Source organism: Homarus americanus, unplaced genomic scaffold (assembly GCF_018991925.1).
Source record: "Homarus americanus isolate GMGI-L3 unplaced genomic scaffold, GMGI_Hamer_2.0 scaffold11407, whole genome shotgun sequence".
Taxonomy (NCBI): domain Eukaryota; kingdom Metazoa; phylum Arthropoda; class Malacostraca; order Decapoda; family Nephropidae; genus Homarus; species Homarus americanus.
Window position 1 is genome coordinate 267 of NW_024721983.1, and position 72,089 is coordinate 72,355.

The 72,089-nt window shown below is 39.0% G+C and overlaps 1 protein-coding gene across 50 annotated transcripts; it reads right to left on the reverse strand.

The window, feature by feature from the left end:
* Positions 1–3,085: 3,085 nt before the first annotated feature.
* LOC121861916 (microtubule-associated protein futsch-like) lies at positions 3,086–47,051 on the reverse strand. 50 transcript variants are annotated; one of them, XM_042359821.1, is made up of 9 exons: positions 45,841–45,984; positions 44,654–44,808; positions 20,426–43,085; positions 18,425–20,317; positions 18,161–18,211; positions 17,588–17,956; positions 11,095–17,482; positions 7,734–10,592; positions 3,086–7,135 (listed from the first exon to the last, which is right to left on the reverse strand). In XM_042359821.1, exons 1-9 carry the CDS (start codon positions 45,847–45,849, stop codon positions 6,966–6,968), a joined length of 34,554 nt encoding a protein of 11,517 aa, XP_042215755.1. In that variant the 5' UTR covers positions 45,850–45,984; the 3' UTR covers positions 3,086–6,965. The 50 variants fall into 50 exon arrangements, with proteins under 50 accessions (XP_042215755.1, XP_042215753.1, XP_042215761.1 ...); XM_042359819.1 differs by adding an exon at positions 46,955–47,051 and having other exon boundaries at positions 17,588–20,317; positions 45,841–46,013; XM_042359827.1 differs by having other exon boundaries at positions 17,588–20,317; positions 20,426–31,057; positions 31,766–43,085.
* Between the last annotated feature and the right edge of the window lie 25,038 nt (positions 47,052–72,089).

A 72,089-nucleotide genomic window follows, 5' to 3' on the forward strand; every position in this document is an offset into this window, starting at 1 on the left:
TTTTTTTGACAAATTTCCCGTTTCTATGATAACTACTGCAAAGTTAGTAATATTTCCAAAATTGAAAATCTACTTCCCTCAAAAAAGTCGATAATCTACTTTCCGAGAAGTAGGTTTTGTTCATTTTCAGAAAGTAGATAACCAATTTTCCTTTGAAAAGTAGATATTTCCCATTTTTGTGATACAGTTTTCGTTTTATGATAATCTACTTCAAAGTTATTAATATTTCCAAAATTCGAAAATCTGCTTCGAGTCGATAATCTTTTACCGAAAGTAGAAATCTATTTCTTTTTAGGAAAGTAGATAACCTTTTCGGTAGTTATTTTCCATTTTTTTTTACAGTTTCCTTTTCTTGATAATCTACTTGCTAAATTTAGGTGTTTTCTGCAAGATTCTATCTAAGAAGTCGATAATTACTTTCTAGAAGTAGTTGTTTTTTTGGGAAAGTGGTATCTTTCGGAAGTGGATATTTCGTTTTTGTGATACAAATTTCATGTTTTTATGATAATCTATTGAAAATTAGTTAATATTTCCGAATTTGATCTACTTTGAAAGTCGATAATCTACTTTCTGAGTAGAAAATCTGTCTACTTTTCAGGAAGTAGATAATAACTTTCGAATGTAGATATTTCCTATTTTTAGATACAATTTCTGTTTTCTATGATTATCTACTTCGCAAAATTAGTAATATTTCTGCAAAATTCAATCTACTTCTCTGAAAAAGTCGATAATCTACTTTCCTGAGTGAAAATCTGTCTACTTTCGGAAGTGAATAACAACTTTCCCGGAAAGTAGATATTTCATTTTTATGATACAATTCCGTTTTCTATGATAATCTACTTCGTAAAATTAGGTAATATTTCCAAATTCAAAATCTACTTCGCGAAAAGTCGATAATCTACTTTCCGGATAGATATTTCCCATTTTTATGACACAAATTTCCCTTTTTCTGTGATAATCTCGCAAAAATTAGGTAATATTTCCCCCAAATTCAATCTACTTCCCGAAAAAGTCGATAATCTACTTTCCCGAAAAGTGATTTCTACTTTTCGGAAAGTGATAACAACTTTAGTAGATATTTCCATTTTTATGATACAATTCCCGTTTTTATGATAATCTACTTCACAAAATTAGGTAATATTTCCCCAAAATTCGAAAATCTACTTCCCGAAAGTCGATAATCTGCTTTCTATGATAATCTAATTCAGAAAATTAGGTAATATTTTACGAAAAAGTCGATAATCTACTTCCCCGAAAAGTCGATAATCTACTTTCCCGAAAAGTCGATAATCTACTTTCCCGAAAAGTATATAATCTACTTTCCCGAAAAGTAGATACTTACGATCTTTTGAGAATCCGAATTTACGATCTTTTTAATTGTCGTAATTTCGAACTTAAGAGAAAAAATAACTTAGGATTTTTCTAATTCTCAAAAGATCGTAAGTATCTACTTTTCGGTGACGTAATTTTCTACTTTTCGGGAAAGTATAGAAATTGGCTCTTAAAATTTCTGCCTGTGGAACCCTTTTGTTTTCAACTATTTTGTTAGGATTATTATAAACAAAGAAAAAAGTTTTTCTTTTTATTTATTCAACACATTAAGTTACTATACAAATATTTATTGTAATGATTGACACCAGGTTACTGCTAGGTTTGGTTGCCCTTATGGTACTACAACCTGTGTAATTACTCATTTATTTACATAATAATTTCCGATAAAACGGATTTGATGGTACAATAAAAGCAGGTACTGTAAATATAGTAAGTGTTGCAAGAAATATTAATACTTCGACAATAGATATTTTTTTAGAGATGATTTTTAGGAAAGGAGCGTAGTCTTTGCTCGGATGGGTGGGGGTAAGTTGTTCCACACCTTCACACTGTGATATTTTATGGAGGTCTGGGACTGAGAGGAGAGCATGGGGGCTGGTCTTAGTAGCTCTGGGTGCCTTAAGTTGTATCTCTCATTATTTCGGAACTGGAGGTAATTATTGTCAAGCAAGTGATTGATAGAGTTCTTCCAGGTGCATGTGTACCAGAGGACGTCCGGGTGCATGTGTACCAGAGGACGTCTGGGTGCATGTGTACCAGTGGACGTCTGGGTGCATGTGTACCAGAGGACGTCCGGGTGCATGTGTACCAGAGGACGTCCGGGTGCATGTGTACCAGAGGACGTCTGGGTGCATGTGTACCAGTGGACGTCTGGGTGCATGTGTACCAGAGTTCTTCCAGGTGCATGTGTACCAGAGGACGTCTGGGTGCATGTGTACCAGAGGACGTCCGGGTGCATGTGTACCAGAGGACGTCCTGGGTGTGGATGTACAGAGGACGTCCGGGTGCCAGAGTTCTTCCAGGTGCATGTGCGCAGGAGGTCTGGGTGCATGTGTGCCAGAGGACGTCAGGTGCATGTGTACCAGAGAGGACGTCTGGGTGCATGTGACAGAGTTCTTCCAGGTGCATGTGTACCAGAGGACGTCTGGGTGCATGTGTACCAGAGTTCTTCCAGGTGCATGTGTACCAGAGGACGTCTGGGTGCATGTGTACCAGAGTTCTTCCAGGTGCATGTGTACCAGAGGACGTCCGGGTGCATGTGTACCAGAGGACATCCAGGATTTAAGTGTACCAGAAAATGTCCTGGTGCATGTGTACCAGAGGACGTCAGAGCACACGTGTGCCAGAAGTCGTCTGGGTGCATGTGTACGAGAGTTCTTTTGGGTGCACGTGTCTTATAAGGTGTACTGGGCATGTGTACCAGACTTCTGCTGGGTGTAACCAGCCATGTTGAGTCAGGTCAAAAATATGAGACCCACTAATAATCTATCCTTCTACCTCGAATGCTGTCAAAGCATTTTTAACCTTGAGGCACTGACAAATATATATATATGTATATGTATATGTATATGTATATGTATATGTATATATATATATATATATATATATATATATATATATATATATATATATATATATATATATATATATATATATATATATATATATATATATATATATATGTGTGTGTGTGTGTGTGTGTTTCTTTGTGTTAAATTGGGAACAAAAAAACTGGAAAAGAAAAAACAACTTATGATTTTTATTCTACTTTTTAATGTCACAGGATATCCCATACATATGCGTAATATTAGTGACAAGGCCAGCAATTATGAACCCAAAATAAAGGTTCAATAGGGTTTATTTTCCTATTTATAAAGTAGCGAAAATGAACCATAATGAACTGTATGAGGGCCAAAATAGCCAAACAAGTCACGTTATAGGTGTCAGCAGAGTTCATGATTTTTTTCTAGACTTCTAGTTTCTTTGACTAGAGATAGCGGGACATGGAGCGACAAGCATAAGCGGGAAACTACATATGGGGCCGTACTTCTAAAGTGATTTGCCAGGGCGGGTCAGTGAACCTGTCTGGCCAGCGCAGGACTCTTGGTGATAAACTTTGGTGCTCGTTTCATCAGGTGAATATCCCAAGATACTGAAGGATCAACTGATGCTCTGAGCACTCTCGTTTTACCAGCAAAAGTCCGGTGATTGCTAGGCCGGTGCAGCTGGCCCACTCGGGTAAAAGCTTGTCAAAAATAAGGCCCCAGACGACACCAGCGACAACAACTATTGGCAATCGTTCAATAGGGTTCACTTCCTTTACATTATCATGAGAAAGTCAACACTGAAAAATAATTACCAAAGTTATCGCACATATCGTCATAGATATATATTTATATATACTTTTTTTCTTTAACACACGACAAAGTGCACAGGCTGGATATAATATAATGAAGCCTGGAAATCAGGAATATTAAGAACTTTGCTGAAGACTCTGAAACAATGAATTATTTGAAGAGGCAGTGGCCGTGATACCGAGTGATGCAAAAATCATAGTGCTGATAGCGACAAAAAAGATATGGTCGGAATGCTGACGTTCAAGGGTCTTCAGAAAGCTCTTCACTTCGAGGTTTTAACAGAAAACTGGTACTGGATCAGCGGTGGTTGTGACAGAAATGCCTAAAAGCCACTGTACAAATTTTAGCATTTTTTTTAATGTCCTCTTTCATTAGTTCCGTGCCACCACTTCTTGTAATATAACAGCTTAAATATATATGATTATCATATCACATGTCATTCAACCTTTATAAAGATTAAATTTGAAAAGAGCGACGCAGCGCTCGATAACTTCTAATATAGGATATCAGCCTAGGGCACAATATCATAATTAAATAATGAAAAGTATCCCAGTTATACCAACCTTCTCATTCACAAACAGGCAAGTTCTCAGACGAGTTGTAAGAACACTTACATTGTGTCAAAGGGATCAAGATACAATTATTTATCTAAGCTCTCTTTAACACGGATATAGGGAAAAGGGTAATAATTTTGCCGATGTAATTTATCATACTCAGTGGCAACTCAACCCGGAAATTGACCATTAACGGACAAGAATTCTGCGATAACTCAGCGAAGGATAAAAAGCTTTTTGGTTTACCAATCAATAAGCTTAGGGGCAAGAAGGCGTCTGGTTTGCCAATAAGCACCTAAAGCAGTCACATGAAATATCTGAACCTTGATGAGTGTTGGCATGACCTCATTCCTGCCACCACAGTGTGTGTGTGTCACTGAACGCCCCACCACACAAACTCAACACCTCCATTTTTTTTTTCTCTCTTCGGCGCACGTGAAAATGAGAGGTGATAAGTCTCCATCATGAGGTATGGACAGAGATACCTGACCTTCTTCTGCCGTTCCTCAAAGCAATGAAGGCCACGTAGATTTGTGGTAACCAGGAGAGAAGTTTGCCACCTCAAGTTTTATGTGGGCAGGATGTGACATTGCTGTAACCGCAGTTTTAGAGACACTCCCAGGGAGAATAGAATAATCCATTTAAATCTATTTTAAGTAGTTAATCACTCCTCGCGAATAGGCATTGCTGGCAGTTTGACCGTGACTACTGGGTCGTTACAAGGACTTACTAAAAAGTCGTGTTCAGGCCCTAGTAATGTCTCCTAAACATGGTTCTACATGGCCGAGGTTTATTTTCCTAACGAAGCTAACAGACCTTGAAAGGCGTATCACCATTTTCAAACTCTTGCACAGCCAATGCCATACACGCACTCCTGGGCCACGGTGCCACCCCCGTGGCACCTAGCGCCTCGTAACAGATCGTGTATGGCACTTGTGGCTCGCAAGACCTTCTGTTGTAGCACCATTATAAGAGAGCTTAGCTCGCTCTCTCCGGCGGCCTTCACTTTACACTCCCACTTTTGTTTTGGATTTTCTTTTTATATGGAATGCGCATTAGTTGAAAAGAACGGATGGCGTCAAATTAAACAACAGTCAAAGTAATACTAAAAGCAAGAGACGTATTTAACTTTGACTTATTAAATCACTTAAGACATTCACACCTTTCTTTAACACTTACACTGTATAGCATATACGGAAAAAGCTTGGAGTACACTGTCGGTACAAGAACACTCGCGACCGTCCTAAGTCAAGATTATCACTAATGACTGATGAAGCAGGTCCATGTTATCACGTCAGTCACAACGTGAACCACCTTACAAAAAATTGTGAATCCAAGTGTCAAATTGATCAGTATTGGCTGTGTGGACGTTAGAGACTTGTTCCAGGATATATATTTATACTTGGTTAGCTTCTCATTCACTCCTTTACTCCCAAACACTCATCTCGTGGAAGATAAAGATACTGCTACTTTAACCATTCAGCCTCACCTAAGAAAAATAGGCTCGCTTTCATCACCCGGCTGTTTATAAACTACTAGTATACATATAACAGACATTTTTAACTCTTTTTTTTTAGTATTTGCCTTATATTCTATATAGCTGATCACTGTCAAGGACAGTTTCATAACATTTTATTTTACAAAATGAGCAATCTCCCTCTAGCCATGTGTGCAGCAGCAGCATGGTCTACCTAAGACTGCAGCATTATCACGCTGAATAAGTAGAATAATTCTATGAAGTGAAATATATTAAAATGCATATTGCTTAGCCCTATTCGGTCGCAGGAGTGTTCATCTACAATTTATGTCACAATACAGATGGACTGGCGATGAATATATTCTTAGACATATCCGCACTCTTAGTACTCTCAGTGTTAAGTTTTGTAGAATTCGGGTTTTCAAGAGGTCAGGTCAGAATCGTCAAAATCCGGGAAATTATCTCTCATAGTTCATGGTAATAATTATATAACACAAGGCCATCTAATGTTCAGTAATATTCATTTAACAGAATGTTTGTCTAATTATGCTTCTATTGATATAATCAATATATTACTATTGGCATAATGACAAGACTCCGAGTAATACTTAAAAAAAATCTCGTTTAATTAATACGCGTCTTCATGAATGCAAATGTAGAAAATCCACCATCATGGACCTACATGTTTCAAAAATGTCTACTTGACTGCAGTAGAATCTAAACACAGCAACCCACAGGAAATTGGGATACCAACGAGACAGTCAATGAAAATATTCTGGATGGCTAATTTAGGACTGACTATCAGGGTGGGGGGACTCAGACGGCTTGGTAAGAGCTCTAAGTTCTCATGGAAGGCAGCGGGGAAGTGGTTGCTGAGGGTCAGAACCACAACAACCAGGAGTCACAAGTTGGCGTCGATAATGTGGAGTTAGGTACATGTGGGAGTCGATATCCCAGAAGTTACATATAGGCTTCGATATTCCGGATTTCTTTGTGAGTGTCTTTCTTCCAGAGTTACTTGTCGACGTCGATATTCTGCACTTACTTGTAGACGTCGAACTTCCAGACTTACTTGTGGGCGTCAATATTCTGGAGTTACTTTTAACAACAGATACTCTGGAGCTACACTATGATGTTCCTAAGCTACTTGCGAGCTTAAAAGTTCTGGAATTATTTTACAGGCATCGATGTTGTTCTATGGATTTAGCTGTTAGTGTTAGTTGATGATTGGTAGTGTCGAGGCGCTCAAAATTCGAGACGGTAGGCGTTGCAGCTTGTTTCATGGTCCTGTAGATTGATGGTGCAGCGAGAGGCAGACGGAGCCAAGTCAATCTTGTTGGCGATAAGAGCATCTTCATTGGCAGCCACCCAGTAGCCCAGGGCGTCGGTGTCGTAGGTGGGAATGATCGTTACCTCTGCAATACCGGAAAAGACATTAGTAAGATGAAGGTGCATCATCAGTTATTTGTAATTTTTTTGGTCAAAGATAAAAAAAAAATTGACCATACCTTTTTCTCACATATTATATAAGTTATGCATTTTCAAGTGTTTAATTGCGATTCATTTCTATAAGCTGTGTACTACTGTGAACAAACATAAGATTAAGGTATACTTAGTAGCTCTGAGAGCATTATCAAGGTGATTTTCAAAAATTAGGTATTACACATTGAAATAGGGTTCACAAAGTCAGCATTCAGAATTATCCATTAAATTAAATATTCAACACACTGCTATAGCCTTGTTCCATTGTTATGGTATAATGTGTCTATAGATAGTACTTAAGCAAGTAATGCCTGGATATGTGGTAGAGTTAACCGAGTGGGAGAGTTATTGAGTCAGACTGTTACAAGAGGTAGTTTGGGTAAAGCACAGAGGAAGACGATGTTAATAGTGATGACAAGAGTAATATTATTGTGTTACAAGATACAAGAAGACCACATACTCTCCTGTCCTAAACAATGAAATTAATCTGCAACGTGGAAGAGGATTTACATCATTGAATTCGTTACTCACCCATTTCTTTATCTTCCCATTCCATTTTGGCTTCGAGTAAAGCGTCGAGCACCTCCCTGCCGGGGTCGATGCCAGAGAAGACGTAGTATCGAGCTCTCACTCTCTTGAAGAAGTCTGCATTGGAGTAGTTGGGATTGGCAGCATGAGGCACATATGCCAGGTCTAAGTAGACTGGTGGCACTACCCTCTTGGATCGTCTGCTTGTCCTTCGTTCCTTACGAGGGCTTAACGATTTGGGGCTGTCAGAGGGAGGAAGAGGGGTAGGAAGAGGCACTGGTGAAGGGAGGCCAAGAGGTTTACCCCACTGTTGCAGGGTCTCCTTGGCTTCTTTGGCTGTTGAGGAAGTTGTAGTGGTCACAGTGCTGGATGTTGTAGAAGTCTTCCAAGTCTGATTCCTATTTAGCTTATCTTCAGCCTCAGTTACTGAAGGTTCCCTTGCCCGGGATGGAAGGTTTCCATTATCAAAGTCTCCCCCTTGGTCACCATATATGAACTGCTCGAGTTGTGCTCCTGCAGGTGGGTGATATTCATAAACAGGTTCATCATCATACTCCTCCTGGTATTGTACCCCAGAGGCTTCATACTGAGTGGTTGGAACTTTACTTGCAGCAGTTTCCATTGTTTCAAACTGTGTCTTTTGTGATGGTGGGAAAGGATCCTGACCACTAGTATCGCTACTGGCAGATCGAGGTCTTTCCTCCTTGTCTGAAGCGTCATCACTCATCAGGCGGCGCGTTACTCTGGTGACTGTACTGGTCACTACTCCTTCTGATCCATCAGTATCACTGTCACCTATTGTGGTGCGAGTGGTACGAGTAACAACTGTTGGCTCACCACTGAGGGACTCGTCACTGGTCCAGGGTCCACACAATGAATGTGAGGTAGTGTAGGTCATGGAAGTTCCTGGGATACCATGGCCTGAAACTTTTCTGCCAGCGATCGGAGATTGTGAGGCTGAACCAGATATTTTGCGCAAGATGTCTTCAGAAACCTGTTGATCACCAAGCACTTCAACCACTTCTTCACCTGGCAACTCTTCCATTTCAACTTCTTCACCATCATCGTAGTACTTAGTTATTACTGTCGTGACTTTTCTCACCACAACACGACCCGTCCTGGGACTTCCAGGAGTACCCTCAGTACTACTAGTTGAAGACTTCCTGAAAGCACCCATACGAGGCCCTTCATGAACGGTGGATTCATCAACAGTGGAAACAGATTCCCTTGAGCTTCTGAGATCTTCTTGAATCATCTCTGCTGTAGATTTTGATAAAACAGTTTTCTCTGTCTCTTCTACTTTCCCTGCAGTGGTAAATGACTTGGTTACAGAGGTGGCAGTTTTGAGAGACTCTTCGTCTATTGGTCCCTCTTTTGTCTCAAGTGTTTCAACAGGTTCATCTCCGCTAATTATTCTTCGTTTGACTGTGGTTGTTGTAGTTACTGAATCGCCAGAAGATTCTTCACTTAGTTTTGTTGTCTCCAGTTTGTCACCACTACCAATGATCGTTCGTTTCACTGTTGTGGTAGTTGTGGTCTTCATACTGTCGGAGTCAGCAGGTTCTTCAAAGGTCTCGGTCGTTTCTTTAGGCTCACCATCTACAATGGTTCTCCTAACAGTGGTTCTTGTGACAACAACACCATCTGAGGTTCCTTCAAATGTTTCAACAGACTCCTTTGGTTCACCACCAGTTACTGTGGTTTTTCTTACGACAGTCCTTTGGGTTACAGTTTGTGATTCCGAAGGTTCTTCACTAGTTTCCACAGTTTCTTTTGGTTCACCATCACCAATGGTAGTTCGCCTAATAGTTCGTGTAGTTAAAGTTCGAGATTCAGAAGGTTCTTCAATAGTCTCGACGGTTTCTTTTGGTTCACCGTCAATGATCGTCCTGCGTACAATTGTTCTTGTAACGGTCTCGCCTTCCGTAGGTTCTTCATATGCTTCAACTGGTTCTGTGGGTTCACCATCAGTGACGATAGTTCGCCTAATTGTTCTTGTAGTTAGGGTTTGAGTTTCAGATGGTTCTTCAATCGTCTCAACAGTTTCTTTTGGCTCGCCATCAATGATGGTTCTTCTGACAACTGTTCTCCTTATTACTGATTCACCTGTTGATGGTTCTTCTTGAGTTTCAACCGTTTCCTTTGGTTCATCGTCAACAATAACTCTTCTTATAATAGTTCTTGTGACAGCTTCACCTTCTGGAGGTTCTTCAAGAGTTTCAACTGTCTCTTGAGGTTCTCCATCGACGAAAACTCTTCTCACAATTGTTCTTGTGACAGTTTCACCTTCTGAAGGTTCATGAGTTTCAACTGTCTCTTGACGTTCTCCATCGACGAAAACTCTTCTCACAATTGTTCTTGTGACAGTTTCACCTTCTGAAGGTTCACAGGTTTCAACTGTCTCTTGAGGTTCTCCATCGACGACAACTCTTCTCACAATTGTGCTTGTGACAGTTTCACCTTCTGAAGGTTCATGAGTTTCAACTGTCTCTTGAGGTTCTCCATCGACAATAACTCTTCTCACAATTGTTCTTGTGACAGTTTCACCTTCTGAAGGTTCACGGGTTTCAACTGTCTCTTGAGGTTCTCCATCGACGAAAACTCTTCTCACAATAGTTCTTGTGACAGTTTCACCTTCTGAAGGTTCATGAGTTTCAACTGTCTCTTGAGGTTCTCCATCGACAATAACTCTTCTCACAATTGTTCTTGTGACAGTTTCACCTTCTGAAGGTTCACGGGTTTCAACTGTCTCTTGAGGTTCTCCATCGACAATAACTCTTCTCACAATTGTTCTTGTGACAGTTTCACCTTCTGAAGGTTCACGGGTTTCAACTGTCTCTTGAGGTTCTCCATCGACAATAACTCTTCTCACAATTGTTCTTGTGACAGTCTGAAGGTTCAGTTTCAACTCTTGAGGTTCTCCATCGACGAAAACTCTTCTCACAATAGTTCTTGTGACAGTTTCACCTTCTGAAGGTTCATGGTTTCAACTGTCTCTTGAGGTTCTCCATCGACAAACTCTTCTCACAATTGTTCTTGACAGTTTCACCTTCTGAAGGTTCACGGGTTTCAACTGTCTCTTGAGGTTCTCCATCGACAATAACTCTTCTCACAATTGTTCTTGTGACAGTTTCACCTTCTGAAGGTTCATGAGTTTCAACTGTCTCTTGAGGTTCTCCATCGACAATAACTCTTCTCACAATTGTTCTTGTGACAGTTTCACCTTCTGAAGGTTCACGGGTTTCAACTGTCTCTTGAGGTTCTCCATCGACAATAACTCTTCTCACAATTGTTCTTGTGACAGTTTCACCTTCTGAAGGTTCACGGGTTTCAACTGTCTCTTGAGGTTCTCCATCGACGAAAACTCTTCTCACAATTGTTCTTGTGACAGTTTCACCTTCTGAAGGTTCATGAGTTTCAACTGTCTCTTGAGGTTCTCCATCGCTGAAAACTCTTCTCACAATTGTTCTTGTGACAGTTTCACCTTCTGAAGGTTCACGGGTTTCAACTGTCTCTTGAGGTTCTCCATCGACAATAACTCTTCTCACAATTGTTCTTGTGACAGTTTCGCCTTCCGAAGGTTCACGGGTTTCAACTGTCTCTTGAGGTTCTCCATCGACAATAACTCTTCTCACAATTGTTCTTGTGACAGTTTCACCTTCTGAAGGTTCACGGGTTTCAACTGTCTCTTGAGGTTCTCCATCGACAATAACTCTTCTCACAATTGTTCTTGTGACAGTTTCACCTTCTGAAGGTTCACGGGTTTCAACTGTCTCTTGAGGTTCTCCATCGACAATAACTCTTCTCACAATTGTTCTTGTGACAGTTTCACCTTCTGAAGGTTCACGGGTTTCAACTGTCTCTTGAGGTTCTCCATCGACGAAAACTCTTCTCACAATTGTTCTTGTGACAGTTTCACCTTCTGAAGGTTCACGGGTTTCAACTGTCTCTTGAGGTTCTCCATCGACAATAACTCTTCTCACAATTGTTCTTGTGACAGTTTCACCTTCTGAAGGTTCACGGGTTTCAACTGTCTCTTGAGGTTCTCCATCGACGAAAACTCTTCTCACAATTGTTCTTGTGACAGTTTCACCTTCTGAAGGTTCACGGGTTTCAACTGTCTCTTGAGGTTCTCCATCGACGAAAACTCTTCTCACAATTGTTCTTGTGACAGTTTCACCTTCTGAAGGTTCTCCATCCGTCTTAACAGTTTCCATTGGTTCCTCACCACTAATGATGGTTCGCCTAACAGTTCTTGTAGTTACAGCTTCAGGCTCAGAGGGTTCTTCAATCGTTTCTACAGTCTCTTTTGTTTCGCCGTCGACAATGATTCTTCTGATTATAGTTCTTGTTACAGTTTCACCTGTTACAGGTTCTTCATGTGTTTCAACTGCCTCTATGGGTTCTCCATCTCTGACGATGGTTCGCTTAACAGTTCTTGTAGTTACTGTTTCATATTCTGAGGATTTTTCAGATATATCCTCTTCTGTAGGTGTTTTTGAGATGATTGTATCTTTGTCCAGAGTTTCTTTGTCAGCAGTTTTTTCCTTTTTTTCCTGCACTAGATAATCAGTTCTACTAATTTCCTGACTATCTGTAATATGGGTTTCCTGTGAAGATTCTACTGTAGCTTTCTTAATAGAACTAGACTTATCGGTAATGGCAGTGACAGACTTGTACTCTTCGGAGGACACATGCTCGGAGGTTGTAGTTTGTGTCTTGCTGGAAGTAATTTCTCCCACTTCAGCAATAAGCTTCTCAGCAATTATAACTGAGGTAGCTTGTATGAGGTCTTTGCTCTCCTTTACCTCTTTCACAATACCCTCAACACCATAGGAGGAGGAGGAGGAAGAGGAGGGTAGAGATGAAGAAGACTGATCATCAGATGGTCTTTCGTCATCTCTTTCACTTGGCTTAACTTTGGGAAGATCAGGTGTTTTTGTTTTGTCTGGAGAGCTTGGTACAGGCTTTACTGTTGATGTTATCGTCTCTGTGGCAGATGTGGTTGTTATGCTGGAGGTGGTTAATAATGAATCATGTACAGATGAGGTATGAGTATGAATGAGTGAATCTCTTACTGTCACAGACACAGATTCAACAGCGTCTGTACTTAAGCTCTCTTCTTTGGCAGCCTCGACTTTACTATGTACTGAAGTCAAGGATTCACTTTCATGAAGAGATGACACGGTAGACGAAGCTGAGAGGTCAGTTTTTCCTGTAGATTTTTCAGGCGAGGGAGGCGGGGATGCAGTTTCTTTGAAGTCTTGGAAGGAAGTCTTACTAGTAGTAGAATCCTCAAGGGATGTCACAGCCGTTTTGATTCCCTGAACCACTTCCTTCACCCCAATAGCCTCAGTGAGGAACTTTGTAGTCTCCCGTACCTCTTCCTTGAAAATCTCTTCAGAAATTTCACCTTCTGAGGACTCTGTTGTTGGTTTTGGTTCTTCTCCTCTAAGCGAAGGATCCTTAGGCAACTCCTTAGCATCAATAGAAGTAACATCGCTCTTCGAACTTATTGAAATATCACTCTTAGGAGAAACCATTATTGCATCTTGGGTTTCAGTTTGTGTGGTTGGTTCTTTTTTATAGCTAATGGAGCTTTCATCTTCTGGCGACATTTCTGTCTTGGGTTTTATGGATGCCTTGTCTTCTTTGGTAACAGTTTCTTCTATGATTTCCGACTTTGTGCTACGTGACAAGTCTGTTGATTTGTCAATAATGGTTTTTGTGCTATCAAAACTACTAACTATACTAGTCATCAGCCCAGACAATACTGTAGTGCTATCACTCTTTGTGCTTTCAGAAACAGTTTCAGACACTTTTCTCACTTTATCTTCAGTCGATACTTCTTTTAATAATCTAGTTTCTGTTGTAGACGAAGTTTCGTGGACAATTTCACTTATTTCCGAACGACAGATTTCTTCTGACACAGCTGCATATTTAGACAGCTCTGTTTCTGTTACTCTGACATCACTAGGAAGGGAAGGCATAAGATGACTCTCAAGACTAGATAGTTTGTCTCTATCTTCAAAGGCAGAATCTTTCTCTGAGGCATCAGTTTTGCCAGAGACGTCGCTACGTGGAGAGAGTGGTTTTCCTTCATCAATTTCTTTATCACTCCCCAATACTGGTTGTAACTTGAAGGAGTCAAGGGAGTCCAGTCCATCCTTGGCTGCTACGTCACTCACTGGAGATACTGAACGGCCACTATCCAGAACTTCACGATGAATCATGGTAGTCTCCTTGACTATTTGTTCTGTTACAGAATGTTTTTGTTCCCTTCGTACAATATCTGAAATTGAAGAGATGTCCGAGCGAGGAGATAATTGTGCCTGGTCATCATCACGTTCCTCATACTGGCCACTTAGCTCTGCTTCATATCCATCACTACGAGGAGACATGGAGGGCACTTGATACACTTCAGAAGACAAATCACTTCGAGGGGACACAGGTGGATAACTTTCAGCGTCTGTCTCTGGCATTCTTGAAGATGGCATATCCTTGTCAGCAACCACCTCTTGGGTCTTTCCAAAGGTGACGCTGCGGGGAGATGTCATATCATCAATGGATTTCTGTACACTTTCATCGTATTCCCTTTCATCGAGACTACCATACATGGAAGTCGACATTATATCTTCGGTTTTCTTAACTCTAGTTAAGGCCACAGTAGTTGTTTCCTCCTCAGAGGATTTTCTAAGGTCGTGTACACCATGCATGGCAAAGTCTTCACCATACATAGAAGAAGTCATAATATCCTGACTTGGTTCATAAATAGAAGTAGTCATGGCATCAAATTCTCGATGTACAGATGTAGTCATTACATCTGTTTCTTGGTCCGGTTCAGGTTTGGAAGTGGACGTAGATTCCTCATAAATAGAGGAAGTCATAACATCTGATTTATCTTTTTGAAGTGGTGTTATAAGGGAGATTCCAGCCATGCCAATCTCGCGCATTGTGGGTGACAGTGGCGTTGATCCTGGTGTCGTGTCTGGAGAAACAGTGACAAACTCTGCTCGTTCTGCTCTCAAGATACCATAGACTGGCTCTTCTACAACACCTGTTTCTATGTAAGCTCTAGGCTCCCTTTCTTTTTCTGAAGGTATGGGAGTGATGTCAAGTTTAGGGCCAGCATCACTCTTTCCACTAACATCACTCTTATGGCTCAAATCGCTCTTTTTGCTTATTTCGCTCTTTTCACTTACAGATATGTCACTCTTTGGAGACAGAGGAGCTTCCTCAGTGGACTTCTTGGAGACTTCTTTTGAACTGGGCTCACTCTTAACACTAGAATCTACATCACTTTTGGGAGATTCTGGTGCTTTGTCGGTATCTTTTTTGATAACATCTATAATCAAGTCTTTTTTAATATCCTTTGAGCTCACATCACTCTTTGTGCTAATAGAAATGTCACTCTTCGGTGAAAGAGGTGCCTCTTCGACTTTATCGACACTTTCCTTGCCACTCTTGGAGCTGACATCACTCTTAGCACTGACAGAGGTATCACTCTTGGGAGACAGCGGAACTTCTGGAGTTTTCTTAGTCACATCAATTTTTAGAATGCCCTCTCCAGCTTCCTTGGAAATGACATCTCCCACAGGTACATCAACCGTTAAAGTCTCCATAAACTCAGTGTGAACAATGTGGCTCTTCATACTAACGGAAATAAAACTATCAAGAGACACAATGCCCTCTGATGGTTTCTTAGATTCTGCAATCTCGTCCTTGATTTCTTTTGAACTAATGTCACTCTTAGCACTGAGAGATACATCACTCTTAGGAGACAAAGGAGCTTCTTCAACAGATTTCTTTGAAAGGTCCATTGAACTTGGTTCACTCTTGACACTAGGAGCCACGTCACTCTTGGGAGATTCTCGAGCTGCCTCTGTGTCTTTTTTACTAATGTCTACGGGAATTTCTTCTTTTTTACTCTCCTTTGAACTGACATCGCTCTTTGAACTCACAGAAATGTCGCTCTTTGGAGAAGATGGAGCTTCCTCGACTTTACTGACAGGTTCCTTACCACTCTTGGAGCTAATATCACTCTTTGCACTCACAGAAATGTCGCTCTTAGGAGAAAGTGGAGCTTCCTCGACTTTACTGACAGGTTCTTTGCCACTCTTGGAGCTAATATCACTCTTTGCACTCACAGAAATGTCGCTCTTAGGAGAAAGTGGAGCTTCCTCGACTTTACTGACAGGTTCTTTGCCACTCTTGGAGCTAATATCACTCTTTGCACTCACAGAAATGTCGCTCTTAGGAGAAAGTGGAGCTTCCTCGACTTTACTGCTAACTTTTTCACTTTTTGAGCTGATATCGCTCTTTGCACTAACAGAGATATCGCTCTTTGGAGACACCGGAGCTTCTTCATCACGCTCCTGAGACACATCAAGAGTTAATCTGTCCTTGACTGTATCAGTGCATACAATGTGGCTTCTCATGCTGACAGATATGTAACCACCGGGAGAAACAACTTCAGCAGACGATTTTTTTATTTCTTCATATTCTAGAATATCTTCCTTTGCCTCCTTTAAGCTAATATCACTCTTTACACTTACAGATACGTCACTTTTGGGAGATAATGGAGCTTCATCGGTAGATTTCTTTGAAACTTCTAGTGAACTGGGTTCACTCTTGATACTGGGGGTAAGGTCACTCTTTGGAGATGCTGGAGCGTCTTCTGTTGGTTTCTTTGCAATATCAAATATTAAGGCTTCTTCTTTAGTCTCCTTAGCACTGACATCACTCTTTACACTCACAGAGATGTCACTCTTAGGAGAAAGTGGGAGCTCTTCAAGTGATTTTTTGGAGACATCTTCCTTTGAACTGACTTCACTCTTGGCACTGACAGAGATGTCACTCTTAGGAGATACTGGAGCTTCTTCTGTTGGTTTCTTTGTGATATCAATTATTAAGGCTTCTACTTTAGCTTCTTTAGCACTGACATCACTCTTTACACTCACAGAGATGTCACTCTTTGGAGAAAGTGGGACCTCTTCCTTTGATTTCTTGGAAATGTCTTCCTTTGCTTCCTTAGCACTGACATCACTCTTTACACTCACAGAGATGTCACTCTTAGGAGAAAGTGGGACCTCTTCCTCTGATTTCTTGGAAATGTCTTCCTTTGCTTCCTTAGCACTGACATCACTCTTTACACTCACAGAGATGTCACTCTTAGGAGAAAGTGGGACCTCTTCAATTGATTTCTTGGAAACATCTTCCTTTAAACTGACATCACTCTTTTCACTCACAGAGATGTCACTCTTGGGAGATACTGGGGCTTCCTCAGTTGGCTTCTTCGATAAGTCAATTTTTAGGATGTCTTCCTTAATCTCCTTAGAACTGACATCACTCTTTACACTCACAGAGATGTCACTCTTTGGAGAAAGTGGGACCTCTTCCTTTGATTTCTTGGAAATGTCTTCCTTTGCTTCCTTAGCACTGACATCACTCTTTACACTCACAGAGATGTCACTCTTTGGAGAAAGTGGGACCTCTTCAATTGATTTCTTGGAAACATCTTCCTTTAAACTGACATCACTCTTTTCACTCACAGAGATGTCACTCTTGGGAGATACTGGGGCTTCCTCAGTTGGCTTCTTCGATACGTCAATTTTTAGGATGTCTTCCTTAATCTCCTTAGCACTGACATCACTCTTTACACTCACAGAGATGTCACTCTTTGGAGAAAGTGGGACCTCTTCCTTTGATTTCTTGGAAATGTCTTCCTTTGCTTCCTTAGCACTGACATCACTCTTTACACTGACAGAGATGTCACTCTTAGGAGAAAGTGGGACCTCTTCCTCTGATTTCTTGGAAATGTCTTCCTTTGCTTCCTTACTGCACTGACATCATTTCACCTTTACACTCACAGAGATGTCACTCTTAGGAGAAAGTGGGACCTCTTCCTCTGATTTCTTGGAAATGTCTTCCTTTGCTTCCTTAGCACTGACATCACTCTTTACACTCACAGAGATGTCACTCTTAGGAGAAAGTGGGACCTCTTCAATTGATTTCTTGGAAACATCTTCCTTTAAACTGACATCACTCTTTTCACTCACAGAGATGTCACTCTTGGGAGATACTGGGGCTTCCTCAGTTGGCTTCTTCGATACGTCAATTTTTAGGATGTCTTCCTTAATCTCCTTAGAACTGACATCACTCTTTAAACTCACAGAGATGTCACTCTTTGGAGAAAGTGGGACCTCTTCCTCTGATTTCTTGGAAATGTCTTCCTTTGCTTCCTTAGCACTGACATCACTCTTTACACTCACAGAGATGTCACTCTTTGGAGAAAGTGGGACCTCTTCAATTGATTTCTTGGAAACATCTTCCTTTAAACTGACATCACTCTTTTCACTCACAGAGATGTCACTCTTGGGAGATACTGGGGCTTCCTCAGTTGGCTTCTTCGATACGTCAATTTTTAGGATGTCTTCCTTTGCTTCCTTAGAACTGACTTCACTCTTTACACTCACAGAGATGTCACTCTTTGGAGATACTGGAGCTTCTTCTGTTGGTTTCTTTGTAATGTCAATTATTAAGGCTTCTTCTTTAGCCTCCTTAGCACTGACATCACTTTTAACACTGACAGAGATGTCACTCTTAGGAGAAAGTGGGACCTCTTCCTCTGATTTCTTGGAAATGTCTTCCTTTGCTTCCTTAGCACTGACATCACTCTTTACACTGACAGAGATGTCACTCTTAGGAGAAAGTGGGACCTCTTCCTCTGATTTCTTGGAAATGTCTTCCTTTGCTTCCTTAGCACTGACATCACTCTTTACACTGACAGAGATGTCACTCTTAGGAGATACTGGGGCTTCTTCAGTTGGCTTCTTTGTTATATCAATTAATCGGATGTCCTCCTTAATCTCCTTAGCACTGACATCACTCTTTACACTCACTGAGATGTCACTCTTTGGAGATACTGGAGCTTCTTCTGTTGGTTTCTTTGTAATATCAATTATTACGGCTTCTTCTTTAGCCTCCTTAGCACTGACATCACTCTTTACACTGACAGAGATGTCACTCTTAGGAGAAAGTGGGACCTCTTCCTCTGATTTCTTGGAAATGTCTTCCTTGGCTTCCTTAGAACTGACTTCACTCTTTACACTCACAGAGATGTCACTCTTAGGAGATACTGGAGCTTCTTCTGTTGGTTTCTTTGTAATATCAATTACCAAGGCGTCTTCTTCAGCCTCCTTAGCACTGACATCACTCTTTACACTAACAGAGATATCACTCTTAGGAGAAAGTGGGACCTCTTCAACTGATTTCTTGGAGACATCTTCCTTTAAACTGACATCACTCTTTACACTGACAGAGATGTCACTCTTGGGAGATACTGGGGCTTCTTCAGTTGGCTTCTTTGTTACATCAATTAATAGGATGTCCTCCTTAATCTCCTTAGCACTGACATCACTCTTTACACTCACTGAGATGTCACTCTTTGGAGATACTGGAGCTTCTTCTGTTGGTTTCTTTGTAATATCAATTACCAAGGCGTCTTCTTTAGCCTCCTTAGCACTGACATCACTCTTTACACTCACGGAGATGTCACTCTTAGGAGAAAGTGGGACCTCTTCCTCTGATTTCTTGGAAATGTCTTCCTTTGCTTCCTTAGAACTGACTTCACTCTTTACACTCACAGAGATGTCACTTTTAGGAGATACTGGAGCTTCTTCTGTTGGTTTCTTTGTGATATCAATTATTAAGGCTTCTTCAGCCTCCTTAGCACTGACGTCACTCTTTACAGTCACAGAGATGTCACTCTTAGGGGACAGTGGGACCTCTTCAACCGATTTCTTGGAGACATCTTCCTTTACACTGACATCACTCTTTACACTAACAGAGATGTCACTCTTGGGAGATACTGGGGCTTCATCAGTTGGCTTCTTTGTTACATCAATTAATAGGATGTCCTCCTTAATCTCCTTAGCACTAACATCACTCTTTACACTCACAGAGATGTCACTCTTAGGAGATAGTGGAGCTTCTTCTGATGGTTTCTTTGTAATATCAATTACCAAGGCGTCTTCTTTAGCCTCCTTAGCACTGACATCACTCTTTACACTCACGGAGATGTCACTCTTAGGAGAAAGTGGGACCTCTTCCTCTGATTTCTTGGAAATGTCTTCCTTTGCTTCCTTAGAACTGACTTCACTCTTTACACTCACGGAGATGTCACTCTTAGGAGAAAGTGGGACATCTTCCTCTGATTTCTTGGAAATGTCTTCCTTTGCTTCCTTAGCACTGACATCACTCTTTACACTGACAGAGATGTCACTCTTAGGAGAAAGTGGGACCTCTTCCTCTGATTTCTTGGAAATGTCTTCCTTGGCTTCCTTAGCACTGACTTCACTCTTTACACTCACAGAGATGTCACTCTTAGGAGATACTGGAGCTTCTGTTGGTTTCTTTGTGATATCAATTATTAAGGCTTCTTCTTTAGCTTCCTTAGCACTGATATCACTTTTAACACTGACAGAGATGTCACTCTTAGGAGAAAGTGGGACCTCTTCCTCTGATTTCTTGGAAATGTCTTCCTTGGCTTCCTTAGAACTGACTTCACTCTTTACACTCACAGAGATGTCACTCTTAGGAGATACTGGAGCTTCTTCTGTTGGTTTCTTTGTGATTTCATCCAAGGCTCACTCTTAGCAGAGAGCACTGACATCACTCTTTACACTCACAGAGATGTCACTCTTAGGAGAAAGTGGGACCTCTTCCTCTGATTTCTTGGAAATGTCTTCCTTGGCTTCCTTAGCACTGACTTCACTCTTTACACTCACAGAGATGTCACTCTTAGGAGATACTGGAGCTTCTTCTGTTGGTTTCTTTGTGATATCAATTATTAAGGCTTCTTCTTTAGCTTCCTTAGCACTGATATCACTTTTAACACTGACAGAGATGTCACTCTTAGGAGAAAGTGGGACCTCTTCCTCTGATTTCTTGGAAATGTCTTCCTTGGCTTCCTTAGCACTGACTTCACTCTTTACACTCACAGAGATGTCACTCTTAGGAGATACTGGAGCTTCTTCTGTTGGTTTCTTTGTGATATCAATTATTAAGGCTTCTTCTTTAGCTTCCTTAGCACTGACATCACTCTTTACACTCACAGAGATGTCACTCTTAGGAGAAAGTGGGACCTCTTCCTCTGATTTCTTGGAAATGTCTTCCTTTGCTTCCTTAGAACTGACTTCACTCTTTACACTCACAGAGATGTCACTCTTAGGAGATACTGGAGCTTCTTCTGTTGGTTTCTTTGTGATATCAATTATTAAGGCTTCTTCTTTAGCTTCCTTAGCACTGACATCACTCTTTACACTCACAGAGATGTCACTCTTAGGAGAAAGTGGGACCTCTTCCTCTGATTTCTTGGAAATGTCTTCCTTTGCTTCCATAGAACTGACTTCACTCTTTACACTCACAGAGATGTCACTCTTGGGAGATACTGGGGCTTCTTCAGTTGGCTTCTTTGTTATATCAAATATAAGGATGTCCTCCTTAATCTCCTTAGCACTGACATCACTCTTTACACTGACAGAGATGTCACTCTTAGGAGAAAGTGGAATCTCTTCCTCTGATTTTTTTGAAATGTCTTCCTTTGATTCCTTAGCACTGACATCACTCTTTACACTGACAGAGATGTCACTCTTAGGAGATACTGGAGCTTCTTCTGTTGGTTTCTTTGTAATATCAATTATTAAGGCTTCTTTAGCTTCCTTAGCACTGACATCACTCTTTACACTCACAGAGATGTCACTTTTAGGAGATACTGGAGCTTCTTCTGTTGGTTTCTTTGTAATATCAATTATTAAGGCTTCTTTAGCTTCCTTAGCACTGACATCACTCTTTACACTGACAGAGATGTCACTCTTAGGAGATACTGGAGCTTCTTCTGTTGGTTTCTTTGTAATATCAATTATTAAGGCTTCTTTAGCTTCCTTAGCACTGACATCACTCTTTACACTCACAGAGATGTCACTCTTAGGAGATACTGGAGCTTCTTCTGTTGGTTTCTTTGTAATATCAATTATTAAGGCTTCTTCTTTAGCTTCCTTAGCACTGACATCACTCTTTACACTCACAGAGATGTCACTCTTAGGAGACAGTGGAATCTCTTCCTCTGATTTTTTGGAAATGTCTTCCTTTGCTTCCTTAGAACTGACTTCACTCTTTACACTCACAGAGATGTCACTCTTAGGAGATACTGGTGCTTCTGTTGGTTTCTTTGTAATATCAATTTCCAAGGCTTCTTCTTTAGCCTCCTTAGCACTGACATCACTCTTTACACTCACAGAGATGTCACTTTTAGGAGATACTGGAGCTTCTTCTGTTGGTTTCTTTGTAATATCAATTATTAAGGCTTCCTCAGCTTCCTTAGCACTGACGTCACTCTTTACACTCACAGAGATGTCACTCTTAGGAGACAGTGGGACCTCTTCAACTGATTTCTTCGAGACATCTTCCTTTAAACTGACATCACTCTTTATACTTACAGAGATGTCACTCTTGGGAGATATTGGGGCTTCTTCAGTTGGCTTCTTTGTTACATCAATTATTAGGATGTCCTCCTTAATCTCCTTTGCACTGACATCACTCTTTACACTCACAGAGATGTCACTCTTAGGAGATAGTGGGACCTCTTCCTCTGATTTCTTGGAAATGTCTTCCTTTGCTTCCTTAGAACTGACTTCACTCTTTACACTCACAGAGATGTCACTCTTAGGAGAAACTGGAGCTTCTTCTGTTGGTTTCTTTGTAATATCAATTACCAAGGGTTCTTCTTTAGCTTCCTTAGCACTGACATCACTCTTTACACTCACAGAGATGTCACTCTTAGGAGATACTGGAGCTTCTTCTGTTGGTTTCTTTGTAATATCAATTACCAAGGGTTCTTCTTTAGCCTCCTTAGCACTGACATCACTCTTTACACTGACAGAGATGTCACTCTTAGGAGATACTGGAGCTTCTTCTGTTGGTTTCTTTGTAATATCAATTACCAAGGGTTCTTCTTTAGCCTCCTTAGCACTGACATCACTCTTTACACTCACAGAGATGTCACTCTTAGGAGATACTGGAGCTTCTTCTGTTGGTTTCTTTGTAATATCAATTACCAAGGGTTCTTCTTTAGCCTCCTTAGCACTGATATCACTCTTTACACTGACAGAGATGTCACTCTTAGGAGAAAGTGGGACCTCTTCCTCTGATTTCTTGGAAATGTCTTCCTTTGCTTCCTTAGAACTGACTTCACTCTTTACACTGACAGAGATGTCACTCTTAGGAGATACTGGAGCTTCTTCTGTTGGTTTCTTTGTAATATCAATTACCAAGGGTTCTTCTTTAGCCTCCTTAGCACTGACTTCACTCTTTACACTCACAGAGATGTCACTCTTAGGAGATACTGGAGCTTCTTCTGTTGGTTTCTTTGTAATATCAATTACCAAGGGTTCTTCTTTAGCCTCCTTAGCACTGACATCACTCTTTACACTGACAGAGATGTCACTCTTAGGAGATACTGGAGCTTCTTCTGTTGGTTTCTTTGTAATATCAACAATTAAGGCTTCTTCAGCCTCCTTAGCACTGACGTCACTCTTTACACTCACAGAGATGTCACTCTTGGGAGATACTGGAGCTTCTTCTGTTGGTTTCTTTGTAATATCAATTACCAAGGGTTCTTCTTTAGCCTCCTTAGCACTGACATCACTCTTTACACTGACAGAGATGTCACTCTTAGGAGAAAGTGGGACCTCTTCAACTGATTTCTTGGAAATGTCTTCCTTTGCTTCCTTAGAACTGACTTCACTCTTTACACTGACAGAGATGTCACTCTTAGGAGAAAGTGGGACCTCTTCCTCTGATTTCTTGGAAATGTCTTCCTTTGCTTCCTTAGAACTGACTTCACTCTTTACACTGACAGAGATGTCACTCTTAGGAGAAAGTGGGACCTCTTCCTCTGATTTCTTGGAAATGTCTTCCTTTGCTTCCTTAGAACTGACTTCACTCTTTACACTGACAGAGATGTCACTCTTAGGAGAAAGTGGGACCTCTTCCTCTGATTTCTTGGAAATGTCTTCCTTTGATTCCTTAGAACTGACTTCACTCTTTACACTGACAGAGATGTCACTCTTAGGAGAAAGTGGGACCTCTTCCTCTGATTTCTTGGAAATGTCTTCCTTTGCTTCCTTAGAACTGACTTCACTCTTTACACTCACAGAGATGTCACTCTTAGGAGATATTGGAGCTTCTTCTGTTGGTTTCTTTGTAATATCAATAATTAAGGCTTCTTCAGCCTCCTTAGCACTGACGTCACTCTTTACACTCACAGAGATGTCACTCTTGGGAGATATTGGGGCTTCTTCAGTTGGCTTCTTTGTTACATCAATTATTAGGATGTCCTCCTTAATCTCCTTAGCACTGACATCACTCTTTACACTCACAGAGATGTCACTCTTAGGAGAAAGTGGGACCTCTTCCTCTGATTTCTTGGAAATGTCTTCCTTTGCTTCCTTAGAACTGACTTCACTCTTTACACTCACGGAGATGTCACTCTTAGGAGATATTGGAGCTTCTTCTGTTGGTTTCTTTGTAATATCAATTATTAAGGCTTCTTCTTCAGCTTCCTTAGCACTGACATCACTCTTTACACTCACAGAGATATCACTCTTAGGAGATACTGGAGCTTCTTCTGTTGGTTTCTTTGTAATATCAATTATTAAGGCTTCTTCTTTAGCTTCCTTAGCACTGACATCACTCTTTACACTCACAGAGATGTCACTCTTAGGAGATACTGGAGCTTCTTCTGTTGGTTTCTTTGTAATATCAATTATTAAGGCTTCTTCTTTAGCTTCCTTAGCACTGACATCACTCTTTACACTCACAGAGATGTCACTCTTAGGAGATACTGGAGCTTCTTCTGTTGGTTTCTTTGTAATATCAATTATTAAGGCTTCTTCAGCCTCCTTAGCACTGACGTCACTCTTTACACTCACAGAGATGTCACTCTTAGGTGACAGTGGGACCTCTTCAACTGATTTCTTCGAGACATCTTCCTTTAAACTGACATCACTCTTTACACTCACAGAGATGTCACTCTTGGGAGATATTGGGGCTTCTTCAGTTGGCTTCTTTGTTACATCAATTATTAGGATGTCCTCCTTCATCTCCTTAGCACTGACATCACTCTTTACACTCACAGAGATGTCACTCTTGGGAGATACTGGGGCTTCTTCAGTTGGCTTCTTTGTTACATCAATTATTAGGATGTCCTCCTTCATCTCCTTAGCACTGACATCACTCTTTACACTCACAGAGATGTCACTCTTAGGAGAAAGTGGGACCTCTTCCTCTGATTTCTTTGAAATGTCTTCCTTTGCTTCCTTAGAACTGACTTCACTCTTTACACTCACAGAGATGTCACTCTTAGGAGATACTGGAGCTTCTTCTGTTGGTTTCTTTGTAATATCAATTATTAAGGCTTCTTCTTTAGCTTCCTTAGCACTGACATCGCTCTTTACACTCACAGAGATGTCACTCTTGGGAGATACTGGGGCTTCTTCAGTTGGCTTCTTTGTTACATCAATTATTAGGATGTCCTCCTTCATCACCTTAGCACTGACATCACTCTTTACACTCACAGAGATGTCACTCTTAGGAGAAAGTGGGACCTCTTCCTCTGATTTCTTGGAAATGTCTTCCTTTGCTTCCTTAGAACTGACTTCACTCTTTACACTGACAGAGATGTCACTCTTAGGAGAAAGTGGGACCTCTTCAACTGATTTCTTGGAGACATCTTCCTTTAAACTGACATCACTCTTTACACTCACAGAGATGTCACTCTTAGGAGATACTGGAGCTTCTTCTGTTGGTTTCTTTGTAATATCAATTATTAAGGCTTCTTTAACCTCCTTAGCACTGACATCACTCTTTACACTGACAGAGATGTCACTCTTAGGAGAAAGTGGGACCTCTTCCTCTGATTTCATGGATATGTCTTCCTTTGCTTCCTTAGAACTGACTTCACTCTTGACGCTGACAGAGATGTCACTCTTAGGAGAAAGTGGGACCTCTTCCTCTGATTTCATGGAAATGTCTTCCTTTGCTTCCTTAGAACTGACTTCACTCTTTACACTGACAGAGATGTCACTCTTAGGAGATACTGGAGTTTCTTCTGTTGGTTTCTTTGTAATATCAATTATTAAGGCTTCTTCTTTAGCTTCCTTAGCACTGACATCACTCTTTACACTCACAGAGATGTCACTCTTTGGAGATACTGGAGCTTCTTCTGTTGGTTTCTTTGTAATATCAATTACAAAGGCTTCTTCTTTAGCCTCCTTAGCACTGACATCACTCTTTACACTGACAGAGATGTCACTCTTAGGAGAAAGTGGGACCTCTTCCTCTGATTTCTTGGAACTGACTTCACTCTTTACACTCACAGAGATGTCACTCTTTGGAGATACTGGAGCTTCTTCTGTTGGTATCTTTGTAATATCAATTACAAAGGCTTCTTCTTTAGCCTCCTTAGCACTGACTTCACTCTTTACACTGACAGAGACGTCACTCTTAGGAGAAAGTGGGACCTCTTCAACTGATTTCTTGGAGACATCTTCCTTTAAACTGACATCACTCTTTACACTCACAGAGATGTCACTCTTAGGAGATACTGGAGCTTCTTCTGTTGGTTTCTTTGTAATATCAATTATTAAGGCTTCTTTAACCTCCTTAGCACTGACATCACTCTTTACACTGACAGAGATGTCACTCTTAGGAGAAAGTGGGACCTCTTCCTCTGATTTCATGGAAATGTCTTCCTTTGCTTCCTTAGAACTGACTTCACTCTTTACACTGACAGAGATGTCACTCTTAGGAGAAAGTGGGACCTCTTCAACTGATTTCTTGGAAATGTCTTCCTTTGCTTCCTTAGAACTGACTTCACTCTTGACGCTGACAGAGATGTCACTCTTAGGAGAAAGTGGGACCTCTTCCTCTGATTTCATGGAAATGTCTTCCTTTGCTTCCTTAGAACTGACTTCACTCTTTACACTGACAGAGATGTCACTCTTAGGAGAAAGTGGGACCTCTTCAACTGATTTCTTGGAAATGTCTTCCTTTGCTTCCTTAGAACTGACTTCACTCTTTACACTCACAGAGATGTCACTCTTAGGAGATACTGGAGCTTCTTCTGTTGGTTTCTTTGTAATATCAATTATTAAGGCTTCTTCAGCCTCCTTACTGACGTCACTCTTTACACTCACAGAGATGTCACTCTTAGGAGATACTGGGGCTTCTTCTGTTGGTTTCTTTGTAATATCAATAATTAAGGCTTCTTTAACCTCCTTACCACTGATATCACTTTTAACACTGATAGAAATATCACTCTTAGGAGATAAAGATGCAGCTGTATCATCTAACTCCTTGGTTGTAACATCAATTGTAAGTTTTTCTTCTACGATTTCTTTTTCTGTAACCTCGACTATCTCCTCCACTCTCTTTACAGTAACTTCCTTTTTCTCGATCACGGAAATGTCTGTCTTGAGAACTTTATCACTAATATCACATACTACACTAACAGCCTCCTTACTAACTAAATCTTCCTTCTCAGTCAATTCCTGTGTTTCAATATATTCGGTAATTTGGTCCCTTTGCTTATCCAACAACTTACTTTTTTCAATTTCCTTTGCATCAACTTTCTTTACCTCTTCGAACACTTTTAATTTTTCTTTCTTCTCTTCCCTTTCAATAATTTCTTTCTCTACCTTTGTAACTTCATCTACTTTCTTTACTTCTTCAGCAATTTCCTTTTCTTCTTTGGTAACTTCTACTTTTTCTACTTCAACTTTTTCTTCTTTTGTGATTTCCTCTACTTTCTTTACTTCAACAACTTCCTTTTCTTCTTTGGTAATTTCTTTTACTGTCTTTATTTCTTCAGCAACTTCCCTTTCTTCTTTGGTAATTTCTTCTACTTTCTTTACTTCAACAACTTCCTTTTCTTCTTTGGAAATTTCTTCTACTGTCTTTAATTCTTCAGCAACTTCCCTTTCTTCTTTAGTAATTTCTTCTACTTTCTTTACTTCAACAACTTCCTTTTCTTCTTTGGTAATTTCTTCTACGGTCTTTATTTCTTCAGCAACTTCCCTTTCTTCTTTGGTAATTTCTTCTACCTTCTTTACTTCAACAATTTCCATTTCTTCTACTTTCTTTACTACAACAACTTCTTTTTCTTCTTTTCTGATTTCAACTTTCTTTACCTCTTTAGGAATTTCTTCTACTTTCTTTACTTCTTCAATAATTTCCTTCTCTAGTTTAGGGATTTCTTCAACCTTCTTTACTTCTTCGATAACTTCTTTTTCTTTTTTGGGAATTTCTTCTACTTTCTTTTCTTTAGTAATTTCCTCAACTTTCTTTGCTTCTTTGGGAATTTCTTCTACTTTCATTACTTCTTCAATAACTTCTTTTTCTAGTGTAGGAATTTCTTCTTTAGGGATTTCTACTTTCTTTACTTCTTTAGGAATTTCTTCTACTTTCTCTACTTCAATAACTTCTTTTTCTTCTTTGGGAATTTCTTCTACTTTCTTTACTTCTTCAATAACTTCCTTTTCTAGTTTAGGGATTTCTTCAACCTTTACTTCTTCGATAACTTTTTCTTTGGGAATTTCTTCTACTTTCTTTTCTTCTTTAGGAATTTCCTCAACTTTCTTTGCTTCTTTGGGAATTTCTTCTACTTTCTTTACTACTTCAATAACTTCTTTTTCTAGTGTAGCGATTTCTTCTTTTTCTAGTGTAGGAATTTCTTCTTTAGGGATTTCTACTTTCTTTACTTCTTCAATAACTTCTTTTTCTTTGGGAATTTCTTCTACTTTCTTTACTTCTTCAATAACTTTTCCTTCTTTTGGAATTTCTTCTACTTTCTTTACTTCTTCAATAACTTCCTTTTCTAGTTTAGGGATTTCTTCAACCTTCTTTACTTCTTCGATAACTTCTTTTTCTTCTTTGGGAATTTCTTCTTTCTTTTCTTTAGTAATTTCCTCAACTTTCTTTGCTTCTTTGGGAATTTCTTCTTTCTTTACTTCTTCAATAACTTCTTTTTCTAGTGTAGGAATTTCTTCTTTAGGAATTTCCTCAACTTTCTTTGCTTCTTTGGGAATTTCTTCTACTTTCTTTACTACTTCAATAACTTCTTTTTCTAGTGTAGCGATTTCTTCTTTTTCTAGTGTAGGAATTTCTTCTTTAGGGATTTCTACTTTCTTTACTTCTTCAATAACTTCTTTTTCTTTGGGAATTTCTTCTACTTTCTTTACTTCTTCAATAACTTCTTTTCCTTCTTTGGGAATTTCTTCTACTTTCTCTACTTCTTCAATAACTTCCTTTTCTAGTTTAAGGATTTCTTCAACCTTCTTTACTTCTTCGATAACTTCTTTTTCTTCTTTGGGAGTTTCTACTACTTTCTTTTCTTTAGGAATTTCCTCAACTTTCTTTGCTTCTTTGGGAATTTCTTCTACTTTCTTTACTTCTTCAAGAACTTCTTTTTCTAGTGTAGGAATTTCTTCTTTTTCTAGTGTAGGAAATTCTTCTTCAGGGATTTCTACTTTCTTTACTTCTTCAATAACTTCTTTTTCTTCTTTGGGAATTTCCTCTACTTTCTTTACTTCTTCAATAACTTCTTTTTCTTCTTTGGGAATTTCTTCCACTTTCTTTACTTCTTCAATAACTTCCTTTTCTAGTTTAAGGATTTCTTCAACCTTCTTTACTTCTTCGATAACTTTTTCTTCTTTGGGAATTTCGTCTACTTTCTTTTCTTCTTTAGGAATTTCCTCAACTTTCTTTGCTTCTTTGGGAATTTCTTCTACTTTCTTTACTGCTTCAATAACTTCTTTTTCCTCTTTGGGAATTTCTTCTACTTTCTTGACTTCTTTAGGAATTTCTTCTACTTTCTTTATTTCTTCAATAACTTCCTTTTCTTCTTTGGGAATTTCTTCTTTCTTTACTACTTCAATAACTTCTTTTTCTAGTGTAGGGATTTCTTCTTTTTCTAGTGTAGGAATTTCTTCTTTGGGGATTTCTACTTTCTTTACTTCAAGAACTTCTTTTTCTTCTTTGGGAATTTCTTCTACTTTCTTGATTTCTTTAGGAATTTCTTCTACTTTCTTTATTTCTTCAATAACTTCTTTTTCTTCTTTGGGAATTTCTTCTACTTTCTTTACTTCAATAACTTCTTTTTCAAGTTTAGAGATTTCTTCTTTAGGGATTTCTTCAACTTTCGTTACTTCTTTCGGAATTTCCTCAACTTCCTTTACTTCTTCTGGAATTACTTCTACTTTCTTTGCTTCTTCAGGAATTTCTTCTTTCTTTACTTCTCTAGGAATTTCCTCAACTTTCTTTACTTCTTCAGGGAGCTCTTGTACCTTCTTCACTTCCTTAGGAATTTCTTCTACTTTCGATACTTCTTTAGGAATTTCTTCTACTTTCTTTACCTCTTCAATAACTTCTTTTTCTTCTTTGGGAATTTCTTCTTTCTTTACTACTTCAATAACTTCTTTTTCTAGTGTAGGGATTTCTTCTTTTTCTAGTGTAGGAATTTCTTCTTTGGGGATTTCTACTTTCTTTACTTCAAGAACTTCTTTTTCTTCTTTGGGAATTTCTTCTACTTTCTTGACTTCTTTAGGAATTTCTTCTACTTTCTTTATTTCTTCAATAACTTCTTTGGGAATTTCTTCTACTTTCTTTACTTCAATAACTTCTTTTTCAAGTTTAGAGATTTCTTCTTTAGGGATTTCTTCAACTTTCGTTACTTCTTTCGGAATTTCCTCAACTTCCTTTACTTCTTCTGGAATTACTTCTACTTTCTTTGCTTCTTCAGGAATTTCTTCTTTCTTTACTTCTCTAGGAATTTCCTCAACTTTCTTTACTTCTTCAGGGAGTTCTTGTACCTTCTTCACTTCCTTAGGAATTTCTTCTACTTTCGATACTTCTTTAGGAATTTCTTCTACTTTCTTTACCTCTTCAATAACTTCTTTTTCCTCTTTGGGAATTTCTTCGACTTTCTTTTCTTCTTTAGAAACTTCCTCAACTTTCTTTACTTCTTTGGGAATTTCTTCTACTTTCTTTACCTCTTCAATAACTTCTTTTTCCTCTTTAGGAATTTCTTCTACTTTCTTCACTTCCTTAGGAATTTCTTCTATTTTCTTTACATCTTTAGGAATTTCTTCTACTTCCTTTACTTCTTTAGGAATTTCTTCGAATTCCTTTACTTCTTCAACAACTTCTTTTTCAAGTGCAGGGATTTCTTCTTTGGGGATTTCCTCAACTTTCTTTACTTCTTTGGGAATTTCTTCTACTTTCTTTTCTTCTTTAGAAATTTCATCAACTTTCTTTACTTCTTTGAGAATTTCTTCTACTTTCTTTACTTCTTCAATAACTTCTTTTTCTTCTTTGGGAATTTCTTCTACTTTCTTTACTTCTTTAGGAATTTCTTCGACTTTCTTTACTTCTTCAACAACTTTTTCAAGTGCAGGGATTTCTTCTTTGGGGATTTCTTCAACTTTCGTTACTTCTTTCGGAATTTCCTCAACTTTCTTTACTTCTGGAATTACTTCTACTTTCTTTACTTCAGGAATTTCTTCTACTTTCTTTACTTCCTTAGGAATTTCTTCTTTCCTTACTTCTTTAGGAATTTCTTCGACTTTCTTTACTTCTTCAGCAACTTTTTCAAGTGCAGGGATTTCTTCTTTGGGGATTTCTTCAACTTTCGTTACTTCTTTCGGAATTTCCTCAACTTTCTTTACTTCAGGAATTTCTTCTACTTTCTTTACTTCCTTAGGAATTTCTTCTTTCTTCACTTCTTTTGGAATTTCCTCAACTTTCTTTACTTCTTCAGGGAGTTCTTCTACCTTCTTCACTTCCTTAGGAATTTCTTCTACTTCCTTCACATCTTTAGGAATTTCTTCGACTTTCTTTACTTCTTCAACAACTTCTTTTTCAAGTGCAGGGATTTCTTCTTTGGGGATTTCCTCAACTTTCTTTACTTCTTTGGGAATTTCTTCTACTTTCTTTACTTTTTCAATAACTTCTTTTTCTTCTTTGGGAATTTCTTCTACTTTCTTTACTTCTTTAGGAATTTCTTTGACTTTCTTTACTTCTTCAACAACTTTTTCAAGAACAGAGATTTCTTCTTTGGGGATTTCCTCAACTTTCTTTACTTCTTTGGGAATTTCTTCTACTTTCTTTACTTCTTCAATAACTTCTTTTTCTTCTTTGGGAATTTCTTCTACTTTCTTTACTTCTTCAATAACTTCTTTTTCTTCTTTGGGAATTTCTTCTACTTTCTTTACTTCTTCAATAACTTCTTTTTCTTCTTTGGGAATTTCTTCTACTTTCTTTACTTCTTTAGGAATTTCTTCGACTTTCTTTACTTTTTCAACAACTTTTTCAAGTGCAGGGATTTCTTCTTTGGGGATTTCCTCAACTTTCTTTTCTTCTTTGGGAATTTCTTCTACTTTCTTTACTTCCTTAGGAATTTCTTCTACTTCCTTGACTTCTTCAATAACTTCTTTTTCTTCTTTCGGAATTTCTTCTACTTTCTTTACTTCCTTAGGAATTTCTTCTACTTTCTTAATTTCTTCAATAACTTCTCTTTCTTCTTTGGGAATTTCTTCTACTTTCTTTACTTCTTCAATAACATCTTTTTCAAGTTTAGGGATTTCTTCTACTTTCTTCACTTCCTTAGGAATTTCTTCTAATTTCTTTACTTCTTTAGGAATTTCTTCTACTTTCTTTGCCTCTTCAATAACTTCTTTTTCCTCTTTAGAAATTTCTTCTACTTTCTTTACTTCTTTAGGAATTTCTTCTACTTTCTTTACTTCTTTAGGAATTTCTTCTACTTTCTTTACTTCTTTAGGAATTTCTTCTACTTTCTTTACTTCTTTAGGAATTTCTTCTACTTTCTTTACTTCTTCAACAACTTTTTCAAGTGCAGGGATTTCTTCTTTGGGGATTTCCTCAACTTTCTTTACTTCTTTGGGAATTTCTTCTACTTTCTTTTCTTTAGAAATTTCTTCTACTTTCTTTACTTCCTTAGGAATTTCTTCTACTTTCTTTACTTCTTCAATAAATTCTTTTTCTTCTTTGGGAATTTCTTCTACTTTCTTTACTTCTTCAATAACTTCTTTTTCTTCTTTGGGAATTTCTTCTACTTTCTTTACTTCTTCAATAACTTCTTTTTCTTCTTTTGGAATTTCTTCTACTTTCTTTACTTCCTTAGGAATTTCTTCTACTGTCTTTACTTCCTTAGGAATTTCTTCTACTTCCTTGACTTCTTCAGTAACTTCTTTTTCTTTGGGAATTACTTCTAATTTCTGTATTTCCTTAGGAATTTCTTCTACTTTCTTTATTTCTTCAATAACTTCTCTTTCTTCTTTGGGAATTTCTTCTACTTTCTTTACTGCCTTAGGAATTTCTTCTACTTCCTTGACTTCTTCAATAACTTCTTTTTCTTTTGGAATTTCTTCTACTTTCTTTACTTCCTTAGGAATTTCTTCTACTTCCTTGACTTCTTCAATAACTTCTTTTTCTTCTTTGGGAATTTCTTCTAATTTCTTTACTTCCTTAGGAATTTCTTCTACTTTCTTTACTTCCTTAGGAATTTCTCCTACTTCCTTGACTTCTTCAATAACTTCTTTTTCTTTTGGAATTTCTTCTACTTTCTTTACTTCCTTAGGAATTTCTTCTACTTCCTTGACTTCTTCAATAACTTCTTTTTCTTTTGGAATTTCTTCTACTTTCTTTACTTCCTTAGGAATTTCTTCTACTTTCTTTACTTCCTTAGGAATTTCTTCTACTTCCTTGACTTCTTCAATAACTTCTTTTTCTTTTGGAATTTCTTCTACTTTCTTTACTTCCTTAGGAATTTCTTCTACTTTCTTTACTTCCTTAGGAATTTCTTCTACTTCCTTGACTTCTTCAGTAACTTTTTCTTTGGGAATTACTTCTAATTTCTTTACTTCCTTAGGAATTTCTTCTACTTTCTTTATTTCTTCAATAACTTCTCTTTCTTCTTTGGGAATTTCTTCTACTTTCTTTACTTCCTTAGGAATTTCTCCTACTTCCTTGACTTCTTCAATAATTTCTTTTTCTTTTGGAATTTCTTCTACTTTCTTTACTTCCTTAGGAATTTCTTCTACTTCCTTGACTTCTTCAATAACTTCTTTTTCCTCTTTGGGAATTTCTTCTACTTTCTTTACTTCCTTAGGAATTTCTTCTACTTTCTTTACTTCCTTAGGAATTTCTCCTACTTCCTTGACTTCTTCAATAACTTCTTTTTCTTTTGGAATTTCTTCTACTTTCTTTACTTCCTTAGGAATTTCTTCTACTTCCTTGACTTCTTCAATAACTTCTTTTTCTTTTGGAATTTCTTCTACTTTCTTTACTTCCTTAGGAATTTCTTCTACTTCCTTGACTTCTTCAATAACTTCTTTTTCTTCTTTGGGAATTTCTTCTACTTTCTTTACTTCCTTAGGAATTTCTTCTACTTTCTTTACTTCCTTAGGAATTTCTTCTACTTCCTTGACTTCTTCAATAACTTCTTTTTCTTTTGGAATTTCTTCTACTTTCGTTACTTCCTTAGGAATTTCTTCTACTTTCTTTACTTCCTTAGGAATTTCTTCTACTTCCTTGACTTCTTCAGTAACTTCTTTTTCTTCTTTAGGAATTTCTTCTACTTCCTTTACTTCTTCAATAACTTCTTTTTCTGTATGAATTACTTTAATTTCCTTTAATTCTTCAGGGATTTTGTCAACTTTGGGAATGTCTTCAGCTTTCTTTATTTCTTCAATAACTTCTTTTGCTACTTTAGGGATATCTTCTATTTTCTTTATTTCTTTCTCAATTTCTTCTTTCTTTTCATCTTTCTTGAGAATTTCATCTTTCTTAAGTTTTGTAATTTCCTCCACTTCTTTTGCAACTTCTTTCTTTATTTCTTTTTCAGGAAGTTCTTTTTCCTCTTTGGCTACTTCAAGTTCAACTCTTTCGCGTTGTTTCCTTTCGTGGATTTCAATATATTCAGCAATTTCTTTCGTTGTCTTGCCTAATCGCCTCATTTCTTCAATTTCTTCAGTGATATCAATGTCTTTTACCTCTTCAGTTAATAATGGCTTGGTTACATCAGGGAGAACCTTTTCCTCTTTCTTTTCTGTCAAAAGCTTTTCTACAATTGGTTCTTCTTTTATTTCTTCTACTTTCTCTGCTTCTCTTGTAACTTCTTCCTCTGCTTCATCGATTTCCTTCATCTGCTTTTCAAAAAGATCTTTTTCCTCTTTGGAAACTTCTACCTTAGCTCTGTCACGTAATCTTCGTCTGTGGATTTCAATATATTCAATTATTTCTTCCCTAGACCTACCTAATCTCCTCATTTCATAAATTTCTTCAATAATGTCTACATGTTCGACCTTTTCAGGTTCTAGTGGTTTGGTCACATCAGGAACGACCTTCTCCTTAACTTCTTTCTCCTCCGTCACAATTGGTTTTTCTTTTTTGATTTCTTCTTTTTCTATTTCTTCCTCGACTTCATCAATTTCCTTCATCTGCTCTTCAAGAAGTTCTTTTTCATCTTTGGAAACTTCTACCTTAGCTCTGTCACGTAATCTTCGTCTGTGGATTTCAATATATTCAATTATTTCTTCCCTAGACCTACCTAATCTCCTCATTTCATAAATTTCTTCAATAATGTCTACATGTTCGACCTTTTCAGGTATTAATGGTTTGGTTACATCAGGAACAGCCTTCTCCTTATCTTCTTTCTCCTCTGTCACAATTGGTTTTTCTTCAACTTTCAATTTTGTAACTTCTTCCACCAGTACTCCTTTCTCAACTTCATCTACTTCCTTAATCATATTATCAAGAAGTTCTTTTTCTTCTTTTGAAACTTCAACCTTAGCTCTGTACCGAAGTTGTTTTCTGTGGATTTCAATATATTCAATAATTTCTTCTCTTGGCCTACCTAATCTCTTCATTTCATGAATTTCTTTGATAATGTCTTCATGTTCTATTAGTTGGGTTATTAATGGTTTGGTTACATCAGGAATGACCTCCTCCTTTACTTCTGTCACAATTGGTTTTTCTTCGAGTGGTTTTTCTTTTTTAATTTCTTCTTTTTCTACTTCTTCAAGTTCATCCATTTCCTTCATCTGCTTTTCAAGAAGTTCTTTTTCAGCTTTGGAAACTTCTACCTTAGCTCTGTCACGTAATCTTCGTCTGTGGATTTCAATATATTCAATTATTTCTTCCCTAGACCTACCTAATCTCCTCATTTCATAAATTTCTTCAATAATGTCTACATGTTCAACCTTTTCAGGTTCTACTGGTTTGGTCACATCAAGAATGTCCTTTTCCTCTTTCACCTCTGTCACAGTTGGTTTTTCTAGAACTGGTTTCTCCTCTTTCTTGATTTCTTCAATTTTCACTCCAATGTCTTTCTCAACTTCATCTGTTTCCTTAATCATATTTTCAATAAGTTCTTTTTCTTCTTTTGAAACTTCAACCTTAGCTCTGTACCGAAGTTGTTTTCTGTGGATTTCAATATATTCAATAATTTCTTCTCTTGGCCTACCTAATCTCTTCATTTCATGAATTTCCTTGATTAAGTCTTCATGTTCTATTAGTTGAGTTATTAATGGTTTGGTTACATCAGGAATGACCTCCTCCTTTACTTCTGTCACAATTGGTTTTTCTTCTTTGATTTCTACTTTCTCTACTTCTCGTTCAACTTCATCTATTTCCTTCATCTGCTTTTCAAGAAGTTCTTTTTCATCTTTGGAAACTTCTACCTTAGCTCTGTCACGTAATCTTCGTCTGTGGATTTCAATATATTCAATTATTTCTTCCCTAGACCTACCTAATCTCCTCATTTCATAAATTTCTTCAATAATGTCTACATGTTCGACCTTTTCAGGTTCTAATGGTTTGGTTACATCAGGAACGACCTTCTCCTTATCTTCTTTCTCCTCCGTCACAATTGGTTTTTCTTCTTTGATTTCTTCTTTCTCTACTTCTCGTTCAACTTCATCTATTTCCTTCATCTGCTCTTCAAGAAGTTCTTTTTCATCTTTGGAAACTTCTACCTTAGCTCTGTCACGTAATCTTTGTCTGTGGATTTCAATATATTCAATTATTTCTTCCCTAGACCTACCTAATCTCCTCATTTCATAAATTTCTTCAATAATGTCTACATGTTCGACCTTTTCAGGTTCTAATGGTTTGGTTACATCAGGAACGACCTTCTCCTTATCTTCTTTCTCCTCTGTAACAGTTGGTTTTTCTTCAATTGGTTTTTCTTTTTTGATTTCTTCTTTCTCTATTTCATCCTCTACTTCATCTATTTCCTTCATCTGTTTTTCAAGAAGTTCTTTTTCATCTTTGGAAACTTCTACCTTAGCTCTGTCACGTAATCTTCGTCTGTGGATTTCAATATATTCAATTATTTCTTCCCTAGACCTACCTAATCTCCTCATTTCATAAATTTCTTCAATAATGTCTACATGTTCGACCTTTTCAGGTTCTAATGGTTTGGTCACATCAGGAACGACCTTCTCCTTAACTTCTTTCTCCTCCGTCACAATTGGTTCTTCTTTGATTTCTTCTTTCTCTACTTCTAGTTCAACTACATCTATTTCCTTCATCTGTTTTTCAAGAAGTTCTTTTTCATCTTTGGAAACTTCTACCTTAGCTCTGTCACGTAATCTTCGTCTGTGGATTTCAATATATTCAATTATTTCTTCCCTAGACCTACCTAATCTCCTCATTTCATAAATTTCTTCAATAATGTCTACATGTTCGACCTTTTCAGGTTCTAATGGTTTGGTCACATCAGGAACGACCTTCTCCTTAACTTCTTTCTCCTCCGTCACAATTGGTTCTTCTTTGATTTCTTCTTTCTCTACTTCTAGTTCAACTACATCTATTTCCTTCATCTGTTTTTCAAGAAGTTCTTTTTCATCTTTGGAAACTTCTACCTTAGCTCTGTCACGTAATCTTCGTCTGTGGATTTCAATATATTCAATTATTTCTTCCCTAGACCTACCTAATCTCCTCATTTCATAAATTTCTTCAATAATGTCTACATGTTCGACCTTTTCAGGTTCTAATGGTTTGGTCACATCAGGAACGACCTTCTCCTTAACTTCTTTCTCCTCCGTCACAATTGGTTCTTCTTTGATTTCTTCTTTCTCTACTTCTAGTTCAACTACATCTATTTCCTTCATCTGTTTTTCAAGAAGTTCTTTTTCATCTTTGGAAACTTCTACCTTAGCTCTGTCACGTAATCTTCGTCTGTGGATTTCAATATATTCAATTATTTCTTCCCTAGACCTACCTAATCTCCTCATTTCATAAATTTCTTCAATAATGTCTACATGTTCGACCTTTTCAGGTTCTAATGGTTTGGTCACATCAGGAACGACCTTCTCCTTAACTTCTTTCTCCTCCGTTACAATTGGTTTTTCTTCTTTGATTTCTACTTTCTCTACGTCTCGTTCAACTTCATCTATTTCCTTCATCTGCTTTTCAAGAAGTTCTTTTTCCTCTTTGGAAACTTCTACCTTAGCTCTGTCACGTAATCTTCGTCTGTGGATTTCAATATATTCAATTATTTCTTCCCTAGACCTACCTAATCTCCTCATTTCATAAATTTCTTCAATAATGTCTACATGTTCGACCTTTTCAGGTTCTAATGGTTTGGTCACATCAGGAACGACCTTCTCCTTAACTTCTTTCTCCTCCGTTACAATTGGTTTTTCTTCTTTGATTTCTTCTTTCTCTACTTCTAGTTCAACTTCATCTATTTCCTTCATCTGCTTTTCAAGAAGTTCTTTTTCCTCTTTGGAAACTTCTACCTTAGCTCTGTCACGTAATCTTCGTCTGTGTATTTCAATATATTCAATTATTTCTTCCCTAGACCTACCTAATCTCCTCATTTCATAAATTTCTTCAATAATGTCTACATGTTCAACCTTTTCAGGTTCTAATGGTTTGGTCACATCAGGAACGATCTTCTCCTTTTCTTCTGTCACAATTGGTTTTTCTTCTTTCCTCAATTCTTCTACTCTCTTTACTTCTTGTGTAACTTCTTCCTTTACTTCTTTCTCAACTTCATCAATTTCCTTTACTTGTTGTTCAAGAAGTTCTTTTTCGTGTTTTGTCATTTCAGTCTTGATTCTCTCATGTAGTCGTCTTCTGTGAATTTCGATATATTCAATTATTTCTTTTCTTGACCTACCTAACCGCCTCATTTCTTGAATTTCCTCAATGATGTATTTAACCACCACCTTCTCCTTTTCTATTTCCTCCATTGTCACAATATCTGCTGTGGTATCTTTGATAGGTACTTTCTCTTCTTCAACTTTCACTTCTTTCTTGTCTTCTTCAATCTTTTTATAAACTTGATCCTTTTCCATCATCTCAGTGATTTCCTTTTCTTTAACTTCTACTGCTTCTTTATCCTCCTCTTCCAATTCATCGATTTCTTTTTCTTCTTTGTCCCGTTTTTCTTTTTCAGGAACTTTTTCTAATTCAAGTTCTTCATATGGTGTAACGACTTTAGTTGGCTTTTGGTCTTTTACAACTGGCAGCTCATGAACCGCTTCCATTTCATCTGCAACGGTTTCAGGAAGTTTTGGTTTAATTGGTTCTTCTTTTTCCCCTAGAGTTTGTGCAATATCTTTTAAAAGCTCGGTTTTGTCTATCTTGGTGATTTCCATAGGTTCAGTAACCTTCTCACCCTTTTGAATTACCTCTGACACAGCAGTGGCCTTAAATTCAGCATATTTTGCCTCAAACTCATCCAAAGATTTGGAGGGCTTCTCTTCTCTTGAGATTTCGTCTTCTTCGAGTTCTTCCTCCACTTCACTTTCTTTGGATATTTCTTTAACGATCTCCCTTTCGTGTTTCTCTGCTGCTACTTCTTCTCTAATTTGTAACTCTCCCTTAACTTCTAGCATAGGAGAACCTACATCGAGCTCTTCTTCAGATGGCTTTTCTGTCTCAATATCCTTCTCATATATATCACATTCGATGGATTCGACTTCTTCATGAATTGGCAGGTCGTCCACTTCATCTGGTGTCTTGATGATCTCTCGAGGATGAACTGGTGGTGCCGAAGGTTTGAAAATTGCTTCTGGGAGGGATGTTGGAACAGTAACTTCTTCTTTTGGTTTTGGACTTGGCTCCTTTGGTAAAACTTCCTTTGGTTCGGTGGCAGGTATGGCAAATCCAGTGAATAACCCTCGGATGGGTTTCTCTTCATATTTTTCTTTATATTCTGTGAGTTTTGCACTGCTTGGTAATGTGGCATAAACATCTCTATCTTCTGTCTCAATCTTCTCGTATATATCTTCAGTCTCATGTTTTTCTTCAAGCTTAGCAATATCTTCAACTTTTTCTTCCAAGTGAGTAATTTTGTCTTCTTTCTTTTTCTTTTCTGACTCATCTTCTTTTTCTTCAATGCTTACTTTTTCCTCATCTTCAAGCACTTCCTCCTCCTCCTCTTCTTCTTCTTCCTCCTCCTCCTCCTCTTCTTCCTCTTCTTCTGCTTTTAATTTTTCTCTTAATTTTTCTTCCTTTTCAATCTCTTCCTCAGGTTCTCTTTCTTCGACTTCTTCTTCTTCCTCCTCCTCTTCTTCCTCCTCTTCTTCCTCCTCCTCTTCTTCTTCTTCCTCCTCCTCTTCTTCAGTTTCCTTTTCAGCTTCCACAAGTTCCTCAACTTCTTCAATTACATCTTCTTTTTCGACATGCTCCACAACACCTTCCTCATGCAGGATAAGAGAATCCTTTTCTTCCTCCTCGAGTTGTTGTTTATCAATAATTTGCAAGGTGTCCTCATCTAACTTGATTTCTTGTACTCCTGGGATGTTGGCAATGTCTGAGATACGATCTTCTTCGTCTTGGTCAGGGGCAAGCATAAGATCATCGGCCTCCTTCATGGGTGCGACAATTTCTTCAACATCCTCACGGTCAGCTGCTGCTTCAACCACAGCAACACCCGATACAGCTGCAGCCATGACACCTGCTTTCACAGCTGCACCAGTGATGATCTTTTTCATTGGTCCATCTGGTTTAGGTACAGGTGGTTTCTCTATCTTCTTGGGCTTTGGAGTTCTTCCAGGTGCTGCCTGCTTCAATGCAGTTCTGGGTGTGGAAGGCTTGGGCTTCTGCTCCTTCTTTGCAGCTTCAGCGGCCTTTGCTGCTCTGTTTCTGTCATCAACAAGTTTCTTGTGCGTAATTTCTCTGGTAGTAGGTGTAGTTTTAGGAATTATTCTTCTTTCACCCCTTGGTGCTTTAGGAACAGGAGGTTTGGGTAGTCTGACTTCTCCATTAACTTCTTTTTCTGGTACTGCAGTCTTCTTAAGGCGTCTCTTTGTCTCTGGAGTTCTAGATTTTTTGGGAGTGCCAGTTTCATCAAGTTTACTTTCAGGCTTCTTTAGTTTTCTTATTTTTCTCTCCTTTACCTCAGGTTTTTTATCAGATGGTTCCCCTTCCTTCTTTCCTTCAAGCTCTGCTTTACGTTCTCTTCTTTCTTTTCTTTCGAGGCTTTTTCTTTCTTTAGCTCTTTTTTCAAGCCGCTGTGTTCTTTCTTCTATTCTCGTTCTTCTATCGCCAGTATCGATGCGTGATTCTACCTTGGGCTTTCGGTATCTCTTAGGTCTATCAGGAGTTCCCGATTCCTTTATTTTCTTTTCCTTTGGTTTCGGCTTCTCCTTTAGTTCTTTTGTTTGTTCAATTTCAAGAGAAGATTCTCTCTCTTCACCAGTCACAACACCTGATTCAGCAGAAACCAAAGATGCCTCTTTGACATCTGTTAATTCTATCTCCTGCAGTTCTTTGATTTCTGCAGTTTCAATGGTTTGTATTCTAGTTTCTAAATCTACTGCTTTTCTTGCTCTTTCTTTTTGTTCTATGGACTTTTCTTTTTCTGTTATAACCTCTGCTTTAGAAACTAGACTAGGTTCTTTGGTATCTTTACTATCAATAACATCTGTTATTCTTTGTGATTCTTCTTTGGTTTTCGCAACTTCTGTGGGTATCAATTTCTTGTCTTCACTAGTTTCTAAGGAGTCTAAGGCAATATCATAGCCATTCACCTTTTCCTTTGTTTCTTCAAGTTCAGTTGTAACTTTCTCTTCCTTCCTATCTTCAATCTTTTCTCTCTTCTCCTCTCGCTTAATGACTTTCTTCTCAATTTTCTTGTCAACTTTTCTCTCCCTCTTTGCCTCACGGATGGTCTTTTCATGGAGTTCTGACCGCTCCATCTTCAATCTTCTTCTTTCTTCACGACTGACAGAACGGTCAATCCTTTCCCTCTTTATTCTGTGTGTTGGTGGAGATGGACTTACTGCCTTGGTTGGTTTGGAATCAGCTAATAACTTTTCCATGGTCTTGCTGCTCTTGCGCTCCTCCGCTGCTGCTTTTATGGACTTTGCAGAACACGTTGGATACTTAAGATATTCTAAATTTCTTAACCTTTCAAGGCCTTCAAATATTTTGTGTTGGGGAGTACTTCCAGGGAAGAGAATTCTAGTAATTGTATCACTAGGGTCATTTGGTTGCCATATCAAAAGGGCACATATGGAAGTGAGGTTCGTTAGTGGGCAAGGAAAGACTTTATCACCGATTTTGTAAGTAGTAAAGCCCATGTCAGATGCAATCACTTCATTGTTCCATCTTTGCATGAACTCTCGCACTTCTTTACTGTCTCTAGAAGGATTTATTACATACATATCAAGTTTACCATGTCCTACTTTGTGATATAAGTTAATTGGTTCCATGGCATTGTCACGGAAACACAAGTGAGGTTTTAAACTAATTTGTCTCAAATTTTCTCGTAATAAGTGTCCTTCATCCCAGAGATTAATAAGTAATGGGTCTTTGTCTTTGTCACCATCGGGAGACTTTAAGGAACCAGCAACATTGCAGAAAGTATGCCCGATCTGAGGATACACTGAACTTAGTGCTTTTCTACGAATAACATTAGTGATACCCATGAGATTAGAACTGTTAAGTCTTGTAATAAGGACTGCATCGAGACGATCGAGATGGCGTGTGAAATCCCAGAAACATGCTTTGTAGTTATAGCCACCATCCACAAGCATATTGAAGCCATTGACGCCGAAGAGAGCCGAGTCACCTTGACCGCCGGGGAACACATAGAGAGTGGGGCGAGAGAAACGGATGTTGCCCACGATGTCGGAGGGTTCTAGGAGTTCTTCAATAGGTGTGCTGCTGAGGAACGGTGACAGATACTGAACGAAAGTTGAGATCCCGGGGGTGATCTCAATCTTATCGTCAGGGTTGACTGTCACGCGGCACAGTTTACTGAAATATAAAAATCTTTATTAGTTTTCCTTTTATGTGATTATATTTAGCAATAGACACACCACAGATGACTGCTACTGAGCCAATTTACATGGAAATACAATAGTCAGAAAAAATTTATGAACATTATATGAATCATTTTTGAAGAATAAAACCTACCTAACTCCTACACATTGCATTCATGAAAGAATGATAACCATGATGTCACTTATTATGATATACTGTATTAGAATGTAATTGTATGAAACCAAATTAGCTAATAATCACGTAGAATGGATGCATAATTAAAGAGAATTACAAAAAAACACAAATTAGAGAAAAATAAACAAATTAAAATATGGAAGTTAGTAGCAGTTGAGGGGAGAGACAGAGCATAGCAGCTTAGTTGAATAGCCAAGAGGCGCATCACTTTCCCGCTAACAGCTAGGGTACGAGGATGCTGCTTTGACGAACGGGCTGAGTGATCCCCCCCAAAAAAAATATATATATATATTTCTGCACTGTCTCTGTTGGCTAAGGGGCTATCTCGCATGTTAGTAACTTCACGCATATGCTTAGAAGTTGTTAGGTAAGAGAAATGATTTATAATACAGTAGTGTTTAATTTGAACAATATTCCAGGCACCCATGTCTATGAAACAATGCACTCAACATGTTCAACCTCCTTAATTTTACTCAGGAAGTCTTCAATTATATGTTCCTATACTGTAACATTTGCAGGTGATTATAGTATATTGATGTAAAGAAATAAGAGGTCTCTTACAAGTTGGAGGAATTATCAAGAATTCATGCCGCCAGCATGAAAGTGTGAAGGCAGTGCATGACTTCTTGTCACTTGTAAAATTCCCTGTAGTATGAGCAAGGACTCAATTAATTGAAGAGTATATTTAGAGAGCACCAAGTGAATTTGTTTAGAAAAATTACTAAGAATTCATGATGCCTCTCTGAAAGTGCTTATTGTTCCATGAAATGAAGTACACTGTACTCGGTAAACTGTGTAAGAATTAAATTTATTAATTCTGAAGTCTTGAGTCATAGTTGAGTATTTTACAGAGTGCAAGTACTGTACTGTAATTGTTCACCTTACTGCCACCACTCAGTTACAGGTTATCGTAAGGTCTATTAATGAGCGTGCTTTTGTTTAATCCTACAGAGTTGTAAGGTGTACAGTAGTGTTGCGCTTGTGGTGATACTAAAGACTTATAAATAGAGGTTTGTGTATACTGTATAAGCAAATTCTCCAGAGAATGTACATTTGCTGTATAAAAAGTATTATCCAGAAAGCTTAAGTGCCTGTGTGTGCTATGTTTGAGAGTCTATAAAGCTAAGTTTGAATAAACATTTGTATTAGTTCCAAGTTTTCTTTATATTTGAAACCCAAAACATCTTACTATAAGAAAAAGCTTTGGGTTTCAATAATAAGGGAGTTCTGCGGCTGACCGGGAATATGCTAAACCACCAATCCTAACACCAGTCTCCTATTAAGCTTTAAGAATTAGTGTACTGTTAGGGCTGGTGGGGGTCCAACAGTGGTTTTACACTCAATATTCAAAAAAACATTTACTATACCTGAATGATTCCTTGGCAAGGAAATGTGTTGACCACTGGCCTTCAGCAGCGCAGTGGATGTCAATGGTAATGCAATTCTCGTAAGCGTGGAGGACCCGCTGAACCTCATACTCGCTGAAGGCTGCGATAAGGTCCGCCACTGAGAATGTTCCGTCCTGCAAGATGCGAGATGATGTAAATAATTATCGAAACAGTTGGTTCTAATGACAAGTTAAAACCTATTATATGTGGCAGTGTGGATTGTAACAACTACTGCACACATATTTAAATCCTAATATAGTATTACATTAACAAAGAAAGAGTAAACTTGTACATAATCATGAACTGTTTTACTGTACTACAAGCAAACCTCTGAGGAATCTAAGCAAGGAAACCAGATCTTCTAATATGTTAAGATATTAGACAGAATACACCTTAGGTAATTCATTCGTGTAAACTGGTTATTTGTTTACACATGAATGATAAAAGAGACATTGTGGGATTGTAAATAATGTATTAATGATACAAAATAAAAATTTAAAAAAATATTAATTAGCCCTATTTTCTGATATTAAACAAGGCAGCATCATGTGTAAATTGATGAAAATATTTTTAAACTGAAAAAAAGCATAATAAAAGCATCTAAAATTTACAGGTAACTAGTGTAAGAATATGGATTTACTTATTTCAAGGGTCATCCATTAACACTAAGTCCTTAAATCTTAGATATCTAAGTCCAAAAACACTGCAAAATATCACACAGAAATCCTGTTTTATATCATGAGTTCAATAATCCTTCAATTAACTGACAAATTTATAATATTCAAACTCATTTAAAAGTTCGGTAAATATTCCAACATGGTATCAAGACTAACTCAGGTGAAAGACTAATAAAAAAAAACTCTTAAGATCCATTGCACTTCTTCTGTACATACAATAACCTCCTTATTATACGTAAACGATTACTTGAGACGATAAGACATTAGTTCAGGAGAGCGCTTACTGAATCGTTGTTCTTATTCTGACCTGAATGTTAGAATTAAAATGGATTTCACTTATGCAGCGATTTAAATTCTTTTACGAGTAGAAAGATTATGTTTTGGGATCACTAATTCTACTTAAATGCCTTTGTAAAACCTCAATTGTTAGGATCCCAAAGAGTACGTCCAGTTCCAAAATCATGTTTTTTCGAATTTAAGAGGACAAACCTGTAACATCCATGACCCTGAACCCGCAAAGGCGTAGCCAGCATGGATGATGTGTCTGTGTTTGGTGAATGAAGAGAGGAGGTTCTTGAGGCACTGCTGCAGGGTGTTGACTTGGGGGTGGATCAACACCTCTGCGACCAGATTCTCGGTGGCATATTGGATCAGCCGTTCTCCTGTGGAAAGGTAAATAAATTAGGTTTTAAGCTTTCGGCACTTCAGACCCACTGTATTCCTAGAGGGAAAATGGATTTAGTTTCTACTGTACAATTACGGCATAACAGATCAGCCATTCTATGGAATAAAGGTAAGGGGAATTAAGTTTTAGATATTGGAGGATTCTGACTCAGCCATTCTCTTTTAGAGGGGACAAGGGATATAACTTTTAGTAATTTATAGCATGCTTGATCAGCCGTTTCTTACAGAGTTGAGGAATTTTAGCCAGAATTTTTGGCATACTGGATTAGCAGCTCGACTGTTGAAGGGTAAAGGGATTAACATGTGCATGGATCTTCTATATTATCGATCAATCCACCTTAAGACAAACGCTTGAGAATTATTTTCTACATTTTGAAGAGGTCGCGTTGCTCTAAGTGTTTTTGTGTACGTGTGTGAGCAAGTAGTGGAGTGTTAGTATTGTTGACAAACAGAAGATCAGAAATACATACTTGCATATGTAAGTGACAGTGTTGTACTCTTTGCTCTTATCATTTGAAACTTTAATTTCCAGTTTTCAAATGTAACAGTAATAACTTTTCTACTTCAGTATTAGACTAGCAATACCAGGCATAAATTAACACTTAACTTCATGGAATTAAAAACAAAGTAAAATCTGGAATGCCAGAGAGAGTGGTCATCTCTATGCATGCCGAGTATAGAAAATAGAAAATACCTTATCCAATCTTTAAGTGAAATAAACAATGTATTAATATTATTCAAATTGTCTTCAAAAACATCGTCTGTGACGCAAGCTTCTTTTAAACAAATTGTAGAAAAGAAACTAACAGTGTGGTCATATGTCTGCCCCACAAGGCAGATTTACTCCGACAATACGTAAGCTGGACAAGAGAGGCCCGTCAATATATGCAAACAAAACACAGAAACTGGTTTGACTCACCTCCTTTCTGTTCTTCTCCTTCCAAGTTAAGTTCTGCGATGGTAGCGAGTTCCTTGTGGATGTCCACGTGCGCCTTTTCCTCATCCCAGGAAAGGAACCCTGTGAACAAAACACTAAAATTAATACACACAAAGTGACTACATTATGTTGACCTGCATAACTACAAAAATACTGTACAGTCAGCAACAAAAATCATGTTGCATCTCCTCCCAATCCACCAACCCCTCATGCTTCGGGTTCATGAGTCTGAATCTCGTGGTTCGTGGTTCAGGAGGAGAGTCGATAGGTTTTTTGGAGGTGACTGTACATTACATTTTAAGATTACATTAGTATACATACTTTATTCTACACAAAGGTTGTATATATGGAAGGTTACACCATGGTGATAATTTCTAATACACAAAAAAATGACACGTGAAGCTAAATAGAAATATTCTTACTCAGTAGACAGTAACTACAATGTGTGAAACATTTCCAGTGTATCTTTAAACAGAATAAAGTAACTACAACATCTGAAAATTTATCACCATTCATTAAACAATATCTGTTAACTTTTCTCCTTCACGTAAAACTGAAACAGAGTATAAGACTCACACTACACAAGACTTTAATGACAGAGCGAGTGTCGGTGAAACTTGAAACTACATCGAGTTAGAACAGAATATAATATGAACCCATCTGAGGAATCCATTGATCTTCGTCATATAAATTCTTGTTGTGATTCATTATAAACATATTTCCATTTATTACTAAATAGAATGTCAATGGTTATGCTACATTTACAGAAAGAATCATCTACAGATCATTAAAAGAAGTGATGTTGTGACTCGCCTGAAGTTTTAACTGTGAAAAACATTAATAGAATTCCTTCCACCTCTCTCTCTCTCTCCCTGTGTGTGTGTGTGTGTGTGTGTGTGTGTGTGTGTGTAATAGTGGGATGCATTTTCCACGGGCACTGTTTTGTTTCCCCAGAAGCTCATTACTAAGGAGTGAGGCGGGCTATTGTCGGGAGTAAATGTCTGTGAGCCACTATGTGAGGGCGTCATTGTTTCTGCCTATCTCCACCTACTGTGTGCCAGGGTACTTGTGTCAATCTGTTGTCAGCCAATGTGAATCAGTGTTTATATCAGCTTGTTATTAGCTTGCTGTCAACCAGTGTTTATTATCAGCTTGTTATTAGCTTGCTGTCAACCAGTGTTTATTATCAGCTTGTTATTAGCGTGTTGTCAACCAGTGATTATCAGCAGCTTGTTGTTCTGCCAGTGGGCGTTGGTGTTTATATCAGCATGTTAGCCAGTATGTGTCGGCTTGCGTATTTTCGGTAGGCCTTTCCAACAGAGTTTAAGGATAACTACTTGAATCTTTGTTTTTCATGGTTTTCGCCGTGTGTGTGTGTGTGTGTGTGTGTGTGTGTGTGTGTGTTTTCTGCTAACATGCCCACTTTAATCTTCAGCTGTTCTTTTCGCCGATTGGTCCATCGTAATTATCTCAACTAAGTTCTCACAATCACACCTGTAGATCTCAGCGAACAGAAGAGATCAACATTCAGACACACTTGGTGAGGATAAACGAAATCAACACTTAAGACATATTTGGTGATGACAAGTAGGGCACAGAACAACACTCCTCACAACACTTCCCTGCCGTCACAACAAACACGAGGACCATCAGTGCAGCTCTCCAGCCCCAGATTGCACCTAATGGTCGTGTGGAAGACCCCGCCAGACCTCGAAAAAGGACCATTGATGAACAACAACAGCCCCCAACACCGACTTTAACTGCCGAATGGTTCGACAGTTAGATGACGTTATGTCTTAAGGGTGAGAGAAACCCGCAACGTTTATCGATTGATATGATCAAAACCTGGAGAAGTGTATACATGCATACATTATACGTCAGTTAGTAAATACACTATTCTGTATGGTTATTATCCAAATTGCCTTACACTATGCACGTATGTAGTTGACAACATTTCACCGTCATACAAACAATCACTGTGTTCTTTCACTCACTTGTTGGGGCTTGTAGCTCCACTTAACCCTAGTATCGCTCCAAGTAACTCCTGGTTATAGCTACTGTGTGTACACTCTGGTGAGGTTAGACGATACTGTGTGCCAGAGGTGTCCCGAGCCCCTATCTGTGGTTATAACAACGAAACGCTTGTTCTATGACTGTGACGTTAAAAACATCCGGCGAGGCCACAGGCCGCGTGGCCACATGGGAGTCAGAGGTCGCGGCGTACGAGGACGGCGATAACACTAATGGGAAACCGATGGCTGTGTTTTGCTTTCGCCGGAAATCCGCAAATTAAGGTCAGATTTGTGGCCTTTCTGTGTCCCATTACCAAAACCTGTTGCCATGTGGGCCTTCTTCACCGTTACCTTATTTTTGCGTATAATTTTCTGTATCAATTTATAGACATCTGTTTACTAATATTCAACACTGAGACTAGAAGCTCAGCAAAGAAGATAGGAATTATGTGAGTGTACTATAATTTATTGATCTTTCCTAAAACCCAGAGTGAGATACGTGTCTTAGGAGGAAAGATATTCACTAAATCGATCACTTTCTTCAGTATTCTTCTGCCTAGTGTCTTTTTTTCGTTCTCTTGTTTTAATTTATCCTATTCTTCAGTTTCTTATCTATCAGTCACCTAACTTTCTTTTAAAGAATGATCGATATTCGACTTTATCTTTTTTTTATACTATCTTGCACACACATCCCCGGCAGAGGGAAATTTAATATTATCTGGGGTGTTCGACAGGCGAAATATTCCCCCCACCACAGCCGCGACTCTCACGATCACCACCTCAAAGACCTAGTGAAGTCTTGGCGGTAAAGAGGCACTTTAAATTCAATAAAGCGTCTTGTCTTCTGGGGACCTTTGAGACAAGACCCTTATTCATATCTTGAAGACGCCACCCGCCTCCTCCTCTCTCGCTCTCTCTCTCTCTCTCTCTCTCTCAAGTTCACGCGAAAGATTCACTAAAACAGACCCCCAAGACCAGAGATAAGGCAGGACCCGTAATGTGGGGTTATTCGAGCCAGAAATGGTCGTGGAACATATGTACTGGATAGATAATCATAAATATTAAAAAAAATCATCAAAGGTTCGGAAGAATAATGTGTGGAGCCTCATTTGTGTCTGGCGCTTTTGTTGGTCTTTCTATCTCTGTTTCTCTGTCTAACTTTGTCTCTCTGTTTCTCTGTCTAACTTTATGTCTCTCTGTTTTTCTTTCTGTCTGTCGCTGATATGAAAGTAAACTCCTCATTATCGAACAACATTTACGTATAACAAAACAAAAAACGGTGAAAGCTTAAACTACCGAATTGTTTCCTTGAGATATAAAAGCAATAAGTAGAATCTTGACCTATAATGAATGAAAGGAAATATTATAGACGTAAATTCCCTACTATCTCCTGGGGGCATACTGTGGCCTTCAACAACGAAAGTTTAAACAGAATCTATTATAAACAATGAAGACAAAAACAATAGCTAAAATAAGAAATCGAAAAATAAATTCTTTATCTGGAGAAAAAAGTTATCCAAGAAAATAAAATTCTCATGTTTAGAGGGTCTCTCTCTCTCTCTCTCTCTCTCTCTCTCTCTCTCTCTCTCTCTCTCTCTCTCTCTCTACTCCTCAAGGTGTTGGAAGTGAGGGAAAGAACTCCTCAGATCTTGTTGCAGGATGCTGAGTCAGGACAAGGTGGTGGTGGGGCCAGTGCTTCAGAGGAGGGACGGGAGGAAGAGAGGGGAAAAAGGACGGAGAGAGAGAGGGAGAAGGAAGGGACAGGAGGAGAGTTAAGAGAGAGAGAGGGGCCGGGAGGAGAGTGAGAGAAAAGACGGATGGGAGGAAGACAGAGGGGGACAGGGGGAGAGAAGGAAAGGGGGATGGGAGGAAAGGTAGAGAAAGAGGAATGGGATGAAAGACAGAGATCGGGAAACAGGAGGAAAGAAGGAGAGGGGATGAGGGGAGATGAAAAAGAGAAGGACGGGAGAAGAGACGAATAAATATGAAGGAATGATGATGGTGGTGATAATGAAAAGAGATTGTGTGTCGAATTAGGAAATGAAGAAAGAGAGGAAGCAAGAGAAAGAAAGGATTTGACTAGGTAGAATAAGTGGGGGTGATAGTGAAGGAGAGTGTAAGAGGAAGGAAGTGAAGGAGACGATGAAGCAGGAGGTGTGTGTGTGTGTGATCTTAAAGATGGTAAGAGGGAAGCCGGAAGTGATGAAGGAGGAGGAGGAGGAGGTGGTGAAGGAAACAGCGGTGGAAGAGATGGAAACGGAACTTGAGGGAAATGAAGGTTGGGGAGAAGACGGTACTAGTGAATATGATCGAGATGACGATGGTGATGTAGGAGGAAGTGAAGGAAAAGAATGAAGAGGAGGAGGAGGAGGAGGATGAAGAAGAGGAAGAGGAGGTACTGAAGGAGGGTGGTAGTGGTAGTGGTTGAGAGATCTGGGTCGACCGTGAGCCGGAGAGAGAGAGAGAGAGACTTTCATGACGTAATCCCCTCGTCCCTCCTACCACCGCATCTCAAGACACTCAGGGCAACACGCAAGAAAATAGCTGTTATTGTGAAGTGTGTCTCAAGTTTTGTCACCGCGCCAGGGATCTCCACCACCTTCGATCCACAAATATAAAGACTTTGAAGAAAAAATTACAAGTTGCCTAGTGTTCTGTTCCGCCTTGACAAACCAGATGCTCTTGAAGATGTTTTCATACGAGGTGGTGCTCGCTGGCCAAGAGTTCTGAGTGTTGCCCATCAGGTCACGTATTATTTTTATTATTATTATTATCATCGGCTACATGGGGGAATTATGACAGACAAGCATGACTGATACATGAATAGAAGACAAATTAGTAACGTCATACACAAAACATCGTAATAATCTACCCTGTTTTGACAAGATACTGAACAGAGGAGTTTTTTCGTATTTACACAAAAGGTAAAATACTCCTTTTAAAATAACATTATTTTGGGCAGTATTTTCCGTTACGTGTTTCATCAGTTTTACAGCCAGTGAAATGCTTTTATTTGTCTTTTTCTTTTCTTGATTAACCCAGAAGGAACGAATGCTTTATCAAGGAGTTTTTCATCCAGTATCGTGCTCTTGTTTCCACGAACTCTCACAGAAAACGGAATTGAAGTTCAAACAGTCGATGCTAAATTTTCAAATACCCCCACCACCGCTTTTTTTAAATCCATATATCATGTATGTTTTTTTATTATACATATAAATATCACTTTTTTATCCAAATGTTCTGTTTAACTCCAAAATACCTTTATTCAAAAATTCAAACACATCTCTTTATCGAAACGCCGCTCTCTTAACCCCCTCCCAAAAAAACTACATATTTATCCAAACACTTTTTTTTTTAATCCAAACACAACTTATTTTTAATCCAAACATCTCTCTCTTATTTTCCACCCCGACGCTTGTAAAGAGTAAACAACCTCAGTGCCATTCTGGGTCGTTGTTGGTTTCGGCCAGATGACGTCACGAAATGAGTTGCTAACGAGGGAATAATTAAATGCGTATCCCTTATTTACATACAGAAAGGTTTTAATCTGTAAAGGAGGGCAATTATGTCTCCTGTAGACGCCGTTGACTAGGAGAGAGAGAGAGAGAGAGAGAGAGAGAGAGAGAGAGAGAGATCTTGCATTAAAGTCACAAACTGATTTTTATAATTGAAAACTTTACCAAAACCTCATTGACTTTTTAATTAGAGACCAATGCCACGAGATCCGGAAAACGTGGCCACGTGACTCGGAACACGAGACCTAAGACTTTCAACGATGACCAAAAGAGTCACTCAGTATGACCAACGAAGCGGAGACGCCTTACACGTCGATGGTCTGTTATTCAGCTATGTGACGTAATGTAATGATGGCTGGCAGGGGATGGTGGAAGGATAAATTTTACTTATTTATTATTATTATTATCATTATCATTATTATTATTATTATTATTATTATTACATGTTAACTAGCGCCGTTTGACTCAAAATCATAAACACTCACTCATGACATGTCCTCAAAAGCGTACCTCACTTAAATCAGGATTCCATTAACATGAAAGTTCTGACTCAACCTTCACTCGCCACCTCCCCCCTCACATTCATCCAACAGCGGATATAATTTACCCCGAAATCCTAAATTATTTCCTCTCTTATCAGGAAGATGAATCAGTGCATAATTCTGCTTCCAAAGACATGAATGTGATAGGAATTTTCTTCGTCTGAATATTTACAATTACTGGGAATTTTTTTTAAAGCAATTTTATCATTTTTGCTGAGATGATGACGATTATACTGATATATATAAAACTATTTAAATTTTTCTTCGTAATTTTTCTTCGTACATACAGGGTGTTCCGTAAATACCTTTCATAATTCAGGAGGTATATTCCTGAGACGAAGATAAATGACTAAATGACCAAATTGTCTCAGGAATAAACCCTCCTGATTTATAAGAGGTATGTACGAACACCCTGTATATCTTACTATATAAACTATTGAATTTTTTCTATGCCTCTATATTTGTATTCACATTTTCCATTCTATATTTCATCTTATCTCAGAAAGGTTCAAAGAAAGACGAAGACATCGGTTCTTTTCTCTCTCTCTTAGGGTCGAGTCAATCGCGTAAGAATTGGGTCATTTTCACAGCTCGCAAACTGTCTCGTGAATCTATAGCTCAATTCTTACGACTACCCGCCTCGTCTCCCTTCATCTAGGACACTGTCTCCAAGATCTGGATGGATGAGTTTTATGTCTGGGAGCACCTCGTTATGTCTGAGATCTCCTCCTGCACCTTCAGGTATATCCCAAGAGTTCAACCCTCCTCCATAAGACAGTTTCCAGGAGAGTAATGGCAGAGGCAAGAATTTGTTGAGTTTGTGGACCTGATCGGCAAAACGGGACTTGACTGGGTATTAAGTGACGGATAGTGAGGCTTTGTATTTACATTAGGAGGTCTTTAGGACTGGATAAAAGGATCTGTACTTATAACAAAATAGTAAAGAGGCTCCAATTAAATGCTAAAATTACATTAGTTACTTCATAGGTCATTACCATTTATCATCATTTATCTCTTCCCTTCTCTCAACCTTTCTTCACTTCTTTCTCTCTTTTTTCTCTCTCTCTCTTTTCTCTTCTTTCTCTCCCTCTTCTTTTATCCTTCTCTCTTTCTCCCTCCCTCTACTCTTCTCTCTCGACTATATCAGGAACTTGAGAAACAATCGTCTTAAACTCTAACAAGACGCCCACCTCCCTCCTCAAACCTCTTCACAGTTCCTTCACCATCAATTATCTGGCGGCATCTTGGGTCGTCTCCAAGTCTGGCTTAATTTGTCTGTCACCTCGACTTCAGCTCTTTGGTCTGTACTCATTCGTTTTAAGAGTGTCTGGTTTATAAGAGTCCGGTTTACAATGGTTTATAAGAGTCCGGTTTACAATGGTTTATAAGAATCCGGTTTACAAGTTTCCTGTTTATGTATGTCCGGTTTACGAGTGTCCGGTTTACGAGTGTCCGGTTTACGAGTGTCCGGTTTACGAGTGTCCGGTTTACGAGTGTCCGGTTTACGAGTGTCCGGTTTAGAGAGAACTAAATGACTGGAGACGATCTTCAAAAGAGTCTTCCGTAAATGGCATCTTTTTAATACATGTTTGACTTGTTTTATATTCCCCTTTGTCTCTACAGTGAAGCTTAGATGTTATGTTTGTAATTATTATAACGAGGAGAGAAATACACACACGCGCGCGCACACAAACACACACATTCCACAAGAGTTGCATAACCCGAAGCTGTGAATCCAGAGGAGCCACAAGTCTGGAACTAGTACATGTTAATGCACCTTCAAGGGATCACTAAAACAATACCAGTAAGCAACTATTACCCCAGTATCTCCCGCCATTAGGTCGTTAGTCGTGTGGCTGCAGCTTCAGGTTGTTAGGGTTGAGTTGAGTTCAACGAGGCAAGGCAATACCGCCTTTCTGCCAGACGTGACTAAGACCAAGTTTAAGATCGTGTTGGGAGGCGGTAATGATGTCTTGCATGGTTTGTTACCTGAATACCCTGCTGTCAGGAAGTCCTCCTCCAGCTCCTCCTCTTACTGATAAACACAACACGTCGCTGGGAATATTATATACGTTAAGGTGAGACACACGAGGAATGCTTGACTATATTCTCCCAAAATGTTGACAAAACTGGGAGCTGAAGTTATCCCAAAAGACGTTTAGGGAAGAACGGAGGCGACGAGTAACACTTTAAACCGACTTCTTGTGTACCAACAGAAATCAATAAAGGAAAAAAGATAAATTTCCAATATACTGTATTGTTAGCGCAGGACATTTATTCGTGGGCGTAAACTCTACGGACATGGTGTGCCGTGTTTTACTAACGTTGGCGTATGACCCACGCCAACTGACACCACTTCTACCCACTACCAAGACCACAACCATCTTACCACACACACCACCATAAACAACCACCCACCCACCCCCTCTCCACCCACGCCCACAACTCACTTACAAAAGACTACGTCTCTACGGTGTTTGTGTTGGAAGAGGACAAAATTGGAAATTTGCATAAGGTGATCACATCTAGCCTCTTAACCTAACATTTTGAGAAGTATCGCCCAGGGGAAAAAATAGACAGGTCTTTTTTTTACACAGTTGAGGGAAACACGAAAGGGGGGAGGGAGGGAGGGAGGGAGGGAGGGAGAAGGTGAAGATCAAGAGGGGAGGGAGGGAGGGAGGGAGAAGGTGAAGATCTACACTGTGTATGGAAAATAAGAAAGGTTGTTTGAGGTAGGAGGAAAATATTAGACGAAAAACATGTTATTGGTGGTGACGATGAGAGAAGGAGAGGGCAAAGGGAGGTATAGGTGCCTCTCCCTCCCTCCCTCCCTCCCTCCCTGCCCCCTCTTTCACGCTCCTTATCTATTTATCTATTATTTTATCTGTATCTATCTATAATAAGCACGATCTACCATCTACTCCACAGTATCTCTCTCTCTCTCTCTCTCTCTCTCTCTCTCTCTCTCTCTCTCTCTGCTTATCAGGGAGGTATGACGTGGGCGGGAACAAACCCAACACAGAATACAAAGGTGGCGGCTCCCACACATATATTATTGTGTGTGTGTGTGTGTGTGTGTGTGTGTGTGTGCGTGTGCGTGTGCGTGTGTGTGTGTGTTACAGCTTAGTGTACGTATTCCAAAGCCCTCTGATGACAAGTGCACACTATCTGAATATTTACTAGAACATGATGATTATGTACCAGCCACACTGCTCTCATCAAACTGAACAACGCCGAAGTGAACAACAAGATCAACAACAAGCTTTGGAGAGGGAAGGATGGCAGGAGAGGAGAATGGAGGGAGGAAGCGAGAAAGGGAGAGGGAGGGAGGGAGGGAGAAAGGGACTGTGTTAAACATGGGAGAGGGAGGGAGGGAGGTTGTAATGGTTGACGGCAGCAGCTGGGATAGCATCACCTTTAAAATGACCGTCATAGAAGTGTGTGTGTGTGTGTGTGTGTGTGTGTGTGTGTGTGTTTTGAATAACAAATATTAATAAATAAATGAGGGACGTGAGTATAGGTGAAGGAGCCGAGTCATGATACAACCATCCTTCCTTCTCTTCCTTCTCACTCTTACTCTCCTCCTCCTTCTCCCCTCTTCCTCCTCACTCTCACAGTCCTCCTCCACATACCTTCTCCTCCTCCTTCTCACTCTCTCCCCCTCCTCCTCACACCACACTCTACACTCGCAGTATTTAGATGCATTCATTAGATTTATACAACGAGGGAAATAACTTTTACCTCAACACAAAAAATAATACACAGGAAGAAAATATTTCCAGTAAAACTCCCGGTGGTAATATTAACTCTGTGTGGGAATATAAATATATTATATATATATATAAATATATTATATATATATATATATATATATATATATATATATATATATATATATATATCGACGACCTTAAGTAACATGTTTTATTTTATGCACTAATAATAATAATAATAATAATAATAATAATAATAATAATAATAATAACAATAATAACACTCATGACGTCATTAAACATCTAAGTCATTACCAGTTGATCCTTCCCTCTTTATAATATCTTCTCTCACTCATTCCTTCCTCTCTCCTCGTTCTTCCCTCTTCTCTCTCTCCTGCCTTCCTCCCTTATCCTTCTCTCCTCCTCTCTTTACTACCTACCTCCCTTATCCTTCTCTCCTCCTCTGTTTGGTGAGGTCAGGTCCTTAACCCTCCCCAAGTGGTTGGTCCTCTACATTAAGGTCAAGAGTCTGATAAGAGAAGTATTGTTACCATTGTGGCTGCATAGACGTACGCACATACACACAGAAATACATACACACGTACACGGGGAGAAACGATAGGTAAATTGACATATAGATCGGTGTTAGTGTTGTATCTGGCGCTTGACACACACACACACACACACACACACACACACACACATGCATGCATGTTTACGTGTGTATCTAGCCTATTCTGTACATGTGTGTGTGTACGTTGTTGTAATGGACGAGTGAGAACGGTGGAGAAATTCACAGCGACAGATTTAGCAACAATTTCCTTCGCTGGCAGCCACCGCCGCCTGACGAGCGGGTGTGGTGTGGCTAAAATTAAATCCGGAGAACCAATTAGTAACGTCAGAGTCGCCGTGAAGAGCGAGTTTTGTGACGTACATCCTTGGCCAACCAGGAGGGGGTGTGAAGGAGGGAAAGGAGGGAGGAAAAGATGGGGAGGGAGAGAAGGCAGGGAGGAGATAGGTAAAAAAAAGAATGGAGGGAGAGAAGGGGGGAAAGAGGAGGTAAGTAAAGAGAGAGAGAGAGAGAGAGAGAGAGAGAGAGAGAGAGAGAGAGAGAGACGAGCCGGCGTGCTGGTAAGGACTTCAGACGTTAAGTAGAATTTAAAACACAGTTACTAGACAAATATACCCTTTTCCCTGCATTAATAACATTTAAGTTTCTTTTGGTGTTGGGCGAGTGTGAGTAAACCTTGTTAGATACGATGTCACTTCAAGCATAGAGACTTACAATGGTTCAGGCACTGTATGGGAGTAAGTTGTCTATCTATGTCTCCAGAATGTAAATGGACAGAAGAGTTAAGGTGTTAATTAAGGCTGAAAAGACCCAGGTAGATAACAGTCAACAATACCCGGATGAAAATGTTTGTCATCAAAGTATATACAGATAATTAAGATTGATCAAAAAGAAAATGTCTGGCTTCTACTTCTCCAACTATCTCCCTTCGATTTGTTTTTCTCTCATTTCGTCTTTGGATTGTCTTTTTCATTCTGGATGAAAAAAAAAAGAAAAAAAGAGAAAACTACACCAATGGCATTTCATATATTCCCTGAGCTTGGGATTAGTGACATCACCAACTATCCTCTTACAAAAACAAATGAACACACACACCACGAGCTGACTGCAACATATCTACACCAGAGTAAAAATAGTACCAGTTTCGGCCAATTCCACTGACAATTTAACTTTTTTCATAACACCTGAAGTTGCAGAAGAAAAAAAATGTTTTATCTATCCCGGTTGAGTTGCTTTTTACTTTATCTCTCTCTCTCTCTCTGCACAGTGGCAGAGCATCGTGCATTATTCAACTCCCTTAATCTCATGAATCTCAATTCCCCGTCATCAGATCCGATTTTCAACAGCAGAATCTAATCGTGGGAGTGTAAAAATGCCAACAGCCGTCGCCCGGAACCTTCCTCTTGGGTGTAAAAACCGTTTATTGGTGGTTGGTAAAGGAGGGAAGTGGGAGTGTCCTTCAGGCTAACTCGGGAGGGGGAGGAAACAGACTTTGTGCGTAACTTTGTATAGCTGGGCCTTGGGATTGGCCACCTAGGTATTCATAGTTTGGCCCTGGAAATGGTCTCTCTAGGGACGGCCTTGTGATTGGTCTATAAGTATGTACAAGTGAGTGCTGTGATTGGTCTGTAGGCTAGTATAGAAGGGCTCTGTGATTGGTCTATAAGTATGTACAAGAGAGTGCTGTGATTGGTCTGTAGGCTAGTATAGAAGGGCTCTGTGATTGGTCTATAAGTATGGACAAGAGAGTGCTGTGATTGGTCTGTAGGCATGTATATGAGGGTCCTGAGATTGGTCTATAAGTATGTACAAGAGAGTGCTGTGATTGGTCTATGTATGTATAGGAGGGCCCCGTGATTGGTCTGTAGGCATGTATAGGAGGGCCCTGTGATTATTCATGTATGTATAGGAGGGCCCCGTGATTGGTCTGTGGCATGTATAGAGGGCCCCAAAAGATTGTCTCCCACCAACCACAATGAAACAGTAATCTTTCATAAATGACGACCAAAATGTACCAAGCTTCTTTTTCCTAATAATAAAAAGAGGACATGATTTTATCGTACTCATGCTCGCCTGGTTAAGTAGCCACAAACAAGCTTAATCAAAGCCTAAAACAGTCCCCCAATACAAGAAACAGCAGAAAAGCTTTGAATTACTTGAAATAAAAACAAACTACGAAATTTGCTTTTAGTTTGTGCCTCGGTAGAGAAAGAATCACAAGAAAACGGAAATTAAAAAACAGAAATTGTGTTGTTTTCTTGTTTAGTCAAGCAAGTGATTCACTTCAAATACTCATAACACACAAACCCTTTCAACTGATTACCGTTCAAAAGCAGGTGTCATAAAGGTGTTAACAGCCAGGTAAACAAACACCAAGATTTTACAGTTAAGGTGATGACGGTTTTGTGTGTGTGTGTGTGTGTAAACAGAGAAAAAAACACACACACACACACACACACACACACACACGCGCACATACATACATCACTGAGGTCACCAGTACACAAACAAACACAAACATGCAGACAGACATAAATCCAGAGAGAGAGAGAGAGAGAGAGAGAGAGAGAGAGAAAGAGAGACAAGCACAGCCCTTTAACACGGTGGAGATCGAGCTCTACATAGTACGCCCGTGTGACCTCCAGACCACTGCCTTATCGATCACACACCCTCTCTCCCCCTCCCTCCCCACCTACGTTACCCCTTCCTGCGCTCTCTCTCTCCCCTCCCCTGTCTGCCCTCCTACGCGTCTGGCTCCCTTTATGGCCTACTGTGGAGTCATTGATAGCGACAGGGACAAGCAGGACCCCTCCCCTCATCCTCTCCACCAGAGTCCTATGATTGGGAGGGTCACACACACACGATCGACTCCTTTTTGTGCATGGGGTATAGAGGTTTGCATCCTATCATACTTATGATATAATAATCAGGGTCATAAGGTTTCAGAATCTATTTGTTTTCAGGTGTAGAGGAAAGTGTGAGACAACATATTAATGAGTGTATATAATCAAGTGTCTCAGGTTTCAGGAGTATATGGTATCAGATCCCATCATACTTATGACTAAAGAAGATCAGGCTTCATCGTGTTTAGTGTACATGGTTTCAGATTTGGTTTCTCGTCCATTCTGTTAATTGGTTTTATATGGTATCAAATCCTAAACCTTATTCATATGTATTTTAAATTATTCCCGATGTTGAAATTAATAATAAATATGCAAAAATTTCTTCCTATCTGGGTTAAAGAGGTTTGGATTCTATCATGTTATCATCTTAATTATCAGTAAAGGACTTTCTATTAGATTTTACTTATAGGACAAGGTATTAGATTGTATTATACTTATACTTTAAAAATCATCCCCCCCATACTTAAGGGTATTGGATCCCATAATACTTTAAAACACACACACGATCAAATTCTACCATAGTTGTGAGTTTTTTAAATTTTTCATCTTAAATAAACGACGACTTAGTGTACAGTGCTAAAAGACTCCCCAAAAACCACCAAAAAGCATAAAAAAAATATTAATATACACTGGACGTTCAGATGTCTATGTCGTGATAAAGTATAAAGGTTTGGAATATATGCAAGCGTCAGTATAAGCGTCACAATCTCGCCAAAATTATAGATGATCTGATTCTCTAAGATACGTTCAAATTCCACTTTAAGTTATTCTTTTGTTTTGAAGTTGGGATTAATATTGTAATATGGACGAACGGTCGGGTTTGCAGAGACATGGTTTAATTAAATTTCCTAGGAAAGGGTTAAAGAAATTATTAAAAAATAGAAGGTGAGAGAGAGAGAGAGAGAGAGAGAGAGAGAGAGAGAGAGAGAGAGAGAGAGAGAGAGAGAGACCTCGAGTGGATAGGGGGAATACAGCAACGTCCGATAAATGTCAACAAATAGGGTGACTGAAGTGGACAATAAACAAAGAAGATAAAAGCACACAAGGAATGACTTAGGAAAACAAGAAAGAAAAAAATCCATCCTTGAAGAGCTGTAACAAATAACCCACCAATTTACACTAATCAACGAAATCACAGAAGAAAACGGGGAGAGAGAGAGAGAGAGAGAGAGAGAGAGAGAAAGAGGGGGGAAACTATCAGAAAATTTAATTCCCTAAACATCCACATCAACTGGACGCTAACTATTGACCTTTCATTAATAAGGTCAGTATAATGTTTGCCTGACTCAGCTGTCTAAACCCAAACAACTGTTGTGGTCAGTAATGTATTTGTGTTAAGGTGTTGTGGAGTTTCAGGTCTGTATATCTCTGCAGCGTCCATTTGCTTGGGTAAACACACACACACACACACACTTTTATAAAATTAATGGCTGTAGCGTGAGAGAGGGAAGGAAAGGCAGCGAAAGAGAAATGTTGAAGGGAAGGAAAGAGGGGGAAAGATGGTGAAAGGGAGGAAGAGGGAAAAGAAAGAAAGGAGAGAGAGACGAGGGAGAAAGAGAGGAAGATGGAAATAAAGAGACAGGGAGAGGAAGGAAGAGGTAGGAAAATGAAAATAAATAGAAAAAGAGAAAGCGAGAGAGAAGTAGGGAGAGGGCAGAAAAGGGAGGAAGTGAAGAAGAAAAATAGAGAGAGAGATAGAGAATAAATGAGAAAAAAGAGAAAGAGAATACGCGAATGAAAGTAAGGAAATACCAGCAGGTTTTCCTTCTCTAAGAAAGTATAAGACGACGTTTTAATATAATCTTTGACATAATCATTTATTAAAATCGCGACGAGTTCTGAGACTTCATTTAAACTGAAGATAAAAAAGAGTAGAAAGATAATTTAAACTTCACCATTAGATGGGCGACAAGAGAGCACCTGAGGATTACACCTTCCCTCTCTGAGATCAGGTCAGGTCAGGTCAGGTCAGGTGAAATATGCTGCGATTCGAATTGAGATATATTCACAGTTTCTTTGGTCCTTCATGTTAGATATATTAATGTATTGAGAGAGAGAGCCGATATATTTACTGTAGACAGAAGATAACGAGACAAAATAAGAGATCGACCAAAACCCACACAGACCGTCTCACCATGTCTGTATCTCTCCTTCAGGTAATCCTCCTCACCTCCACCTGCCAGGAGGAATATCTCACAGGGCCTCGTCCCCTTAGCGATCATCCTCACCTGATCCAAGCACCGACCACTTCTGTCCCACCATCCAAAGTCTCTTAAGTCTCACTCCAGTATCTCTAAGCCTCGAGTGTGTCTTAATCCTCGGACAGTTCTCACGTTGTCTCATAATTATCTCCAACTATCTTCCCGAAGCTGGAAGTTTGGATAAGTTTATAGTCTCGTTTTTCTTTTGGTTCTTACTTAAAATAATTGACAACTTCGTTTTTTATTGGAAAATAGTTTTATTTAATAAGACTTTATATATATATATATATATATATATATATATATATATATATATATATATATATATATATATATATATATATATATATATATATATATATTGGTAAGTAACTTGACAAGTTCAGAGAAGAATTTCTTAATTAAAGATGTTTGAGGGATTTTTATATCAGAACTACGGCTGTTGCTTGAATCTCTCCCACCCTGACAGATCACATACACCTAGTCTCTCTCTCTCTCTCTCTCTCTCTCTCTCTCTCTGTGTGTGTGTATGTGTGTGTGTGTGTGTGTGCGTGTCGTCGTTGCCTTCGCGCAGGAGAACAAAATATTCCTCCACTAGACGGACGTACAGACACTAGATAGCTTTACTCACATCGCACTGGGTGTGTGTCAGCGAGGTGGAACAATCCCACCGCTGCCACCACTTACTGTACACACTCCGTCACTCAAGTACCTGGAGGAAGAAGAGAGATCTGTGAGTTGGATGATTCTCTTACATGGAAACTAAACCTGGTGTGTGATATGTTGAGTGAGGGAGGTGGTGGAGGGGGGTGTGGTGTGGTGTGTGGGTGGGGTGGGGTGGGGTGGGGTGGGGTGGGGGTGGGTTTTCTGTGTGTGTGTGTATGTGTGTAAGGTTGGGAGTTAGTACACACATATGAACATGTAAATAACCAAATAAAGCCAACACAAGCCACACCAAGGCAGACATTCCCTCACTCTTAATGGCTTCAGGGCTGAATCCATAAAAGTTTGATGCATATCGACACAGCCGGGCGTCAGAGGCTGGCGTCTGTGGGTGTGAGGGGAGAGGGGGGCATGGTGGAGTGGGGCAGGGATGGAGAGAGGGTTAGAGAGGAGTTATGTAACAGTTTGCCCCCACTACTAAAATGAAAAACCCATTGAAATAGCGGCTACTGTCACTTCGTCAGGATCGTCACCTGCCGGAGATCACAACGTTAACACAACTGTGAGTCTCGATGAAAGAACTAGATGGTATCAATATATATTTGTGATAAAAGATTAACTAGGAAATGATTGATATAGAAAGAATGAAAAACGAGGAGGGTGTGAATGACGTGTACGAATATTTCTATAGTCAAAATAAGAAGAAATAACATAATAATTACATTATTTAAATCCCATTACACAAGACAGGTGCATCAAACATGTGTGTAATACTTACTCTTTCACATTATTAAATAGATCCCAAGATTTATAAACAAAATACCCACATAATTAACTAACATAATAAAACATGTTAACAGTATGGGATAAAATAGCATAGGGATTACTTGTGTTTTTTTTATCTATTAAATACATTTGCTGTTTATATGATACACGATTTCTACTATCATAAACAAAAAACTAATTAACACAGATGCTAATTATATTCAGTATTATCTAATTAACAAAGACTGACAGGTCATTAAGTCACGATCTATCTGTATGAAAAATAATGTTTGGACAACTGACTCGATGAGGAGTGAGAACTGTTCTAATCAAAGTTGCATCCCGTGAAAAGTTCTTAATAATACCAAATATACCAGTCATACTATATACTGTATTAGAAGCTATATATCACCCAAGTATAGGTTTTATTTATATGTATATACGTATTATAACTAAATATTGCTAGAGTGAAAAGATAAATTATAATTTATTGGGAGTAACAAGACGCGAGGAAAGATTGAGCCGAGATTGGACACACTCGCTTGACTCAAAGCATTAAGTGGTGTGTGTACGTTCGCGAGATATATTTACACATATATTTCTCCCTCACTGCAAGACTTTCTCTCGTGTGGATTTTCCTTCTCTGTCTTTCGGGTTTTCGGGTTTTCATTTAGTATTCGTGAGGGATTTTTTGTTTAAGTGTTGAATATTGTTCGTGTTTCTGAGGTTACAGATTATAATTGTGTTCTAAATGGTTTTACATTTTTTTCGTGAACGTACAGCTTCGTCATTACGTTATTGGTTATCATTCGTGTCATTTATATTCCATCTCGTATTCGTGATGGTTAGGAGTCGTTGCTTAAAGAATGAATCCACGAAGCTTAAATCACACGAGAGAATTTACACCACCTGCGACAGTTACACCATCTGGCTTATAAGAACGAATTTACTTGGTTTCTCAATGGTACCTGCAGCTGACACCACCTGTTTTTCTACACCAGCTGCCGTCTGATGGTGTCTGAGTCTTATAATGTTGTTCCTCCCTCCAGCTGGTGTTTTTTCCGTCACAGGTGAAGTCTTGCACCATCTGAGAGAGACATAAACGGAGAGACGAGAAATAGAAGAGAATTGTATCGTTTTGGGTCGTTTTTCTCCAAGCCAGTTCACTCCTTCCCTGGCAGTTTCTTCCTGCCAACGCCAATCTATCTATCTATCTTTCTCTATCTATCTATCTATCTTTCTCTATCTATCTATCTATCTTTCTCTATCTATCTATCTATCTTTCGCTATCTATCTATCTTTCTATATCTATCTATCTTTCTCTCTATATTTATCTATCTATCTCCCAATCTATATCTATCTATCTATCTATCTATCTATCTCCTTTCCTCATCCACCTTTATCTCTCCTTATCTCTACGTACAACACTTTTTTTTCCTCTCCTTCCGCAGTCTGCCGCATGCGACCGAGCCACTATCTCCGGTTTATGTGGAAGCTATAACACTGTAGTAAGGCGTCAATGTTGGTATGAGGGTAAGGCGCTATATACGGGTTGTGGTGTGTGTGTGTGTGTGTGTGTGTTTATGATGACTCAGATGGAGGTAATAGTCCATAAGGGAGACAGTCATGTGTGTGAACGGATGTGATAATATACACACAAACACACACACACACACACACACTTTACTTCACAAATACAAACTAATTCATAACTAACACCAACTATTATAATATACTCAAAGGCTTCATTTTTCCCATTCAAATTCAGGTCACGTTCCAACGCTATTTTATGCCTCCAAGAAAGTATATTGAGAACCATTACCAGAATGTCTCACACAATGTTTTATGTCTTATCTATAACAAATGTTTACACTCGCAGCTGAATTGGTATATAAATATTAGAGTTTTGTGTGTGTGTGTGTGTGTGTGTGTGTGTGTGTGTGTCGTTCTCGCCTGATATACTATCATCTCTAAATCATAAATAAATATATTTTGTTAATGCTAAGTTAAAGTTAATTATATCCGGTTATAGTAAACGATAAACATTATAGCTGCAGTAAAAATAACATTATATTACATGTATACATTCTCGTAAATTATACATTCTCGTATACACCAGCCGTTGTTATGCATAATTATATTTACTCTCTCCCGGTAAAATGCATATTCATGGACTAGTTTTTTTGGGTGTAATAAGTCTGACGTTATTTACAACCGCCGCCGCCCGTGTACAATAGACGATACAAAACAACATTAGTAATTACTGAATATATTATTACATTAAAGGAAGTTACATGAGGTACGCAAGGTTGGCACAGTCGCTCACTAGGCCTTAGTTCCGACACTAGAGAAAAGCTTTCATAAAACGATATTAGAAAAAAAATGGTAATTAGTGCTGCAGGACTTATGGTGGCCAAGGAAGGAGGAGGAAGAAGGAAGAGGAGGAGGGGGAGGAGGAGGAGGGGTAGGAAGAGGGAAGGGGGGAGCTGATTCACTGTTGATCCTTTTGCTCCAGAAATAAAAAGTTTTTATTAAGATCTAAAACTTTAACTACGGATCATTTTTAGTTACAGTGAAAACACACGCGCACACACACACGCGCACACGCACACGCACGCACACACACACACACACACGCACGCACACACCTTGGTATTCTTAGTCCTCAAGATATAAATAAGTGTGTCTGGAAATACTGACTACATATATAAAGAGTTATATAGGGAAGTCTTATATCGTCTGGGAGGCTGAAGTGACCACCTGAAGCGTCCGTAATTATAGCGTTGGTATAATTGGCTTCCTCTTTATATCTTATGATCGTGATTCATTTATATTATAGGGGGTTGTGATTATAGGTGCAGGTGTTATTGTGGGGAAAGATGGTGATTATAGGTATAGATACTCCTGTTATCATAAAAAGGTGATTATCTAAAGTTAATGACATAAACCTGTTATCTTTGACGAATAATTACATACGTTTTTGTTATCATAAAGGTTGTAATTACGTAAACTTGTTATCATAAAGCAATAAACACACGCGCTTGTTATCACTGAGGCATAACTACGAGGTTGTTATCGTAAAGAGACTCTGCATAACGCGGCTGTTATCGTAAAGGCCTGAATACATTACACTCGTGTTATCTAGAGACCTAAAAATATACATTTTGTTTTAATTATTAAGTGATTGAAATTTTCGCTTTGTTGTTTGCATTTATACGATTTATTGTGTATTAATTAATTATATATAAACGTAGGGAGTTGTTAATATTATTATTATTATTATTAGTAGTAGTAGTAGTAGCGAAAGTAGTAGTAGTATCAAACTTCCACTTAACACCCTCAACACTAAGCTACACCTCCACACTACACTACCACTATATAAGAACATTGCTCGTATACACCACATAAGTGTCGTCGTCCTCCCCGGGGTGTTGTACAGTATGCTATCATGGTTTACAACCCATGCTCCCCTCTTCTCTCCCCTCAGGTCTCTCCCCTACCCCTATTACCCTCCCCCCCCCCTCCTCCTCATACTATACCTCCAGGCCCCTACAAGGCAAAAGAGAGAGAGAGAGAGAGAGAGAGAGAGAGAGACTGTGTGTGTGTTTAAAGGAGAATATGGAAGGGAAAATGGGTGATAGAAAAAAAAGAGAAAAAATAAATGAAAGAAAAATGAAGAAAGGGATAAGAACAGGAGATGGGAAAAAGTAGAATAGGTGTGAGAAAAAGACTAAGATGAAGAGGTGGGATAATAACAAAAAGTGAAGATAAGGAAACGAATAAAGAGGGGGGGAAAAGAGGAAGAAAGGGGGAACAGGAAGTACATAATTAATTAAGGAGGAAATGGAAAAAAGGAAGATAATGGGGAAGAGAATGGGAGTTAATATCAATTAAGCTGAGGGAGGTTGCGAGTCGTAAAAGAGAGAGAGAGAGAGAGAGAGAGAGAGAGAGAGAGACATTCTTATCTAAGTTACCAACCCTTTTAAGACACCTACGTTAATTCTATCACATGTCCATTATAGTGTCGAGTCTCAGCACACTTTCGTAACCATCTTGGGCCACAGGAGTCACTTACATACGTTCTTGCGGTTCCACTTATGAAGGAAATTGAATGGACAAACCTTTTAGACTACTGAATCGACCTTGTAAGTTGAGAGTACGTGGGAAGGAGGAGAGGGAGAAGAGGGAGAGGGTACTAAGCTGAAGGTGGTGATGATGGAAGGAAGAGAAGTGGGAAGAGGAGGAGTGGAGGAGAGACGGAAGGGTAGAAAAAAAGAGCGGGAGGAGGGAGAGAAAAAAAAAGTAGAAAAAGAAAGACGATTGAGAAGAAAGAAAGAAGAAAAAGACAAGAGCGAGATAGAAAAACAGAGAAAAACGAAAATAAGAACGAATTAGAACAAGTAAGAAAATAGAGAGAACAATGATGAAAGATGAAGACAGAAACAATATGTATGCCAATGAAAAGGAGAGAGAGAGAGAGAGAGAGAGAGAGAGAGAGAGAGAAACCACTATCGCATGCACCACCAACAAGTCTATCCATGTAAAAAGGCTTCAAGGTCGTTCCTAACACACAAGGTATTAATTTGACAAAAAATAGTCACACACCTACACGCCTTCCCCTCACGAAGATTCTGTAGGTGACCCCACACGCGATCCTGGGGAGGAGGGGGGGGAGGAAGTGGGATAGGGAGAGGTTTAGGGAGGGGATGGGAGAAGGTGGGAAAGGGAGAGAGTGGGATGGAAAAGGTTGAGAGAGGGAGTGGGCGGCAGTAGGGTGGGAGTGAGAGTGGGACATCACTTACACGGTACACCTACCTGAGACTTGGGTAAGGTATCGTGTAATTAGCCCCAAGGTAATTAAAAGGTTGCTTACTTAATGATTCGCGATACTGTATATATTATCTTTAATTTAGGTGATAGAGGACCCAATATGACTTAATTTTAGGGAAAAACTTACTTTAAATTGTTTTATACTTTATGCATAATCACTTAAGAAAAGAGATTTAGAAGTAGTCCAGTTTACTTTACACACACACACACACACACACACACACACACACACACACACACACACACACACACACACACACACCATTCTCATCTGAAATATCAAAAATCTAAAACCTTGAGCCAATTAATCCCTACCTAATCGATGAATTAACATAATAATCCGCCCGATGATATTCACTAATCCGCATCATCGGTTAATTAACTTCCCTTATCATTAACAGTAATTAACCTGGTCTCTTGAGTTAATTAACTTAAATGCATCAAAGTCCTTCACCACCGGATCTTAACTCGCTAAATTACACGTCATTAACTCAGTGTAATTTGATCAATTATTCATGTGGGGTTGAAATGTTATGCATTTTCGTTGTTTAGAAACTGTGGATTGGTTTTGTTTTCGATGTTTAGAAACTGTGGATTGGTTTTGTTTTCGATGTTTAGAAACTGTGGACAGGTTTTTTTCGATGTTTAGGAACTGTCGATAGGTGTTTTCAATGTTTCGGGACTGGACAGGTGTGTTTTCGACATTTAGAGACTGTCGACATACAATACTCCCACATATGTAAAAAAAAATCCCTCCCTCGTCAAACCAAAACATGATCAAAATTACATGTAAATCCCTGAATGTAACCGCGGGATTTTTGTGTATCTGTTGTCTGTAATCTCCAAAATACTGTAATCCTGAAGAATTTTGCACTGTATGAGAGATTATTCAGTGGACACATTGGCGAATTATTGGAATGCTGTAGTGACATATTAATATTATGTACGTATGTATGTATGTATGTATGTATCTATCTAGTTATCTATCGCCAGAACCGCTTCAAATTATCTCGCCTTGATAGTTCATGAATACGACTCGAATCAAGTAATTATATTCGCCAGAGTAATTACGTCCTTTAAGACCAGGAGAAGCTGAGGGAAGGATGAAGAAAATAGGTGATAAATGGGTAAGAGAGGAATTGAAATGGGTAGAGAGAGTGATGGAGAGAATATAGAAGGAGGGGAGAGAATGGAGAACGATTGCGGGAGTAGAAAGAAGTGTGTGAGAGAGAGAGAGAGAGAGAGAGAGAGAGAGAGAGAGCCAGGGGTCGACAGTAGCTTATCGCATGAAAGCTCAGGAGACACGCAACCCCTCGACCTAGTAGATAGGAGAGTGAGGGGAGGTGAGGGAGGTGAGGTAAGGAGAGGGAGGGAGAGGTGAGGTGAGGTAAGGGGAGTGAGGGACGGAGGTGAACCCCATTGATAGCAGATACACGCTGTCCTCCTCAGCAGACACGACACAATAGCCTTCACCTACAGCAGACACGTTTCATTACTATCCCCAGCAGACCCACCATAAGCTACAATAGCCCCTCGATAACCTCCAGCAGACAGCAACAACAGATACAGCAGACAGCGCAGAAAGTAGCAACAGGTACAGCAGAAACCAACAACAGACAGCAGCAACAGATACAGCAGACACAGCCGCAGCCAACCTTCAGATTATCCTCCTCCTCAAGACGACAGGTAAATACAACAAGCACGACGGGTCACGGAAGCAACGTACCCAAGCAGCCTACTGTACCCACACGAGACCTGGACAATCTACCACCTGTCTACTCCTCACCTGACCATATTCTACTGTCACTTGGATAATCTATTGTCTATCTGTCTGTTTACTGTTAATTGGTTACACTAATGCCTGTCTTTCAGTGCCATAAGTGTGTGCCAAGAGAGAGAGAGAGAGAGAGAGAGAGAGAGAGAGAGAGAGAGAGAGAGAGAGAGAGAGAGAAGGGGGAGCGGGTAAACACAAAGACATACAGAGTGAGAGAGAAATCTTTAAGGAACCACAGAGTCAGGAATCAACAGCTGATCGAGATAAACAAACTCAGTAGTCGTGTTGTTCCCACCAAAAGCTCCTTCGTCGATACATTTCTAGTTATATTATTTCATCTTATCCTAAAGCATTCTACGCTTCTTTTACTTCATTCTATTCTGAGTGTGTGTGTGGGGGGGGGGGGTTAGTGCTAGGGTGGAGGGCTTGTAGGAGAAGTGTTGGGAAACTGTACACACGGTACGCTTTAAAAGGAGATATATTTTACACCCACGAACAACTGAACAGGAAAGCCTTAGTTATGAACCAAGATTTCAAAAGCCATCATGAAAGCTCCCCTTGTGTAATAATAATTTATGATGTGTAAACAAAATCTCATGAAACATTTTCAAATAGTTCTTCTTTGGGCTGGACATTACAGCCATTATTGACGTGCATGGAGGATTGGATACACAGACCTTGTTAGCTTCTAAAGACAGTATAGGTTATCAACATGTACTGTATAACCACACCAGACGACACAGCCTCAGGTGAACGTGTGACCTAAGGTGTAGGTAATGGGCGAGAATCGAGTACACAAGTAGAGGTGCTGGTGGAGAGCCGTGTGGAACCTTCTCCTCTCGGCCAGTCTGGGTGGGGCCCACATCGATCATGGCCTCGTCCGCATCCCTCACCTCACCACACGACCTCGGCCTCGACACACACACTAACATCCCCTCCCCATATTATGATCATTATAAACAAGTAGCTCCAAACTCTGTTATTTAATACAACTAATAAGCATTCCAGTCTGTATATATTAGATGAACAAGTTGAAATAAAAGATGGGTAATGTTTATTTAGGCAGACATCAACTGTGGCTAGGTAAGTGGATTCGGACGAGGGGTTCATGGAGGATTACGAGAGTGGAGTCAGCCGGCTGGTGGTGGTGTTGGTCTAAGGCTACTGACCTGTGATGTAATGCCTTAATCACACCTGTCAACATATTATACAGGTATACTTCTCCATCTGTCTACCTGCATATCTTCTTATTATGTATTTATTATCGTGTCTTCCAATTATCCATCTCTATTTTGTGTCTTCTAAACTAACTAACTAACTAACTAACAAACTAACTCTCTCTCTCTCTCTCTCTCTCTCTCTGTTATTGTCATCCCTTATCTCAAATTAGTTTATTTACTCTGGTTCATTCCTAACCTGTCTATATATATATATATTTTCGGTCTATTCTCATTTCTTCTTCGTTTTCTTGTGATTCTCTTTCGTTATTTTTTAGTAGGAGAAGAAGGAATAAAGATAAACGTGATAAAGAAGAGGTAATAAGGAAATAGGATGACAATACGAGTAAAGAAATAAGATGAAGAATAAATATATAAATAGGATGATAAAAGTAAATAAAGAACAAGAAT

Bases quoted from the DNA above. Each gene is read 5' to 3' on its own strand.
- LOC121861916 (XM_042359819.1), bottom strand. The intron at 20,318-20,425 runs ATCTCTGTGAGT...CCTAAGAGTGAC, and splicing joins CACTTTCTCCTAAGAGTGAC to ATCTCTGTGAGTGTAAAGAG. The intron at 10,593-11,094 runs TTTTCGTCGATG...TTGTGAGAAGAG, and splicing joins AAGAACAATTGTGAGAAGAG to TTATTGTCGATGGAGAACCT.